The sequence below is a fragment of the Euleptes europaea genome, chromosome 1 (assembly GCF_029931775.1).
Source record: "Euleptes europaea isolate rEulEur1 chromosome 1, rEulEur1.hap1, whole genome shotgun sequence".
NCBI classification, from domain to species: Eukaryota; Metazoa; Chordata; class Lepidosauria; order Squamata; family Sphaerodactylidae; genus Euleptes; species Euleptes europaea.
In genome coordinates, this window is record NC_079312.1 from 89,424,607 (window position 1) to 89,496,695 (window position 72,089).

General features: G+C 43.6%; 2 protein-coding genes across 3 annotated transcripts in view; both read left to right on the forward strand.

Annotated features, from left to right (window-relative positions):
• Positions 1 to 23,721: 23,721 nt before the first annotated feature.
• On the forward strand, positions 23,722 to 45,555 carry CLK4 (CDC like kinase 4). Of its 2 annotated transcripts, XM_056861306.1 has the most exons (12): positions 23,722 to 23,868; positions 26,426 to 26,639; positions 27,834 to 27,924; positions 28,283 to 28,349; positions 35,026 to 35,142; positions 35,232 to 35,398; positions 35,493 to 35,587; positions 36,682 to 36,811; positions 37,081 to 37,163; positions 38,216 to 38,295; positions 45,042 to 45,129; positions 45,217 to 45,555. In XM_056861306.1, exons 1-12 carry the CDS (start codon positions 23,744 to 23,746, stop codon positions 45,361 to 45,363), a joined length of 1,404 nt encoding a protein of 467 aa, XP_056717284.1. In that variant the 5' UTR covers positions 23,722 to 23,743; the 3' UTR covers positions 45,364 to 45,555. The 2 variants fall into 2 exon arrangements, with proteins under 2 accessions (XP_056717284.1, XP_056717293.1); XM_056861315.1 differs by lacking the exon at positions 35,026 to 35,142.
• Positions 45,556 to 50,786: 5,231 nt separating this feature from the next.
• LOC130475803 (collagen alpha-1(XXIII) chain-like) overlaps positions 50,787 to 72,089 on the forward strand; it is a 428,306-nt gene continuing 407,003 nt past the window's right edge. The window contains 2 exon segments of the mRNA XM_056847672.1: positions 50,787 to 51,080; positions 71,316 to 71,385. Of these exon segments, the coding sequence (XP_056703650.1) occupies positions 50,787 to 51,080; positions 71,316 to 71,385 (364 nt within the window).

Below are 72,089 nucleotides of genomic sequence, written 5' to 3' on the forward strand. Positions count from 1 at the left end.
ACCAAACGCAGCATTATTCTGGTTACTTTCTGCATAAGAAGGAACCATTTTCCCTCCACAGACTTCAGTCTTATTGAACAGTATTCTGACAGCAGGAGAAAAGACTCGTACAAAACCACATCCATGTAGAAAATTCATGCAAACCCCCACCCATTTTTTTAAATTATACACAGTCATTTGAGCAGTGAACATCTGTAACTTCTCCTTCTGTATGGGTGTGAAGCATATTTTTTTCCTTAACACTATATAATACTGTCATCTCCTAAGCTATTCTGGTAAAGTAAATGGCTCTCAGTTTGACTTACCTCTGTATGGAGCAGGGAGCATATTCTGTAACTATGATGGCTGATACTCGAGAGCAAGAGGCCTTATGTCATTGAGAGTTGTTGGAAGACGAACCCATTAAGGGCTCTAACAGGTTAAAGTGATGGTTTTCTTTCATCGACTCAATTTATCTTCAAGTCTGATAAAGAATACTTGATGGGGAATGATTAGGATACTAGGGGTCTTTTCTTGTGCATTCAAGGTGAACGTTTTCATTCTTTAAACATTGCACTGTGGAAGAAGAATAGTCAACATACTGTTCCCAAGATGAGTGTCTCATTTTATGATTTTCCTTGTTATGTATTGAACCCAGGTTCACTGCTTTCCATCTACGGGAACAGTGAGCCATCTATTATGTCTTATTGTGGTGTTTATGGAGATCAAGATGGTGTTGCATTGCATAATTGTTTACCTGTACTTTCATAGGAAACAGAAGTAACGGTGCAGGTTTTAAAAATGTAAATATGAGTTACAGAAGGGATGCTGAAAAGCATATGGATAACTATAAAATAACAAAGGGGAAATGTCCAGATCTTCACTCTTGTAACTGGGGCTTTGTTGCATAGCAGGGTCAGAATTATGTCACAGAGATCACTTCACAGGCAGTTCAGATGCTGACCACTTCGGTAATATGCTATTTTCAGTGAGCTTAGTCTTAGAATCACGTTTGCTCACTGCATATATAAAGATATGTAATTTTGTGCATAATTGGCCCAACTTCCACAACCACCCCCAAAAAAGGTGGAAGAAAAATAGAATTTGAGGAACCATGTGAACAAATTGTGTCTCACATTACTTCTGGAGAGCCAGCATGGTGTAGTGGTTAAGAGTGGTGATTTGGAGCAGTGGACTCTGATCCGGAGAACCGGGTTTGATTCCCTACTCCTCCAGATGAGCAGTGGACTCTAATCTGGTGAACCAGGTTGGTTTCCCCACTCCTACACATGAAGCCAGATGGGTGACGTTAGAGCTCTCTCATCCCCACCTACCTCACAGGGTGCCTGTTGCGGGGAGGGGAAGGGAAGGTAATTGTAAGCCAGTTTGATTCTCCCTTAAGGGGTAGAGAAAGTCGGCATATAAACACCAACCTTTCTTCTTCCTCTTCCTCCTCCTCCGTGCAGTGGCTCAGAAGTTGCAACACATCTACCCCCCCCCCAATGTATAGAGTTTAACTATGGCAATCAATGTCTGAACTGGCCCTCAGCTGAACAAAACAGTCATTAGACATTGGGTATGTTTGAATAGTAATTTGGATAGACTGTTGACTTCCACTTCTGAGTGTATAAACAGCAAAGTCTGATAAGACTCCCCAGAGGGCTGCTCAGAAGCCATCACTGGTGCTTTCTCTGAATTAGGCCATCTTATCCTCTGGAATGCAACTCAGTGATTGTATCTACAGGGACTTGTGTTATCACTGCTCGAAAAACTACTCACATGCACACTCATGTTTCCATTCTGTAATGTAAACTCCTTCCCATGATAGCTACTGCTGGCATAAAAAGATTTCATGTCAGCCTTGCAAAAAACTGTTGTGAAATATCTTTTTTTGCCTTATGAAAAAGCTGACTTATGACAACCTCATAGAGTTTGCAAGACAAGAGATGTTCAGAGCTGGTTTACCATTGCCAGCTTCCACGTCACATCCCTGGTATTCCTTGGAGGTCTCCCATCCAAATACTTGACAAGGTTGAGACTGAGAGTGTGTGAGTGGCCCAAGGTCACCCAGCAAGTTTCCATGGCAAAGTAGGGATTCAAACCTGTGTTTCCCCAGATCCTAGTCTGACACCTTAACTGCTACACCACGCTGTCTCTCTGTGAATTTATTAGGTCATGGAAAATTTACACTCATATGACTGCCTAGACATCTATATCAGTTATTTGTTATCTAAAAGGACAAAGAAAATAAAAGCTTTGATAAATTCCTTTTGGGCACAAACAACCAAGTGACTAGCTATATACAAGCCTGCCTCATGATCAGCCCCAACCATACTGTGAGTACTTCTCAACTTCTAGGTTGAGCACTACAATGTGGAAGTCAGTGGGTGTGTGATGTTTGGACCATCCCCTGTGTTTTGGGCTTTTTCTGTAACAGACTTCAGCAGATGAATAGAGGTGAAAAATCATAGATGATTTGCAGTCTATGGTACCCTATGGGACTCTTCTGGCTGCTTATACATCATCACACCCGCACATTATAGCAGCGGGGTTGTAAAGTGGCCCCTTGCAAAGTGGCTGCATATTACTGGGAAACTAGTAGCAGTGAACCAGCTGCTCTCGATGTAATGAAGAACCCATTTGCTACAAGACCCCCTCCCCACTCCCAGAACAGAACCCTGTCTGCCAAGGTCAGAGTTTTTGACTTGTAGCTACGTGATCCCCAGGTTTCAGTTTCAAGAGGATACGGGCAAGTGGCAATATGGAAATTATCTGACGACAGGAGACAGTGTGATGTTATTCATGAGAAGTTTTCTGTTTAACATTATATGCTGATGAAAAGAGGTTCTGTTAACTTAACAACTGCCACTCCCCCAACTATTTCAGTATTGCATCTATAGATTCCAACCAGCAAACAGTAAACCTATTCATGAATAACTATCAGAAGTACATGTGTATTCTCTGAACGACCATTCCCTTAAATATGTATGTGTTTTGAATTTCCCATTTATGACTTGAATGGCTGACATTAGACTGCACAGAAATGGGTGGATGGGCAGGCTTGCTTTTTAACAGTGAACATTCTCTTTTGATTTCAGTGATCCATAGTAGATATAATGCTAGCAGAAGCCAAGCCTAGTTACCAGCCAGGTCTGCCCAATAGCACTCCAAAAGGATAATTTATGCTCTGTGCATCTGTTCTGTTTGCTTGAGATGCTGAAGTGAGGTAATGCCATGCTTTTTGATATTTGACAGGCTGATCTAAGCATTTGTGTGCCAGTGTTCTACACCTATAAAACATACCGCAGTATTTGGCATAGGATCAACTTGTGTCAAAAGAATTCTTCCACTCCAGCTGGGTTTAAGGTCATCTTATTGAGAGTTATGAGTGTCAGAAGTTGTACCAAAAATATAAGTCCTGGAGCTGTACAATTAGATTAAGCCATATGTTTTAAATCTGAGTAAGTGGCCTTATTTCTTAGATGCCCTGAACATCCTTTCTTCCAACCCTGATGGCAGCTGGAAATTAGCCCAAGGTTCACAACAGTCCAAAATATTTCAAAAAGATTTTATTTTCTAAGACACAAAGGCCCCAGGATTTATTAGGGGGCGCATTTTGCGGCTCAGGGCTGGAACCATGAGGAGGGAAGCCATCTTGCCAGCGCCAAGCCAATGTTGCAGGGCCCAGGGGAGAGACAGGGTCCGGGGCTGCTTTAAGCTTCCAGAGGAAGGCCTGGATATGATGTTGCACCATCCATTGCATGACTGCACGACATGGGGCTGCCCCGCCTCTCCCCTATTTAGCTGGCTGTAGTGTGGGGGCCTGTCACAGTTGTAGAGATACATATATAGGTGTGCGTATTTGCCATCTCAGACATTCCTGATGTTTTCTTCTTTGAAAATATATTCCTTTTCTTAATTTATTCACACTGTACACCACTCCTTGCTCAGTCCTGAAAAAAAGTCTAAATACTGCAATCAGCACCTAGATTGAACATATTTTTGTGTGATTAACTAATTTACTTACACCGTTGATTATGTATAAATTACATAAACCAATAATTCAAACATCCTTGGTTCAGATTTTGACTGGGCAAACAGAACCCCCGAACAATCTGTTCTTGTCTCTGCCCACTAATAGGATGACCGTGATGAGTTCTCCAGGGCCGGACCCCAGGCCTCACATGGAAGTTGGCAACCCTAATTCTTTAACATTTCCTTGTATGGCAGCTGTTAATTCTTTGATTCTTCTCATACACTCACCAAAAAGAAGCCCTGAAAAACTAAAATAAAAACCCCAAGTCCATATCCTGCTTGAAAGTATGTCCAAGCCTGTCTGCTGCTTAGCAACCTTCTCTCACTACAGAGGAAGAGAAAGTGTCTCCACTCTAGAAGGGGAGGGGCTTAATGGGGCAAGCCACCAATCAAAACCTCCAGCATTCATTTGCCCCTCACCATTCCTCACAGAGGGGATTATCCAATAACAAAAACAGAGTATGTACATCCAAGAACTCCTGCCCTGCCTCCTTTTCATCCCAACTCCGTTCTCCAAGGGGAATACCTGCACATCTGGTTCCCAGGAGGTTCTGTTGGGGCCGCCATAGAGCTGGGGAGGTAGGAAGAAACTCTCAGAGTTTGGGAGGAAGTCCCTCTCCGGTCCATCCACGCATCGCTTGCCCAGTCCTTTCCACCACAGAGCCACTGCCACTTGCTTCCTTCCATACCAAGACTTGCCCAGAGGCTGTCCACCCCACTCTGCTCACCGCTCAGTCTGGGGCAGGAGGGCCTCTGTCCCCACCTGGCTTCCCCAGTCCCACTCCTCCATGACCTTAAGGGGGGGCAGCAGTAGGGATGCCAGCCTCCACATGGGACCTGGGGATTCTCCAGTATTACAGCTTACCTCCAGACTACAGAGGCAGCTCAGGTGAGATGGGGGGCACAGACAGGTGGGTGGGACCACTTCCTCCCTCCTAGCTCCAGTGTCTCCCCTGCAGCTCTTTACCTCCAGAAGCTAAAGAAACTTTCCTCCAGCTGGGAGGGAGCAGCCAGGGGAGGGGGAAGGACTGGGATGTGTCCTGCCAAGGGCAGTCACCTGGGAAACCAGCATCCTGTGCCTCTGTGCCTGTCCCCCTGCCCTGGTGTGCTGAGCTGGGAGCTGGGGCTGGCCAGGTTGCCGCTCAACTGCCTCGCCCTCGGCTCTCCTCTGAGCAGCAGTGCTACTGCCACCCTGCCTCCTTCCTGTTGATCCCGCCCTGGCCGAGGAGAGGGCATAACCTGTTCAGAAGGGTGCAGCATGTGCAGGAGTCAGGTGAGCAGCCACAGCCTTTGAGCCGTCTGTCGCCGTCCCCTCTCTGCCTGGCACCCGGGGCAGCTGCCTCCCCTCGCTCTCCCTAGATCCGGCCCTCCAGCTCTCCAAGGATTGTGCATGAATGGACAAAGCCTCGAGTAACAAAAGCAGAAAAGTGGTAATAGTGTTCTCTTGCACAGAAATAGGATTGTCATTTGGCAACATGAATGTTGCAGCCACACTTACCACCTGTGCACATTAACTGAAGCAGCTCAAAGTAGCCAGGCACCTGAGCTACTTTGGTGAATGTGTCCCTTTCCCAGTTACCTGGAAAATGGAATACCAGAATGGCTACCTTAGAAAACAATGCATATACCTAGATTTTCTAGAATATCCAACAATAGCAGATAAAGAAATGTTTTCCTATCTGAAAGAAAGAAATAGCTAAAAGCACCACATCCTGATGTGTATTAAAGCATGCAAAGGCTGACCTAACCTCTCAGCAGCTAGCTGACAACCTCTGCAGATTTCAAATTCTATTATTTTCCAACAGATTTGCATTTGTGACAACTACTTTTGCAGATGCTATGTGTGAGGAACAAAGCAAATGTCTGCTCCAGAAATATAATATGAATATATTATACAAATCCTTTCAGCAAGTATTAACATAAATTCTTCTGTGAGCAGCACATAGGGGTGAATATAGACTATATTGCAAATCAGCTGAAAGCAATCATCATAGCAGCAGTAGCCGTAGTTTCAAAATAGACCCAGCTATTTAATTACGAAGTGGACTTACAATGCCATCCAAAGCAGAATTACACCCTTCCAAGCCCATTGACTTCTATGGATTTAGAAGAAGAAGAGTTGGTTTTTATAACCCGCTTTTTCTCTACTGTAAGGAGTCTCCAAGAGGCTTACAATCGCCTTCCCTCCCACCCCCCAAAACAGGCATCTTGTGAGTTAGGTGGGGATGAGTGAATTCTGAGAGAACTGTGACTGGCCCAAGGTCGCCCAGCAGGCTTCTTGTGTAGGAGTGGGGAATCAAACACGATTCTCCAGATTAGAGTCCATTGCTCTTAACCACTACACCATGCTGGCTCCAAAAGGGCATAACTCTTGTTTGGGATGGCTCTGATCCAGATGCGCTGCGAGAAATTTGCATGTGACAGAATGTGCATTCCTATCAACATTGCAGTGCATTGGAAATGCACATCTTCAGTAACAACGTAGACTCTAGATGTTATCTTGATGCACAGTGAATGTAAATGCACATCTGATATGCATCCACATAATTATACATAGATCTGGATGAAAAAGTCTATTATGCATGTGGCTCTTGCTTATTGGATTTAGGTATACAACTGTGTCTAGTTTATATAGAACAGTGATTCAGTTTATTCACAGAATCTTGGGAGGGGGAAGGTAATTAGTGTGTCACACCATGAAGTTATAAACTTTACATGCATTAGTAATGTGCCAAGCAGGACTTTCAGTATTTCAGTTACACTTGACAAGTAATCTAAACGTTGCATATATTTTTTTATTTTGAAATAGTCGTTGCTTGAGAAAGCATCATCATCCTCTGCAGCAACCAAAAAGTAGTCCAATCCCTCATTATATCCATATTACATTATATTTTGAATTGCCAATCTATTGAATGCCTTGTTTAAAACAGGAACATTGTCTTGCTCAAGGCTGTAAACGTAAAGTCATCACAATTTGAGGCAACCTGCTCAGTAATTAATATTTATTTAAAAGAAAGAGGCAAAGTGAATTTGTTAGCAGCAATTTTAGTATCACTGTAAAAAGAAGAATGAAGGGTTAATACCATTAATTACCTAGCTTAGAATTCATTTAAAATTCAGGAGAGTGATACAAAGCCCAGCAAAGTGCCAATTAATACTTTCACTGTGCTTTCGATCAGAACTGCAGTCATTAAAAACACTGTTATACTAGTAAGAATCATTATAGTGATGAGTGATTTTGCATTATCTGACAAGTTGGGGCAGAGCCTGCCTTCACATACAGAGATGCATCCTTTTGGGGACAAAATACAACCTTGGATCCCAGTTTTTGTGGACACAAAATTGTACCAGTTTTGGTTGTTTGGGGAAGCAACACCTTTCTGTAACAAATCAGTTTCCTTCAACCAAAATGTATTAGGAATTAAGAGCCAATGCATACAACACTTAAGTGTGCGACCTCAGCTATGGATTGCTACCTAAACAGTCTGTTGTTTGAAGAAATCTGGTGGGGTTTTTTGGTGACCTGGTTGTCTGAGGGTCTTCTTACACATTATGGAGTTCACAGGTTGTATTTAAGGTCCCTATGCTGTATGTTCAATGTAACAGTCACATGTGAGTTGTAGGTTCTCCTCAGTTCCAGCACATGTAGCTCCCAATTCAGATCACAGCTGTGGCACATGTAGAGAAGGCCTTCTCCCTGTGCCATTTTCCTGACTTGAAACCATTCCAGGGGGCACTGTTTAGTGTGGCAATTAAGGAGAACCTACACTGGCAGGTACAATTCGCATGTATTGCTATGGATAGGGTTGCCAACCTCCAGGTACTAACTGGAGATCTCCTGCTATTACAACTGAGCTCCAGCCGATAGAGATCAGTTCACCTGGAGAAAATGGCCACTTTGGCAATTGGACTCTATGGCATTAAAGTCCCTCCCCTCACCAAACCCCGCCCTCCTCAGGCTCCGCCCTAAAAAACTCCCGCTGGTGGCAAAAAGGGACTTAGCAACCCTAGCTATGAAAGATTAGTCTCTGGAGTCTGAATAAAAGTCTATATTTCATTTAATGGTGGTGGAAAGTGCCATCAAGTTGCTGCTGACTTATGACGACCCCATAGGTTTTTCGAGGAAAGAGACATTCAGAGACGGTTTGCCATTCCCTGCCTCTGTATAGTAATCCTGGACTTCCTTGGTAAGCTCCATTCCAAGTACTATCTAGGGCTGACCCTGCTTAGCTTCCAATATCTGACAATATCAGGCTAGCCTGGGCCACATTGGCCAGGACATTACCCTTTATACATGAAGGTTAATAGCAGCTGGACCAGGAGAAAATAAATTTAAAAATCTGCATCACATTAGAATTCTGCTAGTGTGGTGTAGTGATTAAGAGTGGTTGTTTGGAGCAGTGGACTCTGATCTGAAGAACCAGGGTTGATTCCCCACTCCTCCACATGAGCAGCGGTTGCTAATCTGGTGAACTGGATTTGTTCGCCCAACTACTCCTACACATGAAGCCAGCTGGGCAACCTTGGGCCAGTCACGCTCTCTCAGCTCCACCTACCTCCCAGGGTGTCTGTTGTGGGGAGGGGAAGGGAGGGTGATTGTAAGCCGGTTTGATTCTTCCTTGTGGTAGAGAAAGTCGGCATGTAAAAACCAACTCCTCTTCTTCTACTACTACTACTAGTAGTAGTAGTAGTTGTTGTACTAGTAGTCTGGAGCACTCATGAACTATGACAGCACTGAAAGTAATTACCTTTAAGATGTTTACGAATATCATAAGTCTGTTTGGTGCTCCTATTAATAATTGGTTTTAAAAAGCCAGTCAAGCCATTAAATAAAAAGAGAGCCTTAGCAATTCCTACTTTTAAAAACAGTAGCAAGACAATAAGACAAGTCCAAAAATGTCTTTGGCTATAATGTTCAAAAATGCACTTTTATGCGGCATGTACTATATGTTGGGTCTCCATTAGGAAATTTCAATGAACTACTGTACAGAACTCACACTTTTTATTGTAACTTGAATTTGTGCACTGTATCTCATAAAGGTCTGCTAAATGAAAACAGTGGTTTCCAATTATGTTTAATTGGAAGAAGTGTATGATTCTCAATGTGGGATGAACTGTTGCCTGTTCCTTTTCTTGGGCAGTTTGACCAACAACTGCTAGCAACGAGCCTTGTGCAGTTTGTCTATTTCCATCCATAGTCATACACTGGCCTTCCCCCTTACACTTAGCTATGTGCTCAGAATTTGGAAACTACCACCTGAAAAGATGTTTATTTTCAGCGGGTAGCAAATGTAATGGCCACAACCACCTTTTTTAAGACCAAGAACATTCAGTATCGGTTTTTCCCAGCTGGAAGTTCAGAGCAGGATTTTAGACCCTGGTGACAAGCCTTCTCATTTAGACTGTACTTTTTCCGATGAAATTAGATCAATTTCCAACTAAATGTGCTAAGGATTTGGATGGAAAAAGAGTTTTGCAAAAAGTGTGAGCATTGTCTCATTCTAGATCAGGGGTGGGGAACCTTTTTTCCGCCAAGGGCCATTTGGATATTTATAACATCATTCGCGGGCCATACAAAATTATCAACTTAAAAATTAGCTGACCAAGCCCCAAGCAGGCAGCTGCCCCAAATGTCCCCCCCGGAGTGGGCAAGCAGGCAGGCATCCAACCGGTGGTGCACTCACCCACCTGGTAGCACAGGATGGTCTATTGCACCAGCTGGGCATAGCCGTCCAGCCACACGCTGGAGTTGCTCCTGCTCCACATGGTCGGAGCCAGATTCTACAGCCGGCTCCTGCTACCTCCGCCTGCAGGGATGAAATGAGGACACACTGGCTAAGAACTCCCCCCCCCGCTTGCACATTCTGGCTCTGCCCCCCTTAACCCCTCCATGGTCGCCACTTCCACCCCCAGCCCTCTTGTAATACAAAGGGAATATGTTTCACCATGGCCCGGGTGGGAAAGGATTAATGGTTTCTTGGGCAGTCCTAGCAACTCCATAGCTAAGGACTCTTCTGCAAGGAGGAAAAAGGTTCCTTTTCTCAGCATAACAAACTCACATTTGCCTTGAATAGAGGCTATTCCTGTCTGTGGGAGGGGGCGGATCGCCAGTCTTAGATCCTTCTGAGCTAGAGATCTGCCAGGACCACGAAGGGCCAGACCAAATGATTTCACGGGTCTTAAACGGCCCCCGGGCCTGATGTTCCCCACCCCTGTTCTAGATGTATACATTTCTAGCAATTTTTAATTTATTAACGCGTAAAGACATATGCTACACTGGCTAGTCATTGAATTTTTCCCTTGAATGATGTATATATTATGGTATTTTTGAAAGGCTGGTTATGAATATGTTCAACGCATCTTGCTTCCCCTGTGAGCCAACTTGCATTATACAGTACATAGAAAAATAATGTAGCATACATAAAGCATAATATGTTTTCCTGAGTGCCCAGCCAGGAGTGAACATGCACTTGAAAAATATAAGATCTGAATTGATCATTATTAAAATTTACATTCACAGAAAATATATTGCAGATGGAAATTAAAGGGCCATGTGTAGTGTTCTGCTTGTGCACAAGTGATTTTCTGCCCTCACCATTCCACCACATTCCCTTGTGCATTCCAAAAAGCTACTGCTGAAGGCTGAGAGCTCTGCCATTTGATAGAATACAAGGGACTTCAGTTGGAAAGGAAAACCTAGCTTCAGCACCTTTCCCATGTGCGCACGGAAGCACTTTCTGCTTGCTTACAGGACTGTTGGATCCCAGCCATTATTCTTATAAATGTGCCATTACTAACTTTCCTGAGGGTAAAGACTTCACAAACAGAAGTAAAATTGCTGTATAAAGACTGTGTACGAAAATATAATGTAGCTGCTGCAGAGATTCGTGTCTTTCTAAAGTATATGTCTGCAGTGTAAGCTGTTTGGGGCCAGTTTATATGTGCATCAAAATCAAATGAGAAGTTTTTTCCAGAATTGTACCACTTTAGAATATACCAGGTTTCAACAAATCTAGGTGTAATGACCTGTCCTGGGTCACCCCCCTTGGGAGCAGCTGGCACAAGAACCGGACTTTGAACCAGAACTCAGCATGCGCCATCGTGGAGGGCACAGTCCCCTGAATGTGGGGTGTATGATATGTGGTGGTCCAATCCATATTTTGGGGTGCAGAGCTCCAGTTCCTTATTCAAAACCTATTTGCAATACAGGTTTCGGAAGGGGACCCAAAAAGAAGTCAGTGGTGCCAGAACCAGTGTTTGGACCGGGCACCGCTGTATGTCTTCTTGGAGGGGACAGTCTCTGGAGTGTGGGGATGTGTCATTTGGGGTGGTCCAAAGATTATTTTGGGGTGCAGCTGAGCCCCAGTGTCTGTATGTGCATCTGTCCTGGGTCACCCCCTTGGGAGCAGCTGGCACAAGAACTAGACTTTGGACCAGAACTCAGCATGCGACATCGTGGAGGGCACAGTCCTCTGAATGTGGGGGTGTATGATATGTGGTGGTCCAATCCATATTTTGGGGTGCAGAGCTTTTGAATTGTCCTCAAAAACATTCAGGAACTAGGAAATGTGAATAGGGAACGAACTGGGAATAAGTAACCATCTTCAGCCTCCTTGTCACCATGGGGTACCTGAAACTCCAGTCCTCTCTCCTGTCTGTGTCTGATCTCCCTGGTCACCGGCCAGCTCCCCCTGTTACAGCCAACAAACTGAGAACTGTCGCACCCAAAGAGGGACTAACCGGGGGTGGGATGAGGGGAATCTCAGCCCAAATTGCCAGGCTGCTAGGAGTCTTGAGTGGGACGAAGAATGGCCTGTACTCCTGCTGAAGAGCGCCTGGGGTGGTATCCAACACCATTTTACTATTACTCAGGCAACAACACAGCCCCAGAGAGAATTGGTGAGTTATTCAGACTGCAATCCTAAGAACACTTTCCTGGGAGCAAGTCCCATTGACTAAAATGGAACTGACTTTCAAATAGGCCTGCTTGGGACTGATTCCTAAAATTTCACATTTAAAGCCAGGGTGGATTGGCCTCTGAGGAACCCTCCAGGCCCAGCTAACCCAAATTGGGGGGTGGGGGATGAGATGATTGGCCTAGACAAGTTGTTCAGCAACTGCTGCCCCATACAGCCTGGGGGAGTTGTGCAGTCATCTTCCTTGTGTGAGTTGCATAGCTGCTGCAGTCCCTGGCAGACTGGTCCAGATGACTTCCTCCATGGGGGGGGGGCTGTGGTGGGGCCCTTTCCAGGGCCACTCTATCATCCCTGTCTGCCCCCTGGAACCCCTCTTTTCTCTCTGAGGGTCTAAGGGAAAGCCCTTTTACCCAAAAGTTTCAGAAAAATTGATGGAGAGGTGAGAGGGGTAGCCCGGCCTCTTCCACGGTATCAGGCAAAGTGAGCAGATTGGCCACTTTGACCACTGGGAAAACTCTCTGTGGGCTGATGGCTTGGGGGCAGGGCCATCTCAACAGCTTTATGGGCCCCTGGGCAAACCAGTGTGCTGGGGCCCCTAAGACAACCACTCACAGGAATAAAAAGTAAATGGTCAATAATATTAAACATATATTTATTTTATTGGCACTTCAACAAAACTGGTGTTAAAACATTAAAAACATGCTGTACAGCAGCAACTAATCAACATGATAAACATTTGAACAATACACAAGGCTTGAAAAACACAATAATACTCAGTAAGCCACACAGATTAGAGTATGAAATTACTACGAACTTCTTATTATAACAAGCATTTGCGGCATTTCTTTTCAGAGAATTGCTTTATTATTGGCTTGAAGTCAAAGGTCTTCAGGATGTCATTTTCCATGCACATGAGTGAAAGCCAGTTCAAACGATGCTGCCCCATTGTGCTACGAAGCAGATTTTTTATAAGTTTCAGAGACAAATCACAATGTCCATTTGTAACACAATAACATTGCAGCAAATATTATTTTATAGTTTAGTATAGTCTATTGTGTAGTAGTATTTATTTATGGCAAGTCACTTAACATACAAAGATTAGCATAGGGCTATGCTAATTACTGATTTATTGTATTTGTTATAGAGCAATCTGACTCCTAAATACTTGGGGTGGCTCCAAGATCCATAAAATCAAGGCCTTGATGATATTGGGGGTGGGGGTGGGAATTACATGTTTGTATGCTCCTCCACATGGACTTGAATATACAAGACTAGAATGCCAGGGAGAAATGTTCAGTCTAGCCTTCTCCTTTGCATGATATTTGTCAATGTGCAGGGTTTTTATTATTTTACTAGAGAGCATTCTAACATGAACTCCCATACTCTGTAGACTGATATGGTATCAATAAAACAATTCTCACATTATTCTGTTGACTGAATAAATTGTTCCTTAGGCCAGAACTTAGTACATTCCAAAATTTATCTTGGCTAGGACCCAATGAGCTACTTTAGATATACTTAAGATATTGTGATTGCCTAGATGGATTCCTGATTATTTTTCCCCGCACTGTTCAATACAGATTCCTGTCATATCACAGATGTGCGTTTCAGTTTCAGAATGGTTTATTATGGGGCATGGAAGGCTGCTGTTAAAATAAACAAAAACATCTGAATTGACATTGACATGTGGAACTAGTTTGATAGTTCTTTGGATAACAGCCATTATGATGGTTTAATATCTCTAAAATATTGCTTACAAAAGTAGGAAACATGTTGCAATAGACCTGTTTAAAAACCAGCATTGATGAAGTTATACAGTTCTGATACCTTAGCTGTTTTCTGAATGTGCAAATACTGAAAATTATTAACAGGTATTTTTTCCACCATGACTCTTGTGGGTTTTTTGTGTTTTTTTTTTAAAGTTGCATTTCCAGGTCAAACTGGAATCCATGTATGACTGCTAATGCATCTTTGCTATTTAAAGTTCTCAAAATATCCCTAATATTTTGGCTGCATTGGCAGACCAAACACTAGGGTACTTGAAAAAAGTATGTCATGATTTTGTGATTGTACATATTCCTACAAAATGTTAATGCTTACCTTTCATTAATACTGCCAAGTAGCATGGTCATAAAAAATAGCTGTTGGTGATTTAAAAAAATCCTTTACTATGTTCATGTTTTCAGCATTCATATTGTACCCATTTTTATACAGCTGTGGTGAGATTGTTATGAAACTCTTTGTCAGTCATGTACAAGCTAATTTCCCTGTGTACACAATTTGTATGATAAGCCTAATTTATACTGTGTTTTAACAGTTTGCCTGAACTGTCTATGGTTTCTAAATTTTGTAATGTGAATGTAAAATTTTAAAAAATAATGACATGTGGTTGATCCAGACTTTCAGCTTTTTCCATACATATGCCCAGTCCTTTTTCAGAAGGTTTTTTACATGAATACTAGAGCTAGGCTATAACCTTGAGAAAGAACAGATAGGGCAAGCAAGACAATATCTTAAAGGATTGTTTTTATTGTAAATGTATTCATATGGTATAAGCATCAGGTTGTATTGCCCATTAACATAGGGCAACCTGGTTTAACTGAAAACTTGTTCGCCTGATTTGTCAAGATTGTTAATTGACTTCCGTCGGCCGTACAAAAATATTAGACTGATTGGGTTAGAACTCTCAGAAAAGCTCACAAAGGGAGTTAATAGAGGCCTTTCCCATCTTTTCTCAGCAGCCTGGTGCTTGTTTTGAACATTCTCTCTGAGAGCAATGTTGCCTGCATGAACTCCGCAGTACTGGAGCGGCAATGGGGAGGGGAATTAAGTGAAATTACCTCCCATTCTGGCACTCAGTTCTTTGTATATAATGTACAAAACTTGTCTCCAGCTTTTCTGACAAGAAGGCTGCTATATTTTCCTTTAGTTCTGTAAAGAATTGTACAAAACTCGGCTTTTTATGTCTCTAGGTAACAGTCCTTTCAAGAATTACCATTGGCAAGAGGGAAATTTTAGTCACATTAACTGCACACTTCCTTTGTGACTAGGAAAAATAGCCTCATAATAGCCTCCCTTGCGCACAACGTCAGCACCTTATGGCTGTACCACTATTGCCACCTGCTGAACAGAAAGAAAATAAGTAATTGCTATTGAAAACTACAGTAACGTTTCCATTAATTTCTCGTTTTAATAAAAACTAGGGTCTAATTAAGAGAATGCAACAAGGAAAAAAATCCCAGTTTGTGGCCTCATGTTACTGTAATGCCACTGAATACCGAAGCCTTAGAAATAAAGTAGCAAAGCATTATTAATACATTTCACTACAATCTATAAAATCTTTTTCTGAAAGGGATTTGTATCACAGTTCATATTCACATCAAGGGCACAGGATGGACAGCAATAATTATTCTACCCTATCCCTAGCCTGTGAATAAAAATACCTGATTAGATTTTTTAAAAGATAGAAATCTTACAAGACTTTAGGTTTGGTTACAAAATAGGTTGCAGATTTCTTTTCACAAGAAAAGCCAGATAACACTTGTTACTAATCAGATAGGGTGTGTATCTTCCCTCATGAGAAAAAATACAACTGTTTGTCACATACTAAATATGTTCAGTAGTACTGGAGTGAATACAATATTGTAGCAAGTAAGTCACTTCACAAAATCAAAACTGCTGTACTTTTAATGGCAAAATATATTTTCCTTACAACCAGAAAGCTCATTTTCACAGTTAGAATTTGGTGACAAAAGTACATCCAAAACTTTAAGAAATTCAAAATTTAGTACCAATTAACAAAGTTGTAAAATCCTGTATCAAGAAAGACTGCAATTCTATGTCCACGGTGGGTTTGTAAGTGAAAACTTACTAGTGCTAAGTACACTTACCTGGGATCTGGTTGCAAAACAAACCATACTGTGTCAGGGCTAGCTAGGGGTGCCAGCCTCCAGGTGGGACCAAGGATCCCCTGGAATTACATCTCATCTCCAGTCAACAGAGATCAGTTCCCCTGGAGAGGGGATTCTTTGGACTCTATGGCATTGTACCCTCACTGAGGTCCCTGTCCTTCTTGGGCTATGTCCCCAAATCTTCAGGAGTTTCCCAAGCAGGATCTGGCAACCCTACTCCCCATCCCTGCTGGTGGCCCGGGGGGACCTGGCAACTCTAGGGCCGGTGTTGTGCTGGAAATCTATGATAGCCACATAGAGCCAGAGAATGAGTGAAAAGTCCCCATCCCGGCATTTCCACAGAGATAACACAGGAAGGAAACCAGAAGCTGCTTCTTCCCCCACAATGCTCCCTTCCAGCACTGTTTAAGGTGAGTTCCCCTGATGTATGTCTGAGTGCAAATCAAGTCGTGTACTTGTGACTCCATTTGTGTTGAATTTGTATTGTGTTGTATTGTATTGTGAATTCTGGCCCACAGACACAAGGAAAAACAAATTCAGATAGCCTCCCAAAGAAAAGCTGTAAATGTTTCTTCTTCAGTTAATTTAGAATTCACTGCCACAAGATATGCTGATGGTTACTGCGTTAGACAGCCTTAAAAACAGATCAGACAAGTTCAGGGATAATAGGTATATGAACAGCTATTAGTCGTGATAGCTAAGCACAACCTCCACTTTCAGAGCAGCTCTCCCAGGTGCCAGGGTCAAACAATAAAGGGAAGTCATGACCATCATGCTTTACGTTACTGTGTATGGTGAGGGACATGGGTACCCTGGACATATGGTCAGGGTGGATATGATCCACTTTTTGTTTGAAACCTGCATTAAAATAGTCCGGTGTAATAGTCCCTACTGTCTATAGCCCCTTACTTGTCTATGAAGCTGATGACTTAGATTTTTAACACGCATCTTAACTAAGAACAATGACTCAACCAGTACTAAGCATCTGTGACTAGGCAATGAAGAGTCACCACAAACTTGGAAAGAATACTAAAAACTCAGATAGAAACAAAAATTAGAAACCGGTTATTAAGGAGGAATCATAGAGCACATCAGAAGTAGGGGGAAGTAGCTATCTGGATTAATGAAAGACTGATTCCAAGCACCAAAGGCCTAACTCAAACAAAAGGGAGTGACAGAGGAAATGCAAGAGGGGGAGAGAGTTAACAACTGATCTTTCGATCCAGTAGAAAGTCCAGTACCTATAAAATGGGTCCAGATGGTTTGGCAGCAAATAAATCCAACAAGTAAAGGTAGGGTTATGTGCCATGTGCTAGCAAGAACTCTGCTGCTCATAAAACGACAAAAAATTGTCTTGGAATAGGATTCTGGCTCCTATTATACAGCAGAATTGTGTGTGTGGGGTGATTTACAGTGCATTCCTAAGGAGAGTTACTCCAGTCTAAGCCCATTCATTTCAATGGGCTTAGACTGGAGAAACTCTCTTTAGGAATGCACTTTTAGAAACAGGAAAGAGTAATACAGAGCACTCTGTGTGCCCAAATAAGGTGAAATTTAAGGAAAGGACATTTCTAGAGTCAAATCCAAACCCAGGCAAAGGCAGAAAATGGAATGTAAGGGCACAGATCTTAACATGACAACTGTGACTGTTGTGGCAAAAGGCCCACAAGATTTGGGAGTACTAGATTAATGATCTGAACACCCATCTCTGGGTGAAGCTTTACCTTTTGAGGATCTTCTGGAGGCTGCTATATTCGATTCTGGCTAGCATCATAGAATCAGGTATGGCCCTGCTTCCTCCCTTCTGTCTCTGCCCTTTGTTCAATGCTGGCCAGAGATTACAGGCACTGAAGACATTTTTTTCTCGTTACATATTAATCTATCAAAATGATTGTTCTCCCCAACTGCCCAAACGACTTCTTTCCAAACCTTCATTTTCTTCAAAATGAATTTCCACTTCAGTTTCTTTAATTCTGTTTTTCTCTCAGTCCTGCTGTAATGTATGCAGCAGGAAAGGAAGACTCATATTGAACCTGCTACTTTCCCCAGGCTCCTTCACCCTTACTTCTTATTGGACTAAGAACTCTAACCACCCAATCACGGACTTGGGGGCATGGCTCTGGGTGGTTGGAATTGGCATATAAGCAGTTCATTGTGCATTGACAGCTCAGTTCTAGGTTGTTAATAAAGTGGTTGTTGTTGGAACTTGTCTCCGGTCTCGTGTATCACCCATGCATACATAATACCTGCCATTTTTTGCTACCTCTTAATTCTATACTACAACATGGAGTCTAATCTAAGGCATGCCTTAGTTCTCACAGGTCCACCTTGAGTTTAAAGAGGTTGGTGAATAAATGTAGGGTTTTTTAAAATGGGCAGCTGCTATCCAGTCAAAGGCTTCCACAAGCTACCACAATGAACCTCTATTGCTTACCCATCCTTCTTGACACAGCTAAACCACAGGTGTCTCAATAAACCACCTTCTTAGGACCATACTGGGAGAAGACCCATAAGAACATGTGATTGTATCTGTTTATTTAAAACATTTGCATGCTGCCTTTGCATTCAGTTTAGGATCCCAAAGGTCCCCATGTGGCCTTATACGTGTCAAACCATCTTGCCCTGTACGAATAATCAGATATAGTGACAGGCTGAGGGGCTTCAAGGATCAATAATGCAAGGGTATATCAATTGTCCAAGGGTATAAGCATTCTAGGAATTCCTCTGCCCAAATCCCTCCCCCTGGTTGGACCATTTTTCTTTCACTCTTTTCCTTTTATCTGACAGTGTCCTCCCTAAGAAGAGAGACACTATTTGGGTATTGCCTGTTGACCAAAAACGACTTTGATTTAGGATACAATGCCATAGATAGCACTGTCTATCAGCTTTGTTCCTCCTGAAACATATTTAACCCTCTTTAGGCTGGGTTTTTTTTGGGGGGGGGAGGGGTTAATTTACAAAGCCTAAATACAATGACTTGGTTTTGTGGCTTCTGTTATCCACTGGGTGTGTGTGTGTGTTACTTTCTTACCTTTAGATATTCCCGTTGATCTATCTGCCAGCATTCCTAAAGATTAATCTATTGGTTGGAGTTGTAAGAAAGTTGGCTTGACTTTATGAGTTATATACAAAGTTTTCAAATATGATCTTTCCCTCTTGGCTATTTATTAGCTGCAGAGTAAGCACTTAAAGTGATAACTTCTTTAGGACTCGGGCACAGCTCGAAAAATTCCCTTTCAACCTAACAAAGTCACAACAACAGAAATAAAGACTGATTTGAATAGGTCAACAAGCCAGGAAAAGTGATCAACAATGGAGTGCTATACAGAGTTACTCCAATCCAAGAATACTGAAATAATTGGGCTTAGACTGCAGTAACTTTTCATAGAACTGCACTGCAAGTTCCCACTTCCTGCTTCTGGGAGTAGTGCAGTAAGTTATGAAATGAAGTCTTTCCTTGTTTGGTAATGTGTGTAATATATAACTCTCCATCCTCTAATGCAGGGGTCCCCAACCTTTTTGTGCCTGTGGGCACATTTGGAATTTTGCCACCGCATGGTGGGTGCAGCAGCAACAAAATCGCTGCTGCAGGAGGTGGAGCCAGCCACAAAATGATTGCCACAGCTTAACATCAGTAACACAGTGCAGATCCCTGTGCTGTGGTGGTAGCCACCGCCAAACCAAAGTTTTTAAAAATCTGCACAGTCAATCAAATTTTCAATAGTCAATCAGAAGCCTTGCAGGGCAAAAGCCCTACCTGGCCCCACCCACTTCCTAAAAACACTTGGCAGAACCAGAAAAATGTCAGAAGGCATCATGTTTGGGGACCCCTGCTCTAATGCTAAAACTATGCCCAGATTATTTACAGAGACAAAGAAAGGGAACAAACAATGTGGCATTTAGAGATTTTGACATGCCTTATCTAATTGATTCAAACATCTGGCAGAATTGATAGCGTTGTCTTCTATTCTTCTTGCCCTTTGTTTTTGTTTTCTATTTAAAACGATTGTTTTTCTATTTAAAAGTAGCAAAATTGCTTTGTCATACATTCCTCAAAACTTTCTCAATCCGTTTTTCTACTGATTCAGAAATTTAAGCTGCATCACCATTCAGAGAATGACCATCTTGATTTTTTGTTCTGTCCAACGAATTCGATAGTGAGAGATCTTGACAGCTCACATGGTCAGCTGCGGCTTTGAAACCTTTATGTTTCCTAGTGGTGGTGGTTTATGTTCCACAGATTTGGCCCAATACGTGTCTTCTCTGTATATTTCCCATTTTGCAATCCAGTCTCTCTCTCTCTCTTCCTGAGAAGACCCAAGCTGTTCCCAGCCTAGGCTGCTTCTTTTTCATCCTGCAGCCCCGATAACTGACACTCCCGGGTGTAGATGAGAGTCATCGGGGAATTGCTGAGTGCATCACAGTAGAAGAATCACAGGTTTACACCAGTAGGACATTCTCCCTGAGCGGGAAGGGGCATCCACCAGCAAGGTTACACGTTACAAACTATCTTGGGGACCAATGCTGATTTCTCCGCACCCATCTCTCCCCTGGACATCACGGACTCTTCTGCATACCACACCTCATCCCATCACGCCTGCTATTCACATGTACATACTGTTAACATTTGCATACTAACGCTTGTCTGAATTCACTCTCCTCTACTTAAAGACAGATGGATTCACATTCTAGCTGTATCTGAAGAAGTGAGCTGCGGCTCACGAAAGCTCATACCCTACCAGAAAATATGTTTGCATTTAGAGAGCTGCGGCTCACGAAAGCTCACACCCTACCAGAAAATATTCTGGTTAGTCTTTAAGGTGCTCCTGGACTCTGGCCCCTTTCTACTAATCTTGGGGATTGTAGCGTGACCTCGATTAACGTTCCCAACGTTGCCGTCCTGAACAACCTGCGTGCGCTCCAGCCGCCAGATGTGCAAGTCACCAGACTGACTGTGATGAATCGACACGAATGGAGATCGGTTGAGACGGGGAGCTGAAGCTCGCTGCGCCTGACAGCTCTCCAGCTTGAACTCGGGGGCCCTCGCTCGCCATCTGACTCCCAGCCTGCCTGGTCTGGCGGTGCGCCGGGGGAAGCCGGCATCCCTCCTTCGGGCGGTGTCGTTCCCCTTGGGGGAACTTCCGCTCCCGTGCCGTCGCCTCCCAGCCGCCGCGCGCCCGGGTGACGTAAGCACGCTGCTTCCGACAGCCGCTCGCGGGAGGGGGAAGAAACGAAGCCGCCATTGTGCGTGTTTGTTTGTTTGTTTGTCTGTCTGCGCGCGGAGGGAGGAGAGCCGTTGACTGTAAGTCTCGGAGGCCTGGGGAAGGGCCCGTTCCTTCTCCCGGCTCTTGTGGGAAGGCGGGCGAGGGAGGCCCTTTGTCCGGAGCCCCGGCTGTCCCCAGTCGGCTGGCTTCTGGCCCTCTTCCGTGTGTGGGGGGCGCTGCGGGAACTCCGGTGCGGGGGAGAGAGCAGCGTCGTCGGTGTCCCCACGCACCCTGGTCAGGGTGGCTTGGGGGATTTTTAGAGGCTCGGTGCCCGGGGAGGGCAGGAAGCTGTGGAGGGGGGTGATGCCATAGAGAGTCTGTCCTTCAAAGCTGCCGTTTCGTGTTGGGGAGCTTGCCTCTGTAGTCTGGAGATCAGTTGGTAATTGAGGAGGGGAGCTTTTTTTATTATTATTATTTTCTTCATTTAACATATAAACATAGAAACAATATCCAATACTAAAATTAATAGTAATAATAAAAAAAAACACAAGTAATATCACTAAAATATTGTCGAAGGCTTTCACGGTCAGAGTTCATTGGTTCTTGTAGGTCTTGGTATTTTCTTTCCTGACGTTTTGCCAGCAGCTGTGGCAGCAGGCATCTTCAGAGGAGGAACACTGAAGGACAGTGTCTCTCAATGTCAAGTGTGTAGGAAGAGACATTGCAGGACAATTATCATTTGCAGGACAATGATTCAGCTCAAACCCAACCCCTTTCTGACTATATATTACTCTTCCTACACACTTGACACTGAGAGACACTGTCCTTCAGTGTTACTCCTCTGAAGATGCCTGCCACAGCTGCGGGGGAAACGTCAGGAAAGAAAATACCAAGACCACGGTCACACAGCCCGGATAACCTACAAGAACCAATAATATCACTAATTTAACAATAAAAACACTTCCCCCTCTCCCACTTCCATCTAAAAATAAATTGTAGAGGAGGGGAGCTTTGACTCTGAACACGTGAAGCTGCCTTGCACTGAATCAGACCCTTGGTCCGTCCAAGTCGGTATGGTCTGCTCAGACCGGCAGCTGCTCTCCAGGGTCTCAGGCAGAGGTCTTTCACGTCACCGGGGGTTCCCGCACTTTGTATTCCCAGCGATGTATTAAGAGTTTGAAAATGTTATAAAAAACATCGCTTTAAAAGGGTTTTTGGATACCACGGCTTATAAATGGTTGGAAGACGTCTTCACAGCTAAAGGGGCCAAACAAAGTGCGAACAGTATTTTTTTATAACGTTTTCAAACTCTTAATACCTCGGTGGGAATACATAGAAAGTGCGAACAGTATTTTTTATAACATTTTCAAACTCTTAATACATCGCTGGGAATACAAGTGCGGTAACCCCCACCTACTTGCCTAGTACCTTTAACTGGAGATGCCGGGGATTGAACCCGGGGATTGAATTCTGCATGCCAAGCAGATGCTCTGCCACTGAGCCACGGCCCCTCTCTGGAAAGCTTAAACTCCTGAAAATCTTGTTGGTGTCTTAGGTGCTACTGGAATGGACGCTGGAGAACAGTTGTAATTCTTGGAGAACTCCACGCCCCACCTGGGGGTAGTAACCCTGTTTCCTCCCCACTCCCCTACTCACAGGAGCACTGTAAAAATCAGGCTGGTGGAGCAAAGAGCTGCCCCGCATGGTTTGCATAGGCTCAGCGTCTCGTTTGTGCTGTAACCAGTGCAAAGGATGGGGTGAAATTTGGGAGCTGAGGAGGAAAAGAAGGCACCAGCTAGGGTGGCCGTGGCCTGCTAGATGTGACCCAGCACTCGGGCAATAATAAAAAGCTCTGTGTTTGGAGGGATATATTATCTGTTTAGTGGCAACCAGTGTGGTGAAGTGGTTAAGAGTGGGGCTTTGGAGTGGTGGAGTCTGATCTGGAGAACAGGGTTTGATTCCCCATTCCTCCGCATGAGCGGCGGAGGCTAATCTGGTGAACTGGATTTGTTTCCCCATTCCTACACACGAAGCCAGCTGGGTGACCTTGGGCAAGTTGCAGCTCTGTTAGAGCTCTCAACCTCACCTACCTCACAGGGTGTCTGTTGTGGGGAAGGGAAGGTGATTGTAAGCTGGTTTGAGTCTCCCTTAAACGGTAGAGAAAGTCGGCATGTAAAAACCAACTCTTCTTTATCTTGCTCATTGGCAGGGATTGTGTGCCTATTGTGTACTGGAGAGCCCGGAAGGTGGCGGGTTGTGCTGTTGGGTCTGTTTACAGTGTCTCTGTCTGGGTGCCAGTTGTTAAAACTTCTTTGAAAATGTGCCATAATCAAAATATTTTATCTAGATGTACTGCAGTTCTGAATGTCATGTGTAAAACACTTGTGATCTAGGCTGTAGTTCTGAATTGTCATGAGGGCAGCCTTATTACACTAAGGATAATGGAGGATTCCAAAAATCTTGTAGTTAATGATATCTCTCTCAAAAAGGCGTCCTGTGTGCTTATGTCTATAAACACCTTTCACAGACACAGATGACGTATAAGCTGAATGCTATGCATGTTCATTTGGAATCAAGTCCCATTCATTTTAGCAGGGCATGTTCTCAGGTGCATAGGATTGTAGCCTTCATTGATATTTCTTACATTTTCAATGCTAAAGCATGTAATACTTCTGCATTTGTACTTCTTTTGTGATAGATGAAGCATTCAAAAAGAACCCACTGTTGGGATGAAGAAAAGAACACAAGTAGTCAAAAGCGCAGAAGATCTTACAGCAGTGAAAGAGATTACAAACACTCTAAATCACTTAAAACTGCTGACAGGTAAATGACTCCTGACTAATATAGTGATAGAAGTTCTAATAATAATTAAACTTGACAAAATCCTGTTTTGGCTAGAATGGTTGCTTGTTTGGATTTCGTTTAAAGGAATGACTGTTAAGCAATTTATAGTTTGTAGTTTATGCCCTCTGCAAATTTAGTTCAGCAGACAATTTTTTGTTAGGGGTTCCATCGCGTTGCCAAGTTTGGCTGGTCTCAGTGGGGCTTGGTTTTTTACAATGATGACTGCTACATTCTGGAATAGTTTGCCATTAGAAGTCTGGCTCTGTGCTGGTTTTTGGTCTGGGTATTTTGATTTCTGTTGTAATTTTAATCTGGTGTTAGTTGCTTTGACCACACCTGGAAGGGTGAGGTGTCAATTTTAATTTTTTAATGTATACGGGGGTTTTTTGCCATCAAGTCACAGCCAACTTAAGGCAACCCTGTAGGCTTTTCGAGGCAAGAAACATTGAGAGATGGTTTGCCGTTGCCTGCCACTGTGTCGCAACCCTGGTATTCCTTGGTGGTCTCCCATCCAGATATTGATCAGGGCCAACCCTGTTTAGCTTCCGGTGAGATTGGGCTAGCTGGGCTATCCAGGTCAGGGCCAATTTTAAATAGCAGTATACAAATTACAATTTAAAAGTGTCAGACACTTTTTATTTATTTATTTTATTAGACTTTTATCCCACTCTTAGTTGTAATTTGTATAGTGGTTTACATCCTGTTTAATAGTAGTATTGTAAAACAAACGTAATAATAGCTAATGTGGTATCATGAAGCTAAATTCAGTAAATCAGATTTTGATAGATATTTATTCCTTCATCATGAGAGCACGGGAAGTATTTAAAAAAGTATTTTAAGAGGATAACGTAGGCTTTGGTACTTTCATGTATATCTTTACTTGAATGTTTAAAGATGTATTTATTATATTTCTTTTATTGAGTTAAATAGAACTCTCAAGAAAATATACACTTTTAAAGTCTGCTGATGAATATTATAAGACATCTTTTACCTTTCATCTTGGCGGGAGATGGGAAAAGTTATAGTCCTGTAACCTTACTTATTTGAATGCTGGATAGCAGAATAGCAGTCTTTCAGAACTGGAAGGTGGTTAAATTATTTGTCAACAAAAGGGGAAGTGGCAATCAAGAGGTAGGATTATTTTCTTTGTAACTTTTCAGTGTACTTCTAAAACTACATTAAATATTTTGTATAGGGCTCTTTAAGAACCCTGAGTTGGTGCAGTGGGATATGCTAAGGTTTGTGCCACTCGTTGTCATTCTGCTACTAGTGGAGGCAGTGAGATTCTCTGGCCCTTCAGTAATTGGGTCTGCTATTTTTTTCTGGCCAGCCCTAGGTTTTTTGCCTGATGAAGGTCTCTCTGCAGTCACCTGTGAGCTGGGCCTCCAAAGGAGAAGTGTCCTGTTTGAGTTGGGGCTCTCTAGATGTGTATGGGTAGCATCTCTGTTGGAGGGCTTTTCTTGTTTCCTTGACTGCTAGATGGGGCAAGTGAAATGGGATTTCCCAGGAATTCTCTTTTATAAATTATCCCTCATCTGATTTCACATGCTTATTTGACTTGCATTTAAAACAAAACTATTTAAAATGCCATGTTAGTTTTATATTCTGTATGGATAAATCAAACGGTTCTATTTCTAGAAAAAGCAATTACCTGACATATTTGATTAGGGGTAAAAATCAGTAAGGTGCACTTAATATAGTCTAAAGGAATTTATATGTGAGAAATAAATGGTTCCTAGGTTCCTGCAAAAATTCATCCCTGCTTAGAAAATGTTAAAATTGACAGATATTGTATCCAATCTTTGTTACCAATTAAGTTAATGAAACCGTGTATTTCTAGAAATTGAAAGATTTCTGTGTGTGTTAAGTGCCGTCAAGTCGCTTCCGACTCATGGCGACCCTATGAATGAAAGTCCTCCAAAATGTCCTATCTTTGACAGCCTTGCTCAGATCTTGCAAATTGAAGGCTGTGGCTTCCTTTATTTCTGCATATTATATAATTAGAACTTTTTTAATACAAAAGTTGTGCCCCACATCATTGTTAAGAGTGCTTTCCAAAGCTTGTCCTTTTCACCAGTAGCTATTTTGCTCAGCTGAGGGCTGCTTTCATGAGTAATCCAGCACAAGAGTTATTATTGGCTTTGGAAGCATCTGGTCTAGAAGCTTTGAAATGTTACCAAGTGAGGTCTCTGAACTGGGAATGATACTGGGTTGACCTGGTTTCAGTGGTACCTCTCCCTTAAAAGAAGGTATAATTAATTGATTGTGGCTTTCTTGGGAATTAGGAAGTATGGACAGAGCAGATACTTTGTTTTTGGTATCTCTCAGTACTTGTGGCGATCATTTTGATAGTGGTGTTCGTGTTGTTAGAATGTCTTTGCATGAACGGCATGAACTATTTCTAGGTAAACAGGACTCCTAGTATAAATTTATCAGGTTTACATTTTGGGTTGGTTAGATTGGATAACATACCATTTTATGGTTTGATCAACTGGTAAATGGTGGGGAGAATTTAATATATATAATGTGTTTTCAGTAACTACTTGGATAATAGGTCAATGCATGAGAGAGACCGTAACAACCGGAGATATGTTGAGGAATACCGAAATGACTTCTCTGAGATAGAAGACCACAGGCGCCATCACAGCGATTATGAAAAGAGTCACCACCATCATCATAGCAAGTCATCTGGTCGAAGTAGGAGAAGTAGTCATAAAAGAAAACATAAGAAACATCATCACTGTCATTCGGTACGTGCACTTTTAAGCTTGGTTAATAAGAATGTATATTAGAGGAATCAAGTTTCTTTGTGAAGTTACTAGAATGTTTGGGAATTCATAATAAATAATTAAACCTATGTCCTGTTGATATAGGTAGAGTATGAACATAGGTATTCTAGGACCTTTGTATAGTCAGTGGCATTCAACACATACGTTTTCACTAGCCCTAATTTGTCCAGTACTTTGGAAAACTCAGATGATTGTTAAATGGGCTGTTTTTTGCAACTACATCTGTTAAACAGCAGTAGAGAAGCACTGCTGTCACTTGAATTAGTTTTACAGCACAATGAAACAACTCTTCATTCCATCCCCAAAGACAGGGTAGGTATTTATTTCAGTAGTATTAGGGAATAATGAATCCATCATGCGTCGACTCAGTAGGTTAGTTTACATTAATTTGTGACAATTCACTTAATAGTTGTTTGTTTTCACATTGCCAATTAGCAAGGAAAACAGTCTGAATTTTCTCTCAATGATATGGCTAGTATAGGTAAAGGTCCCCTGTGCAAGCACCGGGTCATTCCTGACCCATGGGGTGATGTCACATCCCGACGTTTCCAAGGCAGACTTTATGGGGTGGTTTGCCAGTGTATATTTAGCTTAAGATTGAGGATCAAGAGTATTTGTATTTTGCAGTGAGAATTTTAGATTGTAGTTTGCATTTTAAACGTACTGAATATTTCTTTGTTCTAAAGATGGAATAAAAAGTAGATTGCTTGAAAAGCCAGCTACTGTTGTTAATAATTGACAGCAATTATTTTTAACATTTGTACTAGCCATTCAAGGAGCTCTGTCTGAATTACAGCTTCATAAAAGTAGACTCATAAATGACAAGATAATTTTCAGATAGCAAGTTTTAACACTGAATACTGAAATTACAATTGCTGTTAATCCAGTATGTGAGAGAAAATTCTGTTGTGTTTTCTGTTTGTTTTACCACTTTAAGTATTTATCTGAAAATCTGTTCCTTGCCATGTTTTTCTTCTGTAACATAAACTGTGCCCTGTGAATTTCTGGGGACTGAATTTGAAATTGCTCCTGCCAACTGTTCGTGGCCTGATGTGTAACTGAATGCCTGAATATCCCTGCTGAATGAATTGCGTATTCTGCCCTGAATTCACTCTGATATATTGATCGGCTGGACAATCTTGGTGCCGTTTCCAGAAGAGCCACCGAAGGAAAAGATCCAGGAGTATAGAGGATGATGAGGAGGGTCACCTGATCTATCAAAGTGGAGACGTACTAAGAGCAAGATGTATAGAATATTTTTCAACACTTTTTTTTAAAAAAATACCTTGCTGCAGAAAAATCAGTTTAGAATAGTATGTTAGAGGAGGGGGGGTTAGAAATATTCATTGCTCTCTTTGTGTTTTGTTTTGTCTTTGTATTATTTTGCATTTCCTTTCCCCCCCTCTTATACTTAAATTTTTCTATTCAGATTCCAAATAGTAAAGCTTAAATTAGATTGACAGTTAGATAGCTGTTTCAGTGACATCTTTCCAATAAAATAATATATCAAAGGCAAGGTCTAAGTTAACGTTTTAGGACATATTTAATAGCATTAATCTTGATTCCGCTATCTCAATAACAGCGGTCATACTTTTTTTTTTTAGATGAAATTGTTTCTACTTTAGGTGAGGGTGCTTTTGGAAAAGTAGTAGAATGCATTGATCATCATATGTAAGTATTCCATATTTCAAAAAAGTATTTTCAAAATAAATTGACAATCACAGTGCACATTTTACTAATTTGTGGAACTCCCTGCCCCAAGATGTGGTGATGGCTGCCAACCTGGAAGGCTTTTAAGAGGGGAGTGGACATGTTCATGGAGGGTAGGGCTATTCATGGCTACTAGTAAAAATGGATACTAGCCATGATGCATACCTATTCTCTCCAGGATCAGAGGAGTATGCCTATTCTATTAGGTGTTGTGGAACACAGGCAGGATAATTATGTTGTTTGTGGGCTCCCTAGAGGCACCTGGTTGGCCACTGTGTGAACAGACTGCTGGACTTGATGGACCTTGGTCTGATCCAGCATGGTTTTTGTTATGTTCTAATTTTGTCCCCCAGACATGTTCAAATAAAGCATGCGCTTTTCAGTTGTTTTATGAGGCCATATTTCTTTGGATCGATGCTAACTAATAGGGTTGCCAACCCCCAGGTATCGGCAGGAGATTTCCCGCTATTATAACTGATCTTCAGCCGATAAAGATAAGTTCACCTGGAGAAAATGGTTGCGTTGGCAGTTGGACTCTATGGCACTGAAGTCCTTCCCCTCCCCAAACCCAGCCCTCCTCTGGCTAACCCTAACCCAAAAACCTCCCGCCAGGGGCAAAAAGGGACCTGGCAACCCTACTAACTAAAGTTAAAAATGACTGTTAGAAATCGCAATGATTACCGTATATACTCGCGTATAAGCCGAGTTTTTCAGCCCCAAAAATGGGTTGAAAAAGCTGGCCTCGGCTTATACGTGGGTCAATACGGGGGGAGGGAGGGAGGAGGGAGGGGGGAAACTTACCGCCGCCGCCGCCGGGCCCGTGCCGCTTCCTGCCGCCGGGAGCGGCCTGGGGCAGCCTCCTGCAGCCGCAGGAAGGCTGCCCCGGCCCCCCCGGCCCCCGCCGCCATTTTTCCCGGGCGGGAGGGGCCTTGGGCAGCCTCCTGCAGCCGCAGGATGGCTGCCCTGGCCCTTCCCGCCCCCCCCGCCATTTTTTCTGGGCGGGAGGGGCCTTGGGCAGCCTCCTGCAGCCGCAGGAAGGCTGCCCCGGCCCTTCCCGCCCCCGCCGCCATTTTTCCCGGGCGGGAGGGGCCTTGGGCAGCCATCCTGCGGCTGCAGGAGGCTGCCCAAGGCCCCCCCGCCCCCGCCGCCATTTTTTTCGGGCGGGAGGGGCCTTGGGCAGCCTCCTGCAGCCGCAGGATGGCTGCCCAAGGCCCCCCCCGCCCCCGCCGCCATTTTTTCCGGGCGGGAGGGGCCTTGGGCAGCCTCCTGCAGCCGCAGGAAGGCTGCCCCGGCCCTTCCCGCTCCCGCCGCCATTTTTTTCGGGCGGGAGGGGCCTTGGGCAGCCTCCTGCAGCCACAGGATGGCTGCTCCGGGTCCCGCTGGGCCTCGCCGCCACTTCCTCCCGCCGGGAGCGGCCTGGGGCAGCCTCCTGCAGCCGCAGGAAGGCTGCCCAGGCCCCCCGGGCCGCGCCGCCGCCGGACCCTCGCTGCTGGAGAGCCCTGTCAGGTAAGCCTGCGGGGGGGGGGGAGGGCTTATAAGCCGACCCTCGGCTTATACGCGGGTGCCTAATTTTTCCCCATTTTTGGGGAGAAATTAGGCACCTCGGCTTATACGCGGGTCGGCTTATACATGGGTATATACGGTATCTTTTTCACTTTGTTTAAATGTTTTTCATTGCTGCTCATAAGTAGAATAGTCTGAAAAATGCAGGGTACCAAGTGCAGTCAAAGGACTATATAAAAATGCCTTTTAGATAAAAGACTAGGATTCAGTAGCTTTCAGATCGTGTCCAGGGCTAAGTGGGTGGTTACAAATATGTATGAATCATAGAGTTGGAAGGGACCACCAGGGCCATCAAGTCCAACCCGCTGCATAATGCAGGAAATTCACAACTACCTCCCCCCTCCACACCCCTAGTGACCAGAAGATGGCCAAGATGCCCTCCCTCTCATCATCAGCCTAAGGTCACAGAATCAGCATTGCTGACAGATGGCCATCTAACCTCTTCTTTAAAACCTCCAGGGAAGGAGAGTTTACCACCTCCCGAGGAAGCCTGTTCCACTGAGGAACCGCTCTAACCATTAGAAAATTCTTCCTAATGTCTAGACGGAAACTCTTTTGATATAATTTCAACCCGTTGGTTCTGGTCCGACCTTCTTGAGCAACAGAAAACAACTCGGCTCCCTCCTCTATATGACAGCCCTTCAAGTACTTGAAGATGGTTATCATATCCCCTCTCAGTCTTCTCTTCAGGCTAAACATACCCAGCTCCTTCAACCTTTCCTCATTGGACTTGGTCTCCAGACCCCTCACCATCTTTGTTGCCCTTCTCTGGACACGTTCCAGCTTGTCTACATCTTTCTTAAATTGTGGTGCCCAAAACAACAACAACAAAACAACAACTTGATTTCTTGTTTACTCACCCAGCTATCTGGGTGTTAACTTCATTGGTAACTTAACCTTGGTAACTTAAATGGTAAGCAGGAAATAAAGGCCACTAGAAAAGCTAATGTACGTAACAAGTGATTCATGGAGACCAGCAGTACAAATATAGACATAGCTGCTCCAGGCATAGGACTGTACTGTAGGACTGCTAGTTCAAGCTTCGAACCGCTTCACAGTTTACTATAAGGCAACTGCTATGTTTCAGACATAAGTATGCCCAGTGGCTTTTGGAATTCTTGGCCTACCCATTAGGGCTGTCAATTCGGTTCGGTCCGAACTGAAAATCAACCGAATTTCCACTGATTCGGTGATTTTCAGTTCGGACGGATCCGAACTCAAATCTGGCGGGCAACCGGGGGGGCCGAATTCAGCGAGTTCGGGAGTTCACGAATAAATTCGGCCAATTCGGCCCCCCCTTCAGGGCAGCCCGCTGAAAGGCGCGGGCTGCCCTTTAAACTGATCTGCGCCTCCCAGCCGGGAGGCACAGATGAGTTTAAATGACAGCCCGCCCCCCTTCACGGCAGCCCGCTGAAGGGAGGCGGGCTATCCTTTAAACTCATCTGTGCCTCCCGGCCGGGAGGCACAGATGAGTTTAAAGGACAGCCCCCCCCCCTTCACGGGAGCCCACTGAAGGGAGGCGGGCTGTCCTTTAAACTCATCTGTGCCTCCCGGCCGGGAGGCACAGATGAGTTTAAAGGACAACCCCCCCCCTTCACGGCAGCCCACTGAAGGGAGGCGGGCTATCCTTTAAACTCATCTGTGCCTCCCGGCCGGGAGGCACAGATGAGTTTAAATGACAGCCCCCCCCCCTTCACGGGAGCCCACTGAAGGGAGGCGGGCTGTCCTTTAAACTCATCTGTGCCTCCCGGCCGGGAGGCACAGATGAGTTTAAATGACAGCCCCCCCCCCTTCACGGGAGCCCACTGAAGGGAGGCGGGCTGTCCTTTAAACTCATCTGTGCCTCCCGGCCGGGAGGCACAGATGAGTTTAAATGACAGCCCCCCCCCCTTCACGGCAGCCCACTGAAGGGAGGCGGGCTGTCCTTTAAACTCATCTGTGCCTCCCGGCCGGGAGGCACAGATGAGTTTAAATGACAGCCCCCCCCCTTCACGGGAGCCCACTGAAGGGAGGCGGGCTGTCCTTTAAACTCATCTGTGCCTCCCGGCCGGGAGGCACAGATGAGTTTAAAGGACAACCCCCCCCTTCACGGCAGCCCACTGAAGGGAGGCGGGCTGTCCTTTAAACTCATCTGTGCCTCCCGGCCGGGAGGCACAGATGAGTTTAAATGACAGCCCCCCCCCCTTCACGGGAGCCCACTGAAGGGAGGCGGGCTGTCCTTTAAACTCATCTGTGCCTCCCGGCCGGGAGGCACAGATGAGTTTAAAGGACAGCCCGCCCCCCTTCACGGCAGCCCGCTGAAGGGAGGCGGGCTATCCTTTAAACTCATCTGTGCCTCCCGGCCGGGAGGCACAGATGAGTTTAAAGGACAGCCCCCCCCCTTCACGGGAGCCCACTGAAGGGAGGCGGGCTGTCCTTTAAACTCATCTGTGCCTCCCGGCCGGGAGGCACAGATGAGTTTAAAGGACAACCCCCCCCCTTCACGGCAGCCCACTGAAGGGAGGCGGGCTATCCTTTAAACTCATCTGTGCCTCCCGGCCGGGAGGCACAGATGAGTTTAAATGACAGCCCCCCCCCTTCACGGGAGCCCACTGAAGGGAGGCGGGCTGTCCTTTAAACTCATCTGTGCCTCCCGGCTGGGAGGCACAGATGAGTTTAAATGACAGCCCCCCCCCTTCACGGGAGCCCACTGAAGGGAGGCGGGCTGTCCTTTAAACTCATCTGTGCCTCCCGGCCGGGAGGCACAGATGAGTTTAAATGACAGCCCCCCCCCCTTCACGGGAGCCCACTGAAGGGAGGCGGGCTGTCCTTTAAACTCATCTGTGCCTCCCGGCCAGGAGGCACAGATGAGTTTAAATGACAGCCCCCCCCCTTCACGGCAGCCCACTGAAGGGAGGCGGGCTGTCCTTTAAACTCATCTGTGCCTCCCGGCCGGGAGGCACAGATGAGTTTAAAGGACAGCCCGCCCCCCTTCACGGCAGCCCGCTGAAGGGAGGCGGGCTGTCCTTTAAACTCATTTGTGCCTCCCGGCCGGGAGGCACAGATGAGTTTAAAGGACAGCCCGCCCCCCTTCACGGCAGCCCGCTGAAGGGAGGCGGGCTGTCCTTTAAACTCATCTGTGCCTCCCGGCCGGGAGGCGCAGATGAGTTTAAAGGGCAGCCGCGCCTCTCCAGCGGGCTCCGCTGCAGAGGCGCGGCTGTCATTTAAAGTCATCTGAGCCTCCCGCCCGGGAGGCTCAGATGAGTTTAAATGACAGCCCGCGCCTCTCCAGCGGAGCCCGCTGAAGGGGGGCGGGCTGCCCTTTAAACTCATCTGCGCCTCCCAGCTGGGAGGCTCAGATCAGTTTAAAGGGCCCCCGCGCGCCTTCAGGGAATCCCTGAAGGCGCGCTTCGGCCGAATTTTCCCCCGAACTCCGGATCCCCCCGAATTACCGGGGATCCGAAGCGGGGGAGTTCGGACTTCGGACCGTACCGACCCCACAAGGGTCAAATTCGGCCGAATCCGAACTGTACCGAATTTTTTTTTTTTTGACAGCCCTACTACCCATGTCTGACTTGCAAGAAGGTATGGTTAACAACACTCTACGAAATATTTTTGTGGGAATCTTTTGCCGATTGGTATGAACAAAACCTGTTTGGTCGGAAATATCCCAATGGAAATATTCCAGGTGTGATCCTGGATGCCTCCTTATCAATGGAGGCCGAGGTTACAGCCTCAGCCAAGGCCGCTGTTTACCATCTTCACTGGGCTAGACAGCTGGTGCCGTACTGTTCCCGCCCCAGCCATGGGGATCCATGTGGTGGTCACCTCTAGGTTAGATTACTGTAACTCGCTATACATTGGGCTGCCTTTGAGACTGACCTGGAAACTCCAGCTGGTACAAAATGCAGCTGCGAGTATCCTTACAGGGACCCCGCTGAGGGTGCATATTTAGCTAGTACTCTGACAGCTGCACTGGCTCCAGGTGGAGAACCGGATCAGGTTTTAGATGCTGGTTTTGACCTTTAAAGCCCCTAACGGTCAGGGACCATCGTATCTGCAGGACTGTCTCAACCAACTTGCTGGTAGTCCCTGGCCCAAAGAGTGTCCTGCTGGCCCTAGCCTGGTGGAACTCCCTCTCTAATGAGATCAGGACCCTGCGGGACTTGACACAGTTTGGCAGGGCCTGTAAGGCCGAGATGTTCCATTAGGCCTATGGTTGAGGGCAGCAATGGTTTTGCAACATACCTGTTTTCCTTCCTGTTCCCCTTGCTGCTTTCTATTAGACCTGGAATAGGGGACCCTAACTGCTTTCCAGGCTGGCCTTGGCCCCTATGTGCTGGTAATGAGTGCCATCTGCTTTTAATCTAGAGATTGTTTTGATTGTGGTGATGTTCTGTGTTTCGCTATGTTTTTATACTGTTTTACCTGTTGTGAGCCGCCCTGAGCCCAGCTTCAGCCGGGAGAAGGACGGGATATAAGACTACAAATAAACTTGCAAATTGTTTTTATGCAAAAAAATTTAGACCACTAGCCAACAATATTACTTTAATATAATTGGTAAAATATTATATCCCACCTATTTATGGTACTCCATTTCAACTATATACTGAAAGTAGTAGATAGCATCAAATGAGAATAGTAGTTCATATTTCAGGACTTCATTTCATGACCCACAAAGAAGCAGTTTGTTCAGCACCTTCTCTTTCCCCAGGCCTAAATGGTAAATTTCCTCCAGAGGTGTGGATGCAATTCTGGATCATCTTTTTGATTGGTTTGATTATACAGCTTTTAGCAGATTTACTGGGAACTGTGGTAGCAGCTTTCTAAGTACTTAATTTTCATAATTAAAACTTCCAATATGGTCATTAATTATGACTTTTTAATGTGGAAGTTACAACAACAGCAAAACTGATTTTCCAAGTATTCTTAAGGGAGCTGATGTGACCAAAACGCATTTTGCCAGTGTAGGCACTCCATGTGACCAGCATGATATTTAAAAGGGTTGATGTGCCAGCTATAGATGCATGAGCTAGTCAGAGTCTGGAGTTGGAGGTGAGGTGGTGAATGAGTAATATTTTATTTTATTACATAGGAGAGAGATGCATGTTGCAATAAAAATTGTGAAAAGTGTTCGTAGATACCAAGAAGCTGCTCGTACAGAAGTCCAGGTTTTAGAGCATTTAAATGCCTTGGATCCCAACAGCACATAGTAAGTATAAACTTAGAATAAGAATACTGTGTTGTATTATAAAGTGGCTGATTATCTTTAAAATACTCCTGTTGCTTGCTTTTCTCCAGCCGCTGTGTACAGATGTTGGAATGGTTTGATCATCATGGTCATGTTTGCATTGTGTTTGAGCTACTGGGACTCAGTACCTATGACTTCATTAAAGAAAATAGCTTTTTGCCCTTTCGTATTGAACTTATTAGGAAGATGGCTTTTCAGATTTGCCAGTCTATAAACTGTAAGTACATGTAATTTTTCTTTACGTTCTGCAGAGCCAAATATTTTGGAGATCATTGTGAATATTTAGCTTCTACCATGTCTTTTCCTTTCAGTTTTGCATCACAATAAGTTGACTCATACAGATCTGAAACCTGAAAATATTTTATTTGTAGAGTCTGATTATGTAGTAAAATACAACGGTAAAATGGTAAGTTCACTTGCTTAGTAACGTTTCCTTTATTTGTTTGTGCAATTTTAAGCCTTCTTTTCTCTTCTCAAAGCAAACTCAAAATGGCTAATCTTAACCTACGCAATAAAAAAACCCCATCAAATCTCACAAAATGCAAGTTACCTAACAGGATTACCTGTCATCAACAGACTAATCCACAGATTGGGGAGGGGGGGGCAGAGCAGGTAGTAATAACGCTGCCTTTGATGGAAATAATCTCTTGGCAGGCAGGCACTTCCCTGTGTGCAGTCTTTGCATTTTGTGTATCTTTGATGGTTAACATGCATATATTTGAATTTTAGTCCATTCTTTGTCTTGTCATCATATACGAGACATTGAAATGCCACATTTTATTTAAGTCTGTGGGATTCATATGTACAGTGTAATGGATAGAATTTTAGAGTAGGCATTGAGCCCAGCTAATTTCAGATTGCCAGTTCAATGAGCCAGTCACACTCTCAGTTTAACCTACCTCACAAGGTTGTTGTGAGGGTAGAATGGAGGAGGAGAGAGCTATGGTACCTTGGAAGAAGGGTGAGACACAATTTTTATAGATCATAAAAGGCAACTATTGAATAAGTTCTTGAAAAACACACACACTCCGTCATCTTTTTTCCCTTTCCTGAGGAACTCTTTGTAGACATATTGATTTTTTCTTTTAAAGCACTCATTCTGCTTATTGTATCCCTAGTCTGAATTGAGGCTTGTATAATCATAGTGGTATATCTGGGGGATTCTGATAATATCTTTTGGGGGTAATATTTTCTATTTAGGCTGCTGTTATATCATTTTCTTATTAAAAACAGATGTGCCTGTTATAAACTAAGTTTACCTAAAATAACACCAGTAGAAAAGGTATTAAATTTTGCTGGCTCCGTGTCTGTGAACAGTAAAAGTAACAGATCAGATTTAATATACCAGAACTTGATTTGTTTAGTCTTTGAGTTGAGGGAAGGTTGATATTGAGGATATATTCTAATCATGGATAGTAGATGTTTGGAGGATTCTAGAATTATAGCTGTTTGGAGAGGTTTTTGAGGTTTTAAGTGACATGTATTTTGACTTGGTTACAGAGGCGGGATGAACGTACGCTGAAAAACTCAGACATTAAAGTTGTAGATTTTGGAAGTGCTACGTATGATAATGAACATCACAGTACTTTGGTGTCAACAAGACACTACAGAGCACCTGAAGTTATATTAGGTTAGTAGAGTTAAAATTGCTGTAGTCTTTTTAAAATGTCTAGCAGGAAATTTAATATTTTTAAAATAAAATCTTTTAATTATTAATTTTAACTAAGTTTAAGAATAGTATTTTTGTTTATGTCTGTTTCTAAGAGTTCAGGTGAAAATATATGTAAGCAGGAGATAGTTTAAATAATGCACTGAACATGGTTGAAGGTGTAATAGCTCATAAAGTTTCAGCCTGAATGTCATTATAAAATAATCATGGTTTTGTTTCTTATGTTTTAGCACTAGGATGGTCCCAGCCATGTGATGTCTGGAGCATAGGATGCATTCTGATTGAGTATTACCTTGGTTTTACAGTATTCCAGGTATATATATATTGTGGGGTTTTTTTTGGACTTAAAGATACACTGATCTCTTTTGTACTGTACTAATACTTAAACTGTGGACAATTCTTTAGAGAACAAGCGATATTTATTATTTATTTATTTGATTCTGAACAGATCTAAGTTGGCAATCAGGATTATATACAGAGAGGTGGTCCTACTAACGTGTCGGTCCCAGACCATGAAGAACTTTAAAGGTTAAGACCATCACCTTGAAATAAATAGGCAGCTGGTGCACTCAATCCCAATCAAAAGGCATGGTCTACATTGTGTACAAGCTGAAAATTTCCAGTTACCTTCAAGGGCAGTCCTGCAGAACATGTAACAATAGTCCAGTCTTGAGGTTACAGGAACATGAATCACTTTTACTGTGTTGGCAGGGTCAAAAAGGAGACCTTTTGAATGAGATGCAGATAATAGAAAAGACTTATGGTTATAACACTGATCAGTGTTTTAAACAATACTTGGTCATGGAATGCACCTATTTTACTTGATCAGCTTGACACAATCCAGCCTAGGTACATCAATTCCATTTAAAAACCTATTAACAGCACCTTAGACTTCTCTGGATTAAATTTCGGTTTGTTACATAAACTAGAGCAATACTTTGGACATCCACATTACCTGTATGTTTCCTCTAGTGTAGCAAATAAATGGTTCATTGTTAGAGTTCAGGAAAACGGGAAGGAAAGTGTCGGCTTGTATCTGAGTGCCACAACCTGAATGTGCCAAGCAGCTACTCCCAGATAGTACTGTGCAGAGTTAAAAAACAAGCTGGAACATTAATGGATCTTCCAGCATCTTGTCTGGTTTGATCCTCTGAGTTGTACAGCTGCTGCCAAGTATTTTAGCAAGGGAACTCCAGGGCTCAGAACCTCCCGCTGAAGGCCTGAGGGCCCCCCCCCCATTTGTTTGAAAAGGTCTTTTATACTTTTGTGTATGAAGTTGTTCAGGTGGAATTTATTCCAGTTTTGATCATTGATATCTGGGATAGAGTATATTACATATTATAATGTTCATTCTGTTTCTTTCAGACACATGATAGTAAGGAACACCTGGCAATGATGGAACAAATACTGGGGCCTTTGCCAGTGCACATGATTCAAAAATCAAAGTAAGTGTATTTTTAATTGTGTATATAATTTCCCAGGCATCCTTTTGGAAAGAAGTTGAAATGGGTTATACCTGGATAATACCAAATTGCATAAGAGCTATAGGAAGCACCATAGCTACATTACCAGTGGCATAAGGCAGTGACCCCCAATATGGTGTTTGTGGGCACCATGTATAAACAGGGATTAGTACAGTGGCAGTGGATGAAAAAGAGAATGAGAAAGTCATGATCTAGCCATTTATGGAGAAAGCAGTGGAGTCAAGAGAGAAGGAATGATAGGGAAAAAAAACATAAGGGCGTTGTATCACTATCAGAATACAAAACCTTTATTGGCATTTACAGTAACAAAACAAACAGGTAAAACAGCTAGATATGGATCTAAAAAAGGAATGAATTCATAGTTCATCAGTAAATGTTATAAAAACAATTAAATGAGGGTTCCCCTCCTTTCTCCCTCCTTTAGGACCTTGGCCAGGAACTCGGCTACTTGAGTGGTAACTTCGAAGCTTTTGCCATCCAATAAATGGCCTATGTTTCCAGTAGTCATTGCAGTAGTAAATTGAGGAAGAGAACTAATTAAGCTTCATCGAAGCTGTGTGAAAAGTGGACAGTACAAGAGAATATGTTGTATTGTGTCAGGTTCTATGCATTGACACCTACAACATCTTGCTTCACGTGGTATTCCCTTGTATCTACCACTAACAACAGCTGAAGGAAATATATTAAATCTGACCAACAAAAATGCTCTACGGTGAGAGGGTATAGTTAAGTTAGAAAAATACTGGGCCATAGAGTTTATTTGATAAGAAAGGCCTAAAAAACGAGGGGAGCAGATACCTTCAGCACCGGCTTTTATTATTTGGGAATCACTGTCCCATATCCTTTTTTGGATTGTCCTAAAAATATATTTCACTGGAATTGGACAAGGAATCAAGATCAATCCCGAGTGATCTGATCCTATTTAAGATAAACCGAGACCATCTAGAAACAGTTGAGTCAGTATGTAAAACTGCCAATAAACTACTTGGGGGGAATCGAAAATGAGACCGTAACCAGTATTTGATAGTAGTGATCCAAGCACCAGATTCTATCGTGTGCAGTCCCAGCTCAGCGCACAGAGAAAAATAGCAAACAGAGTTTGTGACGCCAAGGATGCGTCTCAAAAAAACTGTAATAGAGTAGAGCAGACTTGCAAATATTCCCTAGTTTCCAGTAGCAAGTAAGAATTGGCCCCCGTGACAAGAATAGTATTCTCCTTACTTGCCTGAAAGACTTAGTGTTTCTAAGTCTAGAATGCTGGAGGCTTGGAAAAGAGGAAATGGCCATGAGTACCCACTCCTAAATTTAGCCTGGTGTTAAACAAGGCTACTTTCCTGAGATTACATGTGAATTTTACTTTGCCCACCTGCTTTCCTTAGTTCCACGGGGCCTGGAAATGGAAGGATAAAATGGCTCCCTACACATAATCCATACAGCAGCCCTGTTTTCATCCAAGGCTGCATTCTGAAAGAAAGCGCTCTGTCCATACTTCTGTGAGCACTAAGTGTGGAAGAAAGAAGAGGCCTCAGTTACAGGGTGGTACCTTTCCATCCTTATATTTTAGGAAGGAACAGCCTTGCATGGAGATCTGTTTTTCTTTACAGGCCTTGGTATTTCTAGATGTAAGTTTTAGAAGAAAAGCAGTCTACCTGTTGCATTCCCTTTTCCAACATCTAATCTAGTAGCTTTTCAGGCTAGAAGCAGGAGGCGGCTTCATCCTGTGAATGAGTAGTTTTGCTGTAGCTTTGTGGGGTAACATGGGAGCACCTGTAGTCTTAGAACAGTATGTAGCAGAACAGAGCCTGAAATCTTCATATGCTACAAACTGAAGTATATCTGTTACTCTCATTACTTTTCAAAACAGGGCTGTCATTTAATTAAATGCATTTTTTAAAACTATTAAAACTATTTTAAAAACTTCTTGCTGAGTTAAACGAGGGGATCATTTTAAGTCATTTGTAAAATCATCTAATTCATTGAACAACAGTATAAACAGATTTACACTCCTCTAAACCCATTGACTTGCTACTCTTAAATTGAGAGGAAACAACAGAGGAGCAGCACTGAGTTCTCATCCTAAATTTCAACAAGTCAGATTATCAACAACAAAACTGTAGTCAAACTAGACAAAAGGTTTTTTTTTAAAAAAAAGAGAATGTTGAGACCCCATTCTTTTCATTTAGAAAATGTATATTATATCACAATATGAAAACAAAGTTTTTCAAATTATTACCACTTATAAATATACAATTATCATACTAACCTATCATATCATACACATTACCAAATTTCCAATCGTCCATCTTCAGGTTTAACCTTATTCTGATATAAAATAAATTGCTGCCAATTTTTAACATATTTGAGAATGACATTCTTTATTATTGCCTGTGAAATTCATCGTATTAGGCATCTGTTACATTAGAGCAGGGGTCTCAAAACTGCGGCTCCAGAGCCGCATGCGGCTCTTTGGCCCGTTGAGTGTGGCTCTCCGAACTTGGTTCGGAGCCCCTGCTCTTGCGCCCGCTCGCGCCGGCAGCCGGGCTGCTGAGCCGGCGCACCTGAGAGAGAGAGAGAGTGGGCGAGCTGTATCTCCCCCCCACCGCCATGGAGAATGGCCGGGTCCCCCTTTTCCTTGCCCTCAATGGTTGGGAGGCTAAAGCCTCCCCTCCCCTCTAGCAGCGCGATTGCTGGGCGGGCGGCTCGGAGGTTCCTGGCCCCCCCGCCTATCAGCTGTTGGGCGGGGCGGGCTTCCTTTGGTAGACCTGGCCTCCGGCTGAGTCCCATTGGGAGGCCATGTCTACCCACTGGCTTTCTTGGCGGTAGACCTGGACTCCGAGGAGGGGAAAAAGTCCCCCTTCAGAGGCCAGGTCTACCAATTGACTTCTATGGGCCTCCAGAGGCCAGGTCTACTGCCAAGAAAGCCAATGGGTAGACCTGGTCTCCCAATGGGACTCAGCCGGAGGCCAGATCTACCAATAGGCTTTTATGGCGGTAGACCAGGCCTCCAGACGAAAACTCCGGACGGGGAGGGGGAAATGGCAGGGACTTACAATTTAATTTTTATCAATAAATAAGATCACTATTAAGTATGATATCAAGTTTTATTCAGTGTACCTATAGTTTAATTAAGACTTAAAACTTTAATTAAAGTTTATTAAGTTAATAAACAGTGTACCTACCTATATAGTTTAAGTTTAAGAAATTTGGCTCTCAAAAGAAATCTCAATTGTTGTACTGTTGATATTTGGCTCTTTTGACTAATGAGTTTGCCGACCCCTGCATTAGAGGAACCAGATTAATTTATTTTTTAAAAGGAGACAACTCTTAAGCCTCAGTAACAGTTCTATGTAGCTGAAAGACTGTCAGATCATTGGTTAGCCCTAACAAAGACGCTTTCCACTTCTTCCTCCCCACTGTAGCCTCCTGACGCACATGGCAGTTACTCCACGTGGGTCCCTTGGAAGAAACTTTCCTAGGTTCAGAAATTACTGTCTGTGGGAGGGGGATTCTGGGAAAATCAGGGATCCTTGCATGAACCTTGCAACATCCTTGTGCTAGACCCAAACTAAGGACATCTGGCAAGGAACAAAAATTAGGGGTATGGAAGTAAAAAGTCATATGGGGCACCGGAACAGCCAAGCATGTAGAAAAAAAGAGGATTTAATACACAATGGCAGTGTGAAAAGGAAAAAATATGGATATCTAGAGAACAGAAACCTCTGGCAATACTAGTCGTTATACTTACCGTATTTTTCGCTCCATAAGACGCACTTTTTTCCTCCTCAAAAGTGAGGGGAAATGTCTGTGCGTCTTATGGAGTGAATGCCCGCTGGGCGCGTGCACGTGGGGATGGCATGAGCCGGCGTTCCCCACCCCGACGGCCAGCTGGGAGGCGGGCGGGGCGCACAGGGCTGGCTGGGCGCGTGCGTGTCCGGACGGCGCGAGCCGGCGTTCCGTCCCAACGGCCAGCTGGGAGACGGGCAGGGCCACACAGAGCTGGCTGGGCGCGTGCGCCGGCTCGCGCCGTCCAGACGCGCACACGCCCAGCCGGCTCTGCGGCCTTGCCCGCCTCCCAGCTGGCCGTCGGGGCGGGGAACGCCGGCTCACGCCGTCCCGACGCGCACTCGCCCAGCCGGCATTCACTCCATAAGACAAATCTAGGTGTGTCTTATGGTCAGGTGCGTCCTATGGAGCGAAAAATACGATAAATGTGGAATAATATGCAGTGATAGAAGATAAAGAGGCAGCTCTGGGCAAACGTTATGACATGTAACCTTCAGAAACAGTTAAACTTGAGGCAGCTTAGCATTTCTAAAAAAGGTACATTAGGAGGACCTCACTTTACGTTCTGTAATGGTAAACATGCTGAAATCAAAGAAAGGCTGCTGTTCAGAGTATAAGGTAAGACTTTATTAGGAGGAGGAGAAGCTCAAACGAGGTACTTAACTACATAAAGAAGAGAGCAAAGCCCAGGTAGTGGCCATAAAGCAAGCAGCCTCTGTAAACTTTTGTAGTATACCACTAGGAAAAGGAACCAGCATATCTGATCACCCCAGATATGTGCAACCAGACAAGTTTGCTTTGTGTTGTCCAGTGTATAGAAAGTTGTGGTGAGAGCCAGAATTTTACATTGCCCAGCATGACACAGAAATCTGCTCAAAGCTGTTGTATTTAAAGCTGATGGAAAGGGAAGAGAGCACTATTTTTTTATTTATATTTTTATTATATTTTCAAACAAAATAAAACAAACAACAACAAAAGTATAACAATTTAGAAAGCTACATAATAAGAATTATATATATATATATATATATATATATATATATATATATATATATATATATATATATATATATATTTAAAAAAAAACAAAATACAATCATTACATTCTTATTATATTTATCTTACCCATTTTATTTCCCCCACCCTCCACCAGAGTGCCCTTAATCCCTCCCACCACCGTGTTGAACTTCCGGAGAAGTTTTAAAAACAATACCCAAACCCATATGTTCCAATATTTTTTTCATATATTTCCAATTAAATTATCAAAAGCTTTCTCTGCATCTAAAAAAATCATAGCCATTGGGGTTGGAATATATTCTGAATATTCTAATAAGTCTATCACCGTTCTAACATTTTGACTGATCATTCTACCAGGTAGAAAACCAGTTTGATCTTCATGTGTATAATCATTTAATACCTTTTTTAATCTCGTAGCTAAAATGTCAACAAATAGTTTATAGTCATTATTTAATAACGAAATAGGCCTATAATTCTTAACTTCCAACAAATCTGCCTCCAATTTTGGTATTAATGCTATATTTGCTTGTTTCCAAGTTTGTGGAATAGAACCATTCTGCAAGCATAAATTCATAACCTTCAATAAATGTGGAGATATCTGTTCTTCAAAAGTTTATAATAAAATGCCGTAAATCCATCTGAACCTGGAGATTTATTTAACTTACTTTTACCAATTCCCTTTTTAATTCCTCAGGGTTTATAGGTAAATCTAACAAATCCTTCTGTTCCTGCAATATACCTTTCCAATAAAATTGTTTAAATAGATCTCCATTTCTTTATCTGAGGCTGGTTTCTCTCTGTATAAATTTGTATAATATTCTACAAATGTCTCCATTATTTTCTGTTTATCAATTATTATTTTACCTTCTTTCCTTATTCTTACTATTGGTACCTTTTTCTCCCTTTGTTTAAGCTGCCAGGCTAACAACTTACCAGGTTTATTAGCGTGTTCAAAAAATCTTTGCCTATTAAACATAATTTTATTTTCCATTTCCGTTGTTATCAATAACTCATATTGTTGTTGTAACCTTTTCAGGTTGTTAACCTTTTCTTGTTTAACTAATTAATCTTGAGCTTTCTTTATTTGAATTTCTTCTAGCTTAATTTTTTCTCATTTTCTTGTTTTTCTTTCATCTTAAACCACGTTTTGTTGAATCAAAAGCCTCTAATTACTGCTTTACCAGCATCCCATACCGTCGTATCTATAAATCCCTTATCAACATTTTCAATAAAATAGTTTTGAATATCTATTTTTAATTTTTCTACAATCTTTCTATTTTTTAATAAATAATCATTTACTGACCATGGTCTGTATTTCTTATCATCTATCTTAATTTTTATCATAATGGCATTATGATCCGATAATACCCTTGGTAATGTCTCCGGATTTTCTGAAATATTCATTAAGGTTTTAGAAAGCCATATCATATCTATTCTCGAATAGGTAAGGTGTCTGTGTGAAAAATATGTATAATCCTTTTTTCCTCCATTTATAAGTCTCCAGATATCAAACATTTCCCATTGGTTCGTCATATTAGTAAAAATACCAGGCAACCTACCATCACATTTCAGTTTTTCTTTACAGATCTATCCAGTTTTGGTTCTATTACCCCATTAAAATCCCCCATCCAAATCATTTTCTCAGTACCATACTCAGAGAGCACTATTAAATGGCGAGGGGAGGGGGACAGTACTGAAGTCTCTTCCTTCTCTTTGGCATTACAGCTCCTAAATCCCTGGCTGACAAAGAGCATCTCTCAGCCTTGGATCTAGAAGCTTTAAGCAAGAAAAAGGAAAACATTCACAGTGGGCAGAGAAGAAAGTATTAATGCTTTTTGGGAGATAGAGAAGTGAGCCACGTATCAAAACTGGAGCAAAAGAGTTCATGAAACGTATTTCATATGCAGGAAGCGGTACTTCGATTGTGACCAGTTGGACTGGGATGAACATAGTTCGGCAGGTCGCTATGTCAAAAGACACTGTAAACCATTAAAGGTAACAATGGCACCCCTTTCTTTTTTCCTCTTGATACTGGTGTTCAAAGCGATACAGCTTAATATTCTCTCTTTTGGTCTTTTCCAGGAATTCATGCACTGCCATGATGAAAATCATGAGAATCTTTTTGACCTCATTCGGAGGATGCTGGAATATGATCCAACCAAGCGAATTACCTTAGATGAAGCCCTGGAGCATGCTTTCTTTGATGCCCTAAAAAATACACTCAGTTGATCTTAGCCTTCAAGGAGATGATGCAGGCTGTGTCAGTCAGCAGCTAGCATGAGCTTTTCATATATGCGTGAGACTTTGTACATTTATTTGTACAGTTGGTTCTGTAAATATACCTATTTTGTATTTATGCCATGTCTGTTGAACAGTTGTGGCCTTGATCATGGATTATTGTAAATATTAAAAGCATTTTACAAGGGGGTTGCTTTTAAAAAAAATAAACTGCTACTGATATTTTGCATAAATATTTGTAAACAGAATAAGAATCAAGGTCACCATTATACATATTAATACCAAGTATTTGGGATTAAATTCAGAGTTTAGAATAAATACTTCATTCAGGCTTGGCATCAGGCATATTTCTTTAATAGCATGCATAAGCAGATTGAAACTTTTACAATAGTTTAAAATACTAAATATTTGACATGACATGCATTTTCATTGTTTTACTGCCTATTATAGAACATGCATACCAGCCATCTTATTTACTGGCTTAGAGCCTGCAGACCATTTCCACTGACAAGGGATTGCTGTCCATGACAGAACTTCCTCACTTCTACTAGAGCTGCAGCCTAGTTCCCCCTCCCCCAAATGCTGCTCCTGGCAGGCATGGAAGCCATAGGTCAAGCTGCAGGATCAGAAAGAGACACAGTGGTCCTGGAAAACAGCTGTCCCATCCTCCTAGATTTGTTCTCCACCTCTTAATTTGGGATGTGTGCACATCCACATAAACGTGTTGCATTCTGTTTACCTAATTTATATTCTGTCTTTTGACCAGGAGTTACGCTTCCAGGGTAGCGTGCAGATTACAAGCTGTATAAAACTGTAAATTTGTAATGGCATTTAGAGATGTTGCTCCACATAATGGTTCATAATATGTTCAAAATCAGTCATTTTAAAAGCATTGTGTGAGATCCCACTGAGGCGGAAGAATAGAAGTTAAAAGGCAGATTATCTCTCATAAATAAGTAACACAGTTGTACCTTTTATCAGTTGTCTAATTAAAACCATATCTGATAGAACAATCCTCATTTTATAAACTCATTATGGACTGTGTTGCAACTTCCATACAGTTATGCGATGATTTCCCTGAACTCAGTTATTTTGAGCAATCTCCTAATTATTAAAAAAGTCAAACTGAGAGCAGATGATATTTAAGAAAAGGGGCTTGAAGTAGGAATAACAAATTAAACACATCCATTTTAAAGATTAATGTTAACAGTGTAGCTGGACTGTTAGTTAATCCTGTAATCATAAATACATTATATATGAAAGTAAGTCCTATAAAACAAACTGGGGGAGAGAGGTGGAGTTACAAATGATGAGTTGAGTGAAGTATAAGACGGTAACAAGATCTTTTAAAAAAACATAGTAACATTAAGAGCAACCCAAATAGCAATGTGAAACTGTTGTGTTCTCCAAAACTCTTTATCAGGCTTATGTTAAAAAGAACTGGGCAGGGGAGGCCTTCCTGTCTACATTCTGTGTAGGATGCTTTGCTGGTTTCAGTAAGCTGGTATCAGGTAGTGCCCCTCTACCAAAGGGGGAAAATGTAAACCATCAACTTTATAACAACCAGTAATTGATCATATGTCTTTTACCAGATGGAATCCACAATTCCCTTATAAGGCTGAGAGAATCGGAACAATGCAGTAGCCTTAATATTATATTAACACTGTTAAGGTATGCACTAAGTGAAAGAGTCTTAAGTCAAATTTTAGTCTTCTCACCTAGTGAAATTTCTCAGGTAGTGAAATTTCTCAGGTTCTTTGTCCTTCAATTAAATTCCGGTATTCCCAATGTTGACAAAGGTAGCTGTGCTAGTAACAAAATTAAACAAAAAGCAGATAATACAGTAAAAGGTATACAACACACAGTGGGTAGCCGTGTTAGTCTGTTTGTAGTAGTCAAAAAGGGCAAGAGTCCAGTAGCACCTTAAAGACTAACAATCCCTTGGGATTCACATTCTAGCTGTATCTGAAGAAGTGAGCTGTGGCTCACGAAAGCTCATACCCTACCAAAAAATATTTTTGTTAGTCTTTAAGGTGCTACTGGACTCTTGCCCTTTTTGAGGTATACAACAGTGAATGATCTGTGTTAGCGATTGGAGTATTCTTTTTCTCCATTAGAGGGCACTATATACCAGTTGGTAAAAGAACCCTGGAGAATGCATCCACAAAAATCAGTAATGTAATAAGTTTTCTATTGATACATTTTCTTCTTAATGGACCATCATGGCGACCTGCAAGTTCAGAAATCACAGAATAGACTAGAAGTGAAACCCTATGCACAATGAATTAATTAGGAATTTGACTGGGATGGGGGGACAATGTGATTTGTATTCTTTATGGACAGTGATGTCCTTTAACAGTATTTTTCTGTGATGAATGGCATGACACTTTCATCATTCTTGCTTTCTGCAGTTATTAGTTTGGTTTAGTTCTATTATAAGAGCAAAAGTTCATTAGTTTAAGTGCAGCATGCATTTCCATGTACTATGTAATGCCATATTTAAACTTAGTAATAACATTCAGCTTTAGAGAATCTGTACAAGCCTTTATGGTCCTTACATCCCATTAGTTGGAATGCTGGTTTGAAGTAAGCTGCATTGCTCGAAATACATACAGGTAGAGAAGGCTCTTTCAGAAGTCCACCCCCCTCTCCCGCCGTCACTATATTGTCCAACCAGGAAATTAAGCAGGAAGTGCATCATAAAGGAGGCTTGTATTATCTTGATTGGCTGGTGTTTCTGGCTTTTCAGGAGAATTGCCATTTCCTCTACCCTTATGTTGCTATTAACATCTGCATTAGTAAAAAGCAACAGCATGGGCCAATGACGCATCAAAGAACTTCTTATGCTTGTGAAAACCCTTACACTGCAACACTTCACAAACTTAACCCCAGAATTAAAAGGTCACATAACTGGATATTAGTTATGAATATTACACCATCACGGTTACTTTATTGTATCTAAATCCCACTTTTCAGACAGCTCATATAAATCAAAAGGTACAGCCTTCAGGCTTACAAAACAAAAAAGACATAGCCAAGGGTATTGGAGGAAAAAGGAAGAGAAAGGGGTTAAGTTTAATAACTCTTGATTGGGCTTGGCATATAAGAGCTCAGTGGCACATTCTCAAGTGTGCATAAGACTATAATCTTTAAATTTCTTTTGAAAATCTGTTGTTGAAATTGCTTTAAAGTTTAGGGCTGTTGTAACTAGTCCTAAATGCATTGCTCCAGAACATAGGAACAATTTCAACCCTTTCTGGTAAAGTAGGGGCTATACAGAGCATAGCTGAGCATGAATGCCTATGCAGAGTGCCCATGTCCAATACTAGCCCCTATTCTACAGTATATTGTGTTGCTTCTCAAATAATTAAGGATCTAGATTCTAGTCTTTGTCCAGAAAATCATAGCCAGTTCTTAAAATACTAGTTTCAGGACATGTATCTATGGAACATAAAGCAGTATCACTTAGGCTGCAATCCTAAATATGCTAGGGAGTAAATACCCATTAATCTTATTGGGATTTACTTCTGCTTAGCATTGCACTGTTGCTGTAAAGAATTTAACTGCAAAACAGAATGCAAAGTGGCCTTTGCACCTTTGTAGAAGTGAGACACTGGGGCACAGGCACCCTCAGAAGTGGCATTGTGTGATGCCCTGTCCTTTGATTCTGTGCTGCAAAACAATTTTGGTCACTTGGTGGTGGGAAACGAATACCTTGCAAATCCTCAGAGGCATTAAATTCTTTCCAGCCAGCCCGAGCATTGATTGTGTTATATTTATATCCAACCCTTCTCAATGCCCAACACGTTCAGAAACTTCATTTGGTCCAATGAAATGTACTGCCTAGTAAATTATTTCACAATTGCACCCCCAAGCTCAGAGCTGCGTTTTAGCATTACTTTAACCTAACGAAGACTTGACTGAACAAGTGATGGAACCAAGCGTTGAGAAACCCTAGTCAGTGCATTCTTACTCAGAAGTAGACCCACTTCTACCGTGGACCTTGCTCTCAGCTAAGCATGCCTTGAGCAGTAAAATGTCCACCTCGAGTGTCCACAACCCATACTAGCCACTATTCAACAGTAACTTTGTTCACTTGTCACAGTGAATGCACGAACATCCTGCCTGTACATTTATCTAAGAAAGGGCCAATGTGCGTTCACATTAAAAAACCAGGGACCAGTACATGGATAAAGGTGGGGTTTGTATCACATGTGTTACATGTATTCACTGTCACATGAGAATTAATAAAGAACAAGTGTACACAGATGGTGCATGTGTTCAATGCAGGGGCGGTGCCAGTCTTTCTTTTCTTTTTGCACCCTAAGCAAGGCTAATTACTTGTGCCCCCCAATTGCTAACCAATTTTCAAAAACCGACGTCTTGTAGAAAAAAATAAATGCCTACAAAACTTTTTACAAGTCGTTATAACGAATTATATCCCATAGCCCTGTTGTGGTACTTACAATTAAAAAATAGATAACTTGTCGGTTGCCTTTTTTTCAAGAAACTAATCTGTTTAAAACGGTGCCCCCTCCCTCCGGCCAGTTCCGCGCCCCTCTGAGGTCTGCGCCCTAGGCGACCGCAATGGTAGCCCCGGCCCTGGTTCCATGCACGTGGTGAACAGGGCTAGCAGGCACGCGGGCAAGGGAAGCCCCCGACGAACCGATACAGCAAACCAAGGTCTTGCAAACAGATCCTGCGCCGTTCAACGCGCAGCCTCGCGACGGGCAGTCCTCGACGGGCGGCTTCTCCCAGGCAGGCGGGTGGCTTTTGCTGCGCATTGGCTCCCCCTGTTGGCCGCCGCTTTCCGAGGGGCTCCAGAGTAACCCGAGAGACCTCCGACGGCTGCAACTTAGGAGCCGCTTCCAGCGCTCGGCCTTGGAAAGAGCCCGGGGGGCGCGGGGGGGGGGGGGCTTTCCAGCAGCCGGTCGCCACTTTAGCCACGGACGAAGCCGGTGTGAAAAGCAGAAGATCCTTCCGCCCTTAGCGCGCGCCCCCCTCCTCCCCGCCCCTCGAAGGGCGCCCGGGCCCCCAGCAGCGCGCCTATTCGGGCGGGGGGCCGTTGGCCTGGCCCCAGCGGGCGGGGTGGGAAACGGGGGAGGGGCTGGGCTGGGCGAGGCGCTCCCTGGCGGCCTCCCCCGGGAGGGCAGCGCGCGGGGTCTCCCCTCCCCAGTCCCCGAGTGGCGAGGGAGGAGAGAGCCCGCCACTCGCCCACCGACCCACCCGACTCCCTCACGCCGGCTCCTGCCCCCGCCCCGCGCCGCCGGGGGGCCACGCGGAGGGAAAAGGCCACGCTCCCCAAACTTCCCGCCCCACTTTCGCGGCAGCCGGCTGCCCAGAGCGGCCCCGACGCCTCCCGCTCCCCTCAGGGAGAAGCGCGGCGCCCCGCAGCCGCTTCCTCCCCCGGCGCGATGGGCGAGCCTCGCGGACAGGCACAGGCGGCGGCGGCGGCGGCGGCTTCGCCTCAGGGCGGCTGCCGGTGCGCCGGAGGGGGCGTCTGCGGCGGCGGCGGCCGGGCCCCCGCCGTCCTGGCGCTGGTCTTCTCGCTCCTCGCGGTGGCCGCCTGCTTCTTGCTCAGCGCCAGGACGTCCAAGCTGCAGGGCCGGCTGGGCGCCCTCGAGGGAGAGCTGGCCGGCCGCGCTTGGAGCCCCGACGAGCCCTGGCTGGCCCTGCTGCAGCCCCGCGTGGACAAAGTGCTGCAGGAGGTGAGTGAGTGAGGGTGTGTGTGGGGGGGGGGGAAGGGGGCAGAGGTAGGGCTGCCAGCCTCCAGGTACCAGCTGGAGATCTCCCGCTGTGGTATTATTGACTGCGATATAGGTATATAATAATTCACAGTGTTAGTCTGTCTGCAGTAGTAGAAAAGGGCAAGAGTCCAGTAGCACCTTAAAGACTAACAAAAATATTTTCTGGTAGGGTATGAGCTTTCGTGAGCCACAGCTCACTTCTACATTCTAGCTGTATCTGAAGAAGTGAGCTGTGGCTCACGAAAGCTCACACCCTACCAGAAAATATTTTTGTTAGTCTTTAAGGTGCTACTGGACTCTTGCCCTTTTCTTCTATGTATATAATAGTATAGTTTGCTTTTCCCCTATTATCTATTGAAGTTAGCTAGGTTTTAGAGGGCAAAGTTTTTGTTACCAGTTTTTAGTTTCGTTAATGTTGCTGTAAGCATAGCTGGTGCCTGTTGGAGTTGATGTTCTATAAATAAACGCTGTTGGAGGGACCCAAAAGTCAATACTCTTGCCTGATGCTGCATGCCTTAAAAGAAGATCATGACATGGTGTCAGAAGTGAGTCATTACAACTGATCTCCAGCCGGTAGAGATCAGTTCCCCTGGAGAAAATGGCCGGTTTGGCAATTGGACTCTATGGCATTGATGTCCCTCCCCTCTTCAAACCCTGTCCTCCTCAGGCTCCACCCCCAAAACCTCCCGCTGGTGGCAAAGAGGGACCTGGCAACCCAAGGCGCCCCTCTTCTCTCGAGCTCCCCGGCGGGGAAGCACGGGGCTTCTCTCCCCTGCCCTTGTCGGAATAAAGAGCAGACGGGCCACGTTTTGAGCTAGAGTTGCCAACCACCAGGTACCAGCTGGAGATCTCCTGCTAATTCATCTGATCTCCAGCTGATAGAGATCAGTTCCCCTGGAGAAAATGGCCAGGACTCTGTGGCATTGAAGTCCCTCGCCTCCTCAGGCTCTGCCCCAAAAACCTCCCACGGGTGGTGAAGAGGGACCTGGCAACCCTATATTTGAGCCAAGGCTGCTCCCAGAAAAACCGCTTCTGATTGGCAGGGTCAAGACCCCAAAGTAGGTAAAGGCACGGCTGGTGCTACCATTAGGCAGACTAGGAGGTCACCTAGGGCGCAGACCTCAGAGGGGCGCAGTACTGGCCTGAGGGGCACCGTTTTAAACGAGAGTTGAAAAAATGCAACTGACAATTTATATATTTTTTATTTGAAGATAAGTACCGCAACAGTGCTATGGAATATAATGAATTATAATGTCTTATAAAAAGTTTTACAGGAACGCATCAGGCTTTAAAAAATTTTTCTACAAGACATCTGTTTTTGAAAATTGGTTAGCTATGGGGGGGCACAAGTAGTTAGCCTTGCCTAGGGCGCAAAAAGACTGGCACTGGCCCTGCATAAAGAGGCTTGTGGCGCTTAAACTCTGTCCCAGGGTGAGTTAAGTTTAAAGGCTAGCGCGGGAGTGGCATTTTCAGCCTAAGAGCGGGGAGTGTCACCAGAAAAAGTGCATTCTGCAATATTTTATTTATTTTTATATTACATTGGTTAGTCTTTAGAATGCCCCACAAGACACTCTGCCTTCTGCTGCAGCAGACAGACAGGCTTACCTCTCCTGACCCTTAGCTGCTGGAGGCAGAATGGAATCTGCCCTTCTTGGTGCAGGGCCGGGCACTGAGCCAGGACAGACCTGGGAATGTAATGGGAAGCCAGTGGCTTTGAGCATGTGCAGAGTGCCTTTTGTCACTACAGAATCAGTGCAACCAACTCATGCCTTCTGAGGGCAGGGAGAAGAGCCTATTTATCAAAGAATGTGATCCAAGCAGGCTTTCTTGCTAGCTGCTTTGTGATCAAGGAGCTGGTGACTCAGAAGTTTAAAAATAAAAAGTACTCTGCAGTTGTGTTGATCTCTCTTATGGACAGCTGGAAGGTAGCTTAGAAAGAAGATGGGTATTCTATTTTGTCATTAATAAGGTCCCTCAGATTAATCTCTACGACCTTACCCTGGATAGTACTAGAATATGTGTGTGTGTGTGTGTAAAGTGCCGTCAAGACGCAGCCGACTTATGGCGACCCCTTTTGGGGGTTTTCATGGCAAGAGACTAACAGAGATGGTTTGCCAGTGCCTTCCTCTGCACAGCAACCCTAGTATTCCTTGGTGGTCTCCCATCCAAATACTAACCAGGGCTGACCCTGCTTAGCTTCTGAGATCTGATGAGATCAGGCTAGCCTGGGCCTTCCAGGTCAGGGCAATACTAGAATATACTTCACCTCTATCTCCCCGCTGAGAGAAAGTGGAATGAAGCAGCTTTCATTATTTTATTTTCTTCCATTTTATCCTCACAACAGCCCTGTGAGGTAGGTTAGGCTGACAGTGCACAGCTGGCCCAAGATCACCAAGTAAGCTTCTGTGGCAGATGGGGATTTGAACTGGATGTCCTACATCCTAGTTCACCACTATAACCACTACACCACACTGGCTGTGACATAGATAATAAGATTTTGGGAGAAAATGTGTTATGCATATTTTCATAAGGCTGCAGGTTTTCTCCTGCAAATTGCAATTGTTACATTGAGGATCTCTGAAGACATGTGGGCAGCAAGCTTTATGAGCTCACTGTCTGCCCAGTTATAGCGTGCATTGTGTCGAACCCCATTGGTGGTTTTGACCCCTTATGTATAGGTTCATGGCTGGAAAGATAGAAAATTATTTTGGGGATGGTTGTTTTTACATAACATACACAGTGCTTGGTGTTTTTTTGTCCACAAGATTTTGGAGCTTGTGGCCAGCTGTTTGGCTGGAATAGGGTGTGTGTGTCATGAACAGGGCTTTAAGAACCAGTTCACTTTGTCACTTGGCTTTGCAGTGTACAAACTACAGTGCTACTGAAGAGACATTTCAGAAGTGGTTGCTGATACTTAATGCAAAATCCATGCAGAACAAAGTCAGAGCAAATTTGGCAGCATAATGTTGTTTCTCATTATGTATGGTATATATATCCAGCACTGGAAAACTGACATGTAATTACTTAATGTTCAAACAATACCAAAGACAGAACCTGACAGCAATGTCTAGACGCTGCTTTAATTTCTCATGCTCTTTTGAACAGCTAGGAAAAGAGTAGCAAGGAGTTTTATGCTGGCCTTGAGGGTTACAGATTCTGCAAGCGGTAGTGTTGTTTTAAACACAAACAATTTTTATTCCAGCATAAGCTTTCATGAGCCCATGTGCAATGAAGACCTCATCTGCCCAGCTGTATTCTGGCTTGTGACAAAACCTTCTAGCCAGCCCACTTCTTTAGATGCAACCAATTAGCAGGTGGCCAATAAACTTTTGTGGGCTGAGGTAAAACGTGGTTAGTCTTTAAGATGCCATTAGACTCCTGGTTATTTCTGCTGCAAAAACAGACTAACAGTGCATTCCTAAGGAGAGCTACTCCGGTTTAAGCTCATTCATTTCAATGGGCTTAGACTGGAGTAACTCTCCTTAGGAATACACTGTAATAGTGCAATCATGAGCACAGTTATACCTTTATATGTCACTGGGTGGAACGCCATTTAGGATTGCACTGTAATACAGCTGCTCCAATGGAATTGCTGAGCTAATGTCACCTATTAAACATGGACAGTTCTCAGTACTGTGGCGCAATCTACTGTACTGCTGATGGTCTCATTCCAGTATCCAATTGCCTGGTAGCTGTCATACATACTACTTATCTTTCTGCTGCCCTAAGGTAACTCAAAGTTTGTCCTGGAGTAGAGTCTCCTGGTTTAAGTAGCAGTATAGGAAAAGCCTGGTTAATATAGCAATATCAGTAGCACTGTAGTAAAGTTTTGGTTAATTGCATGACCAAGACCAGGGACCCAGGGGAGGGACTGTGGCTCAGAGGCAGAGCATCTGCTTGGCATCCAGAAGGTCCCAGGTTCAGTCCCCGGTATTTCCAGTTAAAGGGACTAGGCAAGTAGGTGATTTGAAAGACCCCTGCCTGAGACCCTGGAAATACCCTGCTGGTCTGAGTAGACGATACTGACTTTGATGGACCAAGGGTCTGATTCAGTATAAGGCAGCTTCGTGTGTTCATGTGTGACCCACCGTAGTCACTCATGTGCCTTGCCACTGCTGCGCTCTGGCTGCCACTGGGCTGGCCCAGTGACTTGCTTGCAAAAGGGCAGTAGTGTCAAGCGGTCAGCATTGGAGCCAGCTTCCCATCCTGGCTAGGTTGTGGCCATAGCCACCGACGGCTCAGTGTTGTGGCCCTTTCACCTTGAGTAAAAGCTTTGCTAAGTGGCCGGTTTGGTTAATCAGCAAACCCCATTTCTCATGGATGCTGGTTAACAATTTTTTTACTGTATAATGGATTTGGGATTTGACATTTGCATTTGGTATCATTTCAGACCAAGAATATTTATTAATGACTGGAATAAGTGTAGATGAGTGGGGAAGTTTGGAAGAGAGCGGAAGCAACGCGCTGATATGAGTGAATCTCAAGCAAGAAACATGGGAGAGTCCCCCTTTTTTGAACAATTAATGATGTTGTTGCTTTGGATAAGAAGGGAAACTATAATAACAGAGCATCTTTGGGGATATTTTAGGTAGATTGTAGTTCAGGTGGCAAAGTGAAATGGGTGGCAAAACCTCTTGTTAGTTAGAAGTTCCAAACCTTATCCAGGTATATCACGATTGCATTTTTGGGTACAGGTGCACATAATCTGCTACCAGTGTGACTTGCTATACATTTATAAGGTTTATGTGCACAGTGCTTGACCCCAAAATGTATGGTTGTATATAGGGCTGTTGAATTAAAAAAAATTCGGTATAGTTCGGATTCGGCTGAATTCAGCCCGTTTAGATTCGGGATATGCCAAAGTCCAAACTCCCCCGCTTCGGGTCCGTGCAATTCGGCGGGAATTCAAAGTTCAGGGAAAAAATTCGGCCGAATAAAGCCATTAAAAACACAACCGCGCCTTTCCGCGGCTCTGGGGGGCATTTTTGGGGGTAGAGGTCCCAAACTTTCAGAGGAGCTTCAAAGGACCCTTCTTGCCAGACCCCCCACGTTTTGTAAAGATTGGGTCAGGGGGGGCTGAGATATGGGCCCCGAAAGGGGTCCCCCCCACCCTTAATGTGCATCTCTGGGCAGAGCTTGCTGCCCAGGCACAAAGCTCCCAGCCCCGACAAACAGCTGATGAGAGCAAGGGCGGGGCAGGTGATAAGAACTTTGCAAAGCAACACAACTTCAAAGCAACACCTTTGCAAACATGCAAAGGGCGGGGCAGGTGTGAAGAATTTTGCAAAACAATACAACTGCAAAGCAACACAAGCACACAATGCAACACCTTTGCAACAGTGCAAAGCAACACCTGACACCTGGGAGTTTGCAAACCATGGAAAGGGACAGAGGCAACTAGCTATGCATAATGAGCAGGAGGGGGTGGAATTTCTCCTTTTGCATTGGACTTGGGACCAGGCAGATGCATTCTTTAAGTCACCATTTGAAAACCAGTTTTGAGCAAGCATCAAAATAACCTAACTGATCTTATGAATGAGGGAAAACCTGAAGACATAAAAATGAAGCCCCCCCTCAAACCAGGGAGCGAGAGACTGGAGGGGGAACACACACCCCAGGCAGAACCGGCAAAAGCCCCCTTTGGCTCCCCCCCCACCCACAGAAACTGCTCCCTCCCCACACACACACAGACTCTGCTTTCCCCCCCACACACACAGAAAAGAAAAATTACAGATTAAAGCCCCCAAAGGGGTCTTACTGTGGCTGTCTTCTATTCCATCAGGAGGACCTGGGAGGCTGGGTAATCCAATATGATTCCATTTGTATCCAATATGAGATCCATATGTATGCATCTCTCGAGGGTGATCCATTCATCCCAATAGGGAAAAGGGGAAAGCCCATATCTCGGGGGGCCCTGACCCAATGTTTACAAAACTTGGGTGGTCTCTTAAGAAGCCTTGTCTGAAGCTCCGCTGAAAGTTTGGGGTCGGCACACCCAAAAATGCGCCCCCTGCAGCCACGGAAAGAGAAAAGGGGGGGAGCCAATATTTCTGCCCCCACTGAACCCATCTTTACAAAACTTAGGTGGTCTCTTAAGAAGTATTGTCTGAAGCTATGATAAAAGTTTGGGGGCTGCACCCCCAAAAAAGCGCCCCCTGCAGCCACGGAAATGAAAAAGGGGGGAGAGGAAAAAGGGGTGGAGCCCATATCTCGGGACCCCCTGACCCAATGTTTACAAAACTTGGGGGGTCTCTTAAGAAGCCTTGTCTGATGCTCCGCTGAAAGTTTGGGGTTGGCACACCCAAAAATGCGCCCCCTGCAGCCATGGAAAGAAAAAGGGGAGCCCATATCTCGGGACCCCCTGACCCAATGTTTACAAAACTTGGGTGGTCTCTTAAGAAGGCTTGTCTGAATATCCCCTGAAAGTTTGGGGTTTGTACCCCAAAAAATGCGCCCCCTGCAGCCACGGAAAGGAGCGAATGTGCACAAGCACCCCCGCACACACACACAAGGATTTCCCTCTCTCTCTCTCTCTCTCCCCGGCCGGCCGCACATCAGCTGATTCCTCCAGTACTCAATCCTGACTGATTGGCTAGAAGAAGACCCAGCTTGGCCACCGATTGGCCGGGGGAGGAGAATGCTGCTTACTGAAGGTTATGCTGCTTACTGACGGCCCCGAATTGGCTGGATTTATTCGTGAACTCCCGAACTCGCTGAATTCGCCCCCCCTTTTCCTGCCATTTTTGAGTTCGGTTCGTCCCGAACTAAAAACCACCGAATCAAGGGAAATTCGGCTGATTTTCAGTTCGGGCCGAACCGAATCAACAGCCCTAGTTGTATAAACAAGTTGATGAATTGTCTCAAACTAATAAGGAGTCCTGCTTATACCATACATGCACCTTAATGGTGTATGGATTTGAAGAAGTCAGTGAATAACTGATAAATGACAGAAAGGTGATGGTGAAGACCATGGAAAGCTAATATAACATTTTTTGCTAAAACATTTTCTTAAGAGAAGCAAATGGTATAATGTTGCTTTTAAAATATTGCTCTTTGCTTTTTTAATAAGGCTAGCTTGTTATTTTTAGTAGTTATGGTAAGGTGCCAAAGAAGGGGGTAGATGTCACTGAAGACAGATCAGTGATGGCATGCTAGCTGAAAGAAGAGAGCTCTAGAGGAGACCGTTGCAGCATGTGGTATACTTCACTCTCACACTGCACAAAATGCCCTAAGATTATCTGTGGGTCATAGAGATCTCAAATGAACCTGCATAGACAAATGATTATGGGTGCAAACAGCTTGTCATCGATGGATACTCCTTTGTGACCTCTTGGTCCTTACCTTAATATTATATCATTATTTAAATGATGCTGGGAAATAAAAAATGAATGTTTTGCAAAAGAGAACATAGGAGAAAAAATGGACTAATTCGCCTTTCCATCTATTCTAGATGTTTGTGCGAATTGGCTGTTCCCATTCCGTGTATGAAGTTTCAGATCTTGCATTTTGTTTCAGTATGAGAATGTATCTGGTAATTGTCCTCCTTCAGAACCTCCCATCCCTCTTCCACAAGCTATCTTTGGTACATACGCTTTTTGCAGCTTGAGATAGTTGGATCCAATAGTACTCATTCTTGAAATTTCTCTTCCGGTGATATTATCACATTGTTTATTTACTTCATTTTTTATCCTTCTCAGGGGCACAGGGTTTTCCATTTTACTCTTGCCAACAACCCTGTGTGGTAGTTTAAGAGAAGAGTGTGTGACTGACCCAAGGTCCCCTATCAGGTTTCTTGCCATAGTGGGGATTCGATTGACCCTGAGTCTCTCAGAGCCAAGACCACCACTTCAACCCTTACATCTGGCTGGTTTACAATCTACAATTTAGATTCTGTCCATTACTCAGACTAGTAGCATATGTTAAGACATTATTCAGGGATTATAATGCATCATCGTTTACTCATGCGAACCGAGGAAAGCTTCAACTCTGCAAGTACACTAAATCCATTCCTGTTTTTAAGTAATGGGGGAGGTGTCTCATCTGGCTGGCTAAAGTAAGTATTGGTCCTCTTGAGGATTTGGTATGGCCACAGACAAACTCCTCCCTTGTCCTTTTCTCAGAAATAAATGGCTGCATGCTCTGTTTCTTTTGAAATGGCTGTGAGGGATGTGGAAGGGGAGAAGGTGGCATGGTATGATACAAATCTCGCTCCATTGCAAAAATAATCTTTATGATCTGGCATTTTTGTACCAGAACATGGTATAGGTGAAGCTGAGGTAGCACTGTGTCCTGTATTTGCAAGTGTAAATACTGCAGCAAGATCGTACAGATAGACTTACAAACCAAAGAAAGGATGGGTATGAGGAAAGCCTGTAACTAGCTCCCAATGTGAAAAGAATGTGGCTAAACCTATGTTATGCCATTATAACAAGAATTGTGCTCAGGGTGGGGGTGAGGGAGCAAAATGAGAAATATAATGAACTACATTTCTACAGGTTAATTTCAGCAGAATAGGGTTTTTTCCCCTGGGAAAGAATAGTGAGTAGGCAGGAAAGATGAAACTTCAGAAATCTTAATAGAAATTGACTCCTATTTAAGATTGCTGCCACCTTCAGCTCTCACTCAAGGTGACTGCTCTCTGCTATGCCCTCAATGTGTACAGTGTGTTCTGATGGCCAGTGCAAAAAAAAGGGTAAGGAGAAGGTCACCTGAGTGCTTTTCTACCCACGAGGTAATTTGAAGCATGGAGGTAAAATAGACACTGTCCCTACAATGACTTGGTTTCCCTCCTGTGAACTTCCTGTTTTCTTTTGACTGCAAATTTCGTAGCACTGAATGGGCTCTTGGGATTGCATGTGACTGCGCAGTGAGAAGTGTGACCTCTGAAGGGTGATTCTCTGAAGAGAATTCTGGGAGAAATGCAAAGATATGCCCATTATGCCTTAAAGAGATACGGGGTTCTGACCTAGGACCCACTGTACCAGATGAATGAAGTAATTGCCTAAGTCAGCACGTATACACTGAGAACATAAGAACATGAGAAAAGCCATGCTGGATCAGACCAAGGCCCATCAAGTCCAGCAGTCTGTTCACACAGTGGCCAACCAGGGGCCTCCAGGAAGCCCACAAACAAGACAACTGCAGTTCCTGTGTTCCAAAGCACCTAATATAATAGGCATGTTCCTCTGATCCTGGAGAGAATAGGTATGCATCATGACTAATATCCATTTTACTAGTAGCCATAAATAGCCCTCTCCTCCATGAACATGTCCACTCCCCTCTTAAAGCCTTCCAAGTTGGCAGCCATCACCACATCCTGGGGTAGGGAGTTCCACAATTTAACTATGTGTTGTGTGAAGAAATACTTCCATTTATCTGTTTTGAATCTCTCACCCTCCAGCTTCAGCAGATGACCTCGCATTCTAGTATTGTGAGAGAGGGAGAAAACAGAGAATAGAGATATTTTTCAAACAAAGTAAGGACAAACTAACATGAAATGAAAGAGCAACTTGTTAACAGGTGCGTCTGTTTTGGCAAAGAGATGGGCTTTCCTGCTTTTGGAAGGATGCACACAACAAGAATGAAAGAATTCAAAGCTCCTCACTGTGACCCACATGCACACTTTATGGAGTTCATAATCATGCAGATGACACATGCAGGAATAACAAATAAGTGATAAGCCACATTTTTGTGAACATGTATCCCAATAACCGCTGGGTCGCTGGAGTGGGAGACTGACTTCAGAATCAATGTGCTTTACTGGCTAAGAGTTCCTCTGTACGCAAAGTAGGAGCATGGAACATGTTATCTGTTGGGGCCAGAAGAAGCTGAATAATTTTGTGTCATCTGCAAACTTGGCCACTACACTCCTCATCCCTAGTTCCAGATCATTTATGAACAAATAAAATAGTACTGGCCCCAATACTGATCCTTGTGGGAGCCCTCTGCTTACTTCCCTTCATTGTTGGAACTGTTCATTTGTTCCTACTTTTTCCTTCCTGTCATTTAACCAATTTTTAATCCGTAAGAGAACCTCACCTCTTATCCCATGACTAGTAAATTTACTCAGGAGTCTTTGGTGAGGTACCTTGTCAAAAGCCTTTTGAAAGTCCAAATGTATAATGTCTGCTGGGTAACTGTCATCTGCATGCTTGCTCACTTTCTCAAAGAACTCCAAAAAGTTGTTGGTACAGGACTTCCCTTTGCAGAAGTCATGCTGATTTTCCCTCAGCAGGGTTTGCTTCTCTGTGTACTTTATAATCCAATCCTATCTTTGATTACAATTTTGCCTGGGATAGATGTTAGGCTAACTGTCTGTGATTTCCTGGTTCCCCTCTGGACTCCTTTTTAAAAATCAGTGTAACATTTGCTACTCTCCAGTCTTCTGGTCCAGTGGATGAATTCAGTGATAGGTTACATATACACCTTAGTAGATCAATAATCTCACATTTGAGTTCCCTAAGAACTCTCGGGTGTATGCCATCAGGACCTAGAGATTTATCAGTTTTTAATTTCCCCTCAATTTGACTCAGTTCTTCAGACTCCCTTCCTGAAAACAGTGGCTGTGGCATGCCCCTCACTTCTCATAGTGAACATAGAAGCAAAGAAATTCAGTGAGTCTCTCTGCCATCTCCCCATCTTCCTTTAACAATCTTTATTCCTTGGTCATCCAACAACCCAGCTGCCTCTTTGGGCAGTTCACTGTTTAATGTTCATTTAAAGAAACACTTATTATTTGTCTTGATGTTATAAGCAATCCACTCCTCAAATTCTCTTTTGGCTTGTGTAATTATTATTTATACTTCTTTAGCCAGATCCTGTTCTCCCTTTCATTTATTTCATTGGGACAGACCTTCCACTTTTTATAAGGAGTCGTTTTGCCTTTTATGGCTTCCTTGATTTGGGTTGTTTAACCATGCAGGCATCCTTTTAGGTTTGACAGTACCTTTCATAACCTGGGGGATGCATTCTATCTGGGCTTCAATTAATGTTTTAAATAGCTTCCAAGCATCCTCTCGGGGCTTGACTCTCTTGTGCTTTCCTTTCAGCTTCCTTTTTCCCTTCATTTTTGTAAAGCTTCCTCTTCTAAAATAAAATGTTACAGTTTTGGATCTTAATAGCATTGCAATCACTTCTCCCAACTGGCACAACGACATCTACATCTCTCACCAGGTCTCAAGCCATGCTCAGAACCAGCTGCAAGATCACTATCGCTCTTGTTGTCTCTGTGACCAACTGTTCGAGTATACAGTCATTTATGAGTCTAGGAGCCTCATTTCTACAGCATAGTTCTAGCACATGTTTATCCAGTCAATTCAAAGGTATCTGAAGTCTCAGTGTCAATCTCATCCACATTCCTTCAATCTGAGATTATTGATATTGGGTTTTATAAGGATTACTGTGAGCCATTATGGCTATCTTTCCTTCTGTAAATTACATTTTTCAGGGAAACCTGTCTTTTCCTGTTAAAATGCTAATAAAAGTAGAGTGAACACTTGGAATGTGCTATGTAAATATACAATATCAATATATACATTTTAGTGTAGAGCTTTAGAGCATGTTTTGGAATGTGTTTTGTTGAGAGTGCTACATGAGAATTTGCCCTCAAACTTGCAAAAATACATCCATTCTTAGTTATTTTTCATTCCTGTTTAAAGACAGAACTACTGAAATTGTTATTTCATGAAATATTTTCAGGTATTATTTTTGTGGGGCTTTGCTCTCATAATTTATCCACTACTTAATGTGTCAGATCTCCATCTTTTATTTTTATGATTTCAGTATTTTCTCATTGTTGAATTGTTTACAACATTATATCCTGTGCAAATAAATTCATTGGATGGATTTAGTTGAGGCATTCACATTTCAATAATTCATTTGAATGTTTAACACTCCCCGCAAACTCAGCACAGCTGTGAAGACATTAAAAAGTCAACCAAAAGAGCATCCTGCTCATCTGCAGAGGGCTTGCTGCAATAAAAAATATTTTAGCATGACTCAAATAATAGAAAACCTGTAGTGGAGAATTGCCTCCTCCTTAGGTTTTCCAGCTGTGGGTTGGGAAATTCCAGGAGATTTTGGGGTGAAGCCTGGGGAGGGGAGGGACCACAGCAAGGTAAAATGCGATATAGTCTACCCTCCTAAGAACATAAAAGCCATGCTGGATCAGACCAAGGCCCATCAAGTCCAGCAGTCTGTTCACACAGTGGCCAACCAGGTTCCTCTAGGAAGCCCACAAACAAGATGACTGCAGCAGCATGCTGCCTGTGTTCCACAGCACCTAATATAATAGGCATGCTCCTCTGATACTGGAGAGGATAGGTGCACATCATGACCATTATTCATTTTGACTAGTAGCCATGGAGAGCCCTCTCCTCCATGAACATGACCACTCCCCTCTTAAAGGCTTCCAAGATAGCAGCCATCACCGTATCCTGGGGCAGCCATCACCGCATCCTGCTATCTTCTCGATCCCTGCTTTCTGCGCTCTTGCCTGCAAAGGTGAGGTTCATTGGTGGCACATCGCCTTTGGGATGCTTCCTTACTGAGTCTTGCCTGATGCCTGCCCTAATGTTTTTTAGATGCCAGGACAAATCATTTATTTTATCTAGGCTTTTAACGAAGGCGTTCCATCATTTTAAAGCTGTTTTTGAGTGCAATCCTGAAGATGGGGTATATCTGTGGTGGCCAGAAGCGGCAGAGCCACACTGCCTCCTCAGAGGCTTCCTGGCTGCTGCGGGGGGGGGGGGAAGCATTTTAAAAGTAAAATAATGAAAAGGGGGGGATGCCTCATAGCACAAAGGGGGGCGCGCCACCCAAAAAGATGACACAGCCCTGCCGCTGCTCAAGGGGGTGTTCCTGGGGCGAAAGGGCTGTGGAGGCTGCCTAAAGGCATCTCCATCCCCGGGAACACCCCCCCATGCTAGCGCTGGCTTTCCCTTCTGGGAAACCCCTGCCAGTGTGGCTGCGTTGGCAGCAGGACCCGGTGGCGCCTGGACTCTGGCATGTTTACCCCCACACCAGCGTAGATGCCACCTTGTTCCATGATAAGGTGGCATCTATGCCGGCATGTGGTCACGCCGGCTCCTAAGGAGCTTCACCTCACCCCCTTCAGGAATGGGCTGTTAGTGGCCTGCTTCTAGCTTCGGGTCTGTTTTATTAATATATTTTTCTGGCTGTTTTATTCTGTTTTATACCCAGCTAGTTTTATGGCTTATTTTTTGGCTGTTTATGATAGATCCTTTTCATACTGTTTTAATTATTTTATTGTGTTTTATTTTGTGAGCCACCTTGAGCAGGTCTTTGTAGAGGGAGCATATGTATTTTCCAAATAAATAAATTAGTTGCAAAGTAATTAAAGTAATTGGACATTTGGTGTGCAAATGCGATTTTTTTCAATTGTTTAGCAGTTCAGTTGTCTAATGCTTTTACACATGGCTTTGAAGGTATGCTGAAATATAAATAATTAGTGGACATGAAAATCAAAAGCTTTCTCACAAACTTTACTGTGGGAGCATATGCAGCCATTTAATGCAGCCTTTCTTTAGATTTCTAGCACCATTTACATCATAACCACATGGCCAGAATGTAGCAATACCTCTATTTGTTCCATAACAAAAGCTTCAATTCAAAATGCATAGTTTTCAGGCTATAGTAAAAATGTTAATGAGTGCAGTTTAAAGAAATATTTGGACGCCAACAAACCAGAATAGCTCTATTGTTTTCTAGCAGTCTTAAAACATTCGAGCTGTTAGGGACTAGCTTTAAGACTTGAGGTATGGGCATCCAAGTGCCAGCTGAACACTCCAAGGGATCATTGGATTCCCATTACTGTGTTTTACACATGATGCTAATGTAAAGTTGGGTGGACATTTGCATGGAGAAATAGTGGTGGTGGCACCCTGCAGATACCCCCCCCCCCGAGACCATTTAAAATTCATTTCTTTTCCCTTGCCATCTCCAAAATTGTTAAAAAGCCTGGCTGAGAGAAAAGTAGAGTGGGCAAGCATTTACGGGGAAAGCCAGTAGGCACTGTGGTCGTTGTACATCAACCCCCCACCCCCAGCATTTGGTAAATTCGTACTTGGTAGTGATCACATGAATAGAGCACAGTTGCAACAAGACTAGTACAATTAAGTAAACCATGGATTAAGTTTATGTCGCAAGCAGAGACACTGGCACTATTGTTTAGGACTAAGGGTGCAGTAAGGTCTGTGGTCTAGGAAAATTCATAAGGAGAGACTTGTGTAGAATTAGAAGTTATTTCTGTGTAGAAATAATTGTGTTTGTATTTTAAAAGTCAGTTTAATACAAAAGTGGTTTTTATAATTAGGAAAGCTGCAAGCGTTAGGCTTAAGGTAGCACTGAATTCCTGCATGGATGGGAGATCAATTAGAATGATGAACCCCTGAAGAAAGATGGATTGAAATGGTTTCCAGACAGTTGCGTGAAGGGGGGGAGCGTTCCATCTGGAATCACTGTGAAGTGCAGGTGATTTAATAGGTGTCTGGAATCAGGGAGCCCTGTGAACAGTGGATATACTTTCTTAAGCTCCTTCTTCATGTCTTCAAGGTCAGTTGTCTTGTTTGTGGGCTTCCTAGAGGCACCAGTTGGCCACTGTGTAAACAGACTGCTGGACTCGATGGGCCTTGGTCTGATCCAGCATGGCTTTTCTTATGTTCTTATTAAGCACCTTGCTTTTTTAAATATGGAACTGGGTGCTATGAAGCAGTTGGGACAATGTGAGTGATAGTGGAGGGAGGATGTTTGCTGAATCTGACAGAAAACAAGAAAGAGCTCATCTTTGCTCCTATTCTGTGGCAGTTGTGGTGAAGAAAGTTGACTTCTCTGCCACCATTGTGTCCCATTGTGCTTACCAACCACTTTTGTCGCGTGATTTAAGAGGCTTGTTGCCTCTTAACAAACAGAGGCATGTTTTTGAAACTCCCTGTGATCAATTTGCCAAACACTTTGCAGATAAAATTGCACCCAGTTCAGCTTGTACACTTATGTTGTCTACAGATGGTTTCTGTTGGTAGTATCTATGGATTGATTTCAGCTGGCGCAGTCTGAGACTATGGACAGAGTACTTGGAATAGGGTTGCCAGGTCCATCTTCGCCACCGGTGGGAGATTTTGGGGGCGGAACCTGAGGAGGGCGTGGTTTGGGGAGGGACTTCATTGCCATATAGTACAATTGCCAAAGCTGCCATTTTCTCCAGCCGAACTGAACTCTATCGGCTGGAGATCAGTTGTAATAGCAGGAGATCTTCTGCTATTACCTAGAGGTTGGGGAGAAAAAAGGCACCTCTGTACTAATACCACGAGGTTAGGAAAACAGTACAGGATGATATATATACCCACAAAGTGCAAATTTTATAAGCTACTGAGATGAAACAAGGACCATATACATGACACATACAAAGCACAAATATATACCTGCATAAAGCAGAAATGATTCCAAAGGTCTCGACAGAGTACCAGGTAAGTATTAGTATTGTAATCTTTGTGTATAAAGTCCATTTAAAGCCACAATCATCAATGGATACTGCCGTTTCAGATCCACAGCAGTGGAAATCTTTCTTCAGTCCTTCCTAAAATTAATATTATAAAATCAGTATATAAATATATAAAGATTAAGACTATTAAAATATAATTGGATTTGATACAATATACTCACAAAAAAGTGCTGTTATACATTCATAATTCCTTCCTGTGCAGGGTAAGTACAAATTGATTCAATCAGACGTCAGCAAAGTACATCACATAGTGCAGCAAGTAAAGTCAAACACAGCCTTACTCAATTACATAGGAAAACCCAGGTGTGCACGGTTGCTGGTGATGCATACCAAAGGCAAGTTAGAAATCTTAAAGTGACAGTGTGCATTTAAACAGAAGCCAACTCAGACTTATAAAAAACATGTCAGATCATTATCTAGATTTAACCCATTTGGAGACATTGTATTCAGGAGGTGAATGAAAAAAAGCCTCCTTCTGTCTTAACAATCTTTCATTGTCACCTCTATTGAAACGTTTCCTTTGAAGTCGCCAAATTACAAAATAGCGGAGCTCATTTTCATTATGATGCTGCTCAAGAAAATGTTCTACTACCGGGGCAGAAGCTATTTTCGCCCGTATTCTAGATTTGTGTTCTAATATGCGCATTTTAATCGGTCTAATTGATGAACCTATGTAAAATTTGCCACACGGGCAGCGCAAGCAGTAAACACAGAAGCGTGTGTCACAGTTGGTATAGGACTGCAGTTTGAAAATGAAGTTACTGTCAGTTCTCCTAAACTCTTTAACTTCAAGACATAGGTCACATGCCATGCATTTGTGACACTTATAGTGTCCAACAACAGATTTGTTAGAAACATCCCTATATATATCCGAGTGTACTACCTTATCCTTAATGGACTGGAGGTTGGAAAACCTAACTTGCAACATTAAGGCCTACTTCAAACTGGACTTCTTCTGTACTTTATTAAGAGAGGGAGGCGGGTTATATCAGTGAATGACAAATATCAACGCACCTGTGATAGAAATGTCAGTTTCCCCAGCTCTGAAAAAAACTGTTGTCAGACCTTGGCTGAAAAACACAACATTACACCCATCTAGTCTGAATAATCTAAATAATTACAGGCCTCCAGAAGAAGGTGATTACCATACTGCTGCAGGAGTTTCTGGATGAAATTGATTTCCATGATCCTTTTTTGTGTTGGGCTTTCATCCAGGTCATAGCACAGAAACAGTTCAGGTTCTTCGGCCTATGGGTTTACATGAGTTTCCATCCTGTCTCCCACACTGTTTAGTGCCTATCAACACTGCTGGGAAAGACCATTTTCCAGGAAAGCCTTGAATAAGCTCAACTGTGTTTGGAGGGTAAACAAGCTGAAATTAAACCTTGACAAAAGGGAAGGGCTGGGGGTTGAGGATAAAACTGACCAAGGAGTAGGTGTTCTACCTGTACTAGTTGGGATTAGGAATATACATCGGGGGGCGGGGACTGGTATTTTTCAGATTTGGATTTAGGGAAGGGCATAAATACTGGTACTCTGGGTTATTTGGCTCCCTCAATACAATTTTGGTATTCGGATTTGTGGGGTTTATTGGAATCCCACAATTTTCAGGTCTATTATTGCCTGTGAGGGAACCTTTACAAGAGACTGGAGTGGCAGTTTTTAAAGGAAATAACCCCCAAATTTCTGGAAACCTAGTCCTGCCTGTCCACTAAAGGCCCCCCAAGGTTCAAGCACATTGAATTAAGGGATCCAATTCTATGGGCCCCTGAACAAGGTGCCCCCAGCCACCCTACTTGTCTCCATTGTTTCCTATGGGGAAAAGATACCATGCTTTTTCCAGGGCAAAGAACCCAACAGCGAAAAATACAAGAGCAACCACTGGCCAAAAGCCTACTAATGCAAACAGAACCAACAAACCCAAAAGAACCAACGTCAAACTAGATAATCCCATCAGATGTTTGAGTCACACGTGGTCACCAATATGTAGACCTTCTGCTGGGTGAGAGATTCCAGGCAGGATGTGATGCCCTCTTGCAGCCTCTGCACCAGCATGCACACTGTTGGAACAATGTATATCCTGTGCCTGGGTCCAGAAAGGCAGCCATCTTCCCCTGAAGCATTTGTATCAAGGGATTTAAATCAAGCAATGGAGGCTTGCTTTGTCAGACAAAAGGGCTTTGGTGAACTCCTTAAAGGGGATAAGGACCTCCACTGTCTGGGAGAGAGTCAGCCAGTCCTCGTTGAAGAATGCTCCCCCCCCCCTGCACAATGGGGACCTCCTTGGTCAAAAAGGCCAGGGTGCTCTTCTGCTTAACCAAAAACTCAAGCAGGGCGCAAGTTTCTTCTGTTCCAGTGCACACTCAAGCATGGTGCAGGTAGAGTTCCGGTGAGTGCTGACGTCACTGATCAGGTGATGCTCTGTCATGCCCGTCAGTGGCTGTTTCTTGCCCAGGAGATGGGTACCCTTCACACTGCGTGAGAAGTGACTTGTGAGAATTCTGGCAGTTCTGGAGCAGATACTGGAAATGACAAGTCATAGCATCCAGTTTGGGATTCTCCGCAGAACCCAAATCCAAGGCATTGTTCACCACCAGATGAAGTAGGTGGGCTGTGCACTAAATAAATACACATCAGGCCCTGGTGCCCAGCCTGGAAATGGGGAAGGCAGATGAGGACTCCCAGTCTGGGACAGCTGGATTCCCGCCCCTGCTCACCTGTCAGTGTGTTGTTGCCCATTCAAACTAAGCCTCCAGAGATGGGGTACCTGTTAGGGTTCTGCAGTGAGACATGTTAACCACACACTGTGGACTTTACTCTCCCCCTTGGGCATTAGTGCTGAGTGCTCCACTAGTAGTGCTAAGTGGCTTCTCTGTGACTCTCCTGCCTTCAGTGTGCAATGCTGCATGCTGTTAAGTTTGCATGGCAGAGGAATCTAAGCTATAGTCCTGTGACATATGCTGTAACTTGTGAGTTACAGAGAGTCGTGGCTGGTGTTTATGTAGTGCTGTGGGGGGGGGGCGGTTTGTCCGCTGCGAAGAGAGGGGGTTGGTTGTGGCAGTAGCTGGGCTTTTGGGCATGGCTGTGCCTGTTGGGTGGGCACATGGCCTTTTCTGTTGCGTGGGCATCTATGGCTATGCCATGTTTTTTGCTGGTGTAATTTTCCAAAGCTATTTGCAAATTATTTGAAACTCATAATCTCACCTACCGATTATATCTATAAAGGACATTAATTTAATACTACAATCAGCAGGAAAGGAAATCGAGAGCAAGCTGAAAAAATACATAATTGCTGAATGATTTTTGAGAATTACATTCATAGATCTCAAAAAAGTTTCCTGTCCTGGAAATTGTTGCTGTGGAGTGATCCCTCCCTGCTACAAGATTTTATTTACAGTTATTTTATGAAAGCAGTCTATGTATTCATCAAGCATACTTTGAAATGTTCCAAAGGGGGATTTAAATGTTTAAGGTGGGGTCCCCAATGTGGGGTCCATGTGCACCATGATGCTTGCCCACACCTTTTCTGGTGCCTGCCAAGTGTATTTAGGAAGTGGGTGGAGCCAAACAGAGCTTTTGTCCAGCAAGGCTTCTGATTGACTATTGGAGATTTGATCGTCAGTGCAGATTTTTTAAAGGTTGCTTTGGCCAGTTACTGAAGTTAGGCTGTGGCAATCATTTTGTGGCTGGCTCCGCCTCCTGTGGCAGCCATTTTGTGGCAGCCATTTTGTTGCTGCGCCCACCATGCCATGTCAGAATTCCAGTTGTGCCTGCAAGCTCAAAAAGGTTGGGGACCCCTGGTTTAGGAGTTACATTTAAATCTTTCAGACTCCTGGGGGCGTGAATTAGTGCAACAATTCTTCTAATGGTAATACTTCAAATAATTATTTGGGAACAAAATATCCATAATGGTATTTTTTCCTTTGCCAGGTATTTCTGAGTTCTGATCAGTGTTCAGCTGTTTTTTCCTTCTAATATGGAAATTTACAGACAAGGTTTGGTTGACATCTATAGTGCTATGTGTAATATACGCGTAGGATGCAATCCAGACAAAGTTAAATGCTTTCTGATACATTGGTTTCAGTGGAAGAGATCTGAAATGCAATCCTAAGGATGACTTCAGTGAGTGTTTGGATTGCACTGTTAAACATGGGCTTAACTGCTGAAATCTTTTTTTTAGGATGCTAATATGCTGTCTTTCCACTCATACGCATCCTCATGTGGGGTGGCCTCCAGTGGAAGATTAACATGGACAGAAAGGAGGCATGATTTCCCCACTCCTGCAGCAAAGCTCTGAGTCCATCCCCCCCTGCTATTCCCAAGAATCCTCTATCCTCCATAAGCAACATTTCAGAGGGCATTTTGGGTTGCAGTGGGAGGGAGGAGGAGAAGAGGAATTCATGCTCTGTGAATGAAAATCCTTTTCTTCCATGGGAAATGCCTATGAATCTCTGCCTCAGAAATTTCAAATCACATGGGCATCTCATTTAAATCATGTAACAAATCAAAATTAGAGTCTTCAGTAAAGCCCAAGGATTGTAAAACTATTCTGAAACCATCAATGAGGCTTAACAGTACTTAACTTTGGCTAGATCATGCCAGTTGCCAATAATACACTTGCAAGTTATATATGTGTGTACACAATTCTACAGAAATGTATGTTTTTTTCCCCTGAACAGAAACTGGGTGAAGGATTAGCTAAACTACGCACAGCACGAGAGGCTCCATCTGAATGCAGGTGCCCACCAGGTATGTGGAAGGATAATTAATACATTGCTGTTGTGTAGTTATATTGTATTTCCAGAAGAAAGTTAATGGATATCTAACCGACTCTTATTTATTAATTCTTATGCTGGCTTTCAAATTTTAAGTGTGGAAAGAGTGTTTACTGTTAAAGCCGTCCAAGAAATGTCTGGCGTATACGGCAAGCAACAAGGAATAGTGGCGATTCCATTGTGGTAAATTAATTGTCCTTTCAGATTTCTAGCTTCACTGTCCTTTATTAATGTTTTTGGTACTTGACAGATTATGCTTCTGTTTTGTTTTGTTTTTCAAAAGTATCTCTTATAGGAGCAGGGAAGCTGAGAACTTTGCCAAAAATGTGGTTGACCTTTGAACTGACGTTGCCTGTTTTGTGTCAAGTCGTTCACCTCAACATTTTGCTCAGAATCAGCATTCACGGAAGTGTTGCATCTGCTCAGTGCTGGCATTCATGTTGGCCGACTGGATGGCTGCTGCAAATATATGGTCACAATTTACAGGCTTGCTTGGATTGCACATGCCTCAGAGTCATGCGCAGGGCATGCACTGCATTCACACATGAAGTGCCTTATGCTGAATCAGATCCTTGGGTCTGTCAGCACCGGTCTTGTCTACTCAGACTGGCAGCAGCTCTCCAGGGTCTCAGGTAGGGTTGCCAGGTCCCTTTTCACCACCGGCGGGAGGTTTTGGGA

Coding starts and splice junctions, on each gene's coding strand:
- CLK4 (XM_056861306.1), top strand. CDS start 23,744: ATGAAGCATTCAAAAAGAACCCACTGTTGGGATGAAGAAAAGAACACA. Junction 26,640..27,833: donor AACATCATCACTGTCATTCG/GTACGTGCACTT, acceptor TGCCGTTTCCAG/AAGAGCCACCGAAGGAAAAG. Junction 35,588..36,681: donor TAAAATACAACGGTAAAATG/GTAAGTTCACTT, acceptor ACTTGGTTACAG/AGGCGGGATGAACGTACGCT.